Source organism: Helianthus annuus, chromosome 7, assembly GCF_002127325.2.
Source record: "Helianthus annuus cultivar XRQ/B chromosome 7, HanXRQr2.0-SUNRISE, whole genome shotgun sequence".
In the NCBI taxonomy this organism is placed as follows: domain Eukaryota; kingdom Viridiplantae; phylum Streptophyta; class Magnoliopsida; order Asterales; family Asteraceae; genus Helianthus; species Helianthus annuus.
This window is the reverse complement of record NC_035439.2, coordinates 71,710,145-71,782,233: the sequence shown is the minus strand read 5'-3', so window position 1 is coordinate 71,782,233 and position 72,089 is coordinate 71,710,145. Positions and strand designations below refer to the sequence as shown.

The 72,089-nt window shown below is 37.1% G+C and overlaps 2 protein-coding genes and 1 long non-coding RNA gene across 3 annotated transcripts; 2 read left to right on the top strand and 1 right to left on the bottom strand.

Annotated features, from left to right (window-relative positions):
* Window positions 1-38,608: 38,608 nt before the first annotated feature.
* Window positions 38,609-39,434, top strand: LOC110909936. The gene is made up of 2 exons (XR_002575731.2): window positions 38,609-38,765; window positions 38,846-39,434. It is a non-coding gene; the product is annotated as an uncharacterized LOC110909936 (long non-coding RNA).
* Window positions 39,435-46,339: 6,905 nt separating this feature from the next.
* LOC110909924 (protein TRIGALACTOSYLDIACYLGLYCEROL 2, chloroplastic) lies at window positions 46,340-50,976 on the top strand. The gene is made up of 5 exons (XM_022154651.2): window positions 46,340-46,947; window positions 47,737-48,066; window positions 48,729-48,844; window positions 48,937-49,027; window positions 50,655-50,976. The coding sequence occupies exons 1-5, from the start codon at window positions 46,459-46,461 to the stop codon at window positions 50,745-50,747; spliced, it is 1,119 nt and encodes a 372-aa protein (XP_022010343.1). The 5' UTR covers window positions 46,340-46,458; the 3' UTR covers window positions 50,748-50,976.
* A 1,238-nt stretch (window positions 50,977-52,214) lies between these two features.
* On the bottom strand, window positions 52,215-57,186 carry LOC110909914 (TLC domain-containing protein 4-B). The gene is made up of 9 exons (XM_022154646.2): window positions 57,001-57,186; window positions 56,051-56,270; window positions 55,235-55,323; window positions 54,955-55,093; window positions 54,749-54,823; window positions 54,549-54,670; window positions 54,390-54,465; window positions 54,099-54,158; window positions 52,215-52,675 (listed from the first exon to the last, which is right to left on the bottom strand). Exons 2-9 carry the CDS (start codon window positions 56,186-56,188, stop codon window positions 52,547-52,549), a joined length of 828 nt encoding a protein of 275 aa, XP_022010338.1. The 5' UTR covers window positions 56,189-56,270; window positions 57,001-57,186; the 3' UTR covers window positions 52,215-52,546.
* Window positions 57,187-72,089: the final 14,903 nt, after the last annotated feature.

Genomic DNA, 72,089 nt, shown 5'->3' with positions numbered 1-72,089 from the left:
GCCGTTGCCATTCCACAATCGGCATCAGCAGCATCGATACATTAACACGACGGCGTGAACCCGATGTTCACGGCGGTGATGTGTGCAAGGTGATATATATTTTAGATGTATATTTTAAGCCCTTTTTACACTTTTAGCCAAGTTTTAAATTTATAAAACACGATATTTACTAACACTAAACACACATATGGGCAAGTGCACCCATCGTGGACGTAGTATAGTGTTGGTAAGATACCGAGGTCATCCAAGGACACAAGAGCTTTTAGTACCGGTTTATCCTCAACGTCTAATCAAACCAAAATGTTAGAAAAAGATTTTTAAACTAAGAAAATAAAACTAACTAAAATGCTGAAAATAAAAATAAAAATAAAAAACAGAGAGACAAGATGAATCACTTGGATCCGACTTGTGTGTTAGTGTAACCTTTGATTATTTTCGCACTTTTGCACTTGTTTAAGAGATTATCTTAGTTATTGTAGTAGGCCCCTCTTTTGAAGGCGACGTTACCCTCAACCCAGTAGTTTGAGTCAGCAAGGATACAATCCTAAAGGGTCGGATTATTGAAAGATAATTAATTAAGTTATTAATGCATAATGTGGTAGGCCCCTCTTTTGAAGGTGACGTTACCCTCAGCTAAGTAGTCTGAGTCAGCAGGGATACAGTCCTAAATAGCTGGGTTAAAGTTTTAATAGTAGTTAACTTATGAGGGGATCAAAGAGTTTGGACCCCCTCCATCCAATACCTTTGGGTATTGAAGGAGGTCCTACTAAATTTGACCCAGGTCCCTTGCAGGATCTCTAAACGCTAAACAACGGCAAGACTCTTACCAAACCGTTCCCTTAACCCCCGACCAGGTAGCCAACATACCTCCATATAGACCGTGGAGATACGAATGGTGAAAATCTTTTATTTTATATAGACAGTAAAATAATGCCAAGACACCACGGACAAACGATAAGGAAGAATCACCTTCAACATAAGAAACTAGTAATTAACGTCATTAATACAAAACCAATTAAAAAGTGCAAAAGATTAAAAATAAAAAGTATTACACTAAACACTTGTCTTCACCAAGTGATGTAAGGGACTTAGGCAAACATGGCCTTTGATTGTCAAGAACTCTTACGATCAATCTTGGATCCCGAGACGACTCACACACTCTATGATGGACAATGGATGATGGTGGTGGATGATGGTGTTATGGTGGTGGTGGGTGGTGGGTGAAGTGTGAGAGAGGTGGTGTGCCAAGGGATGAGTTGAAATGTCTCCAAGCACTCCTATTTATAGGTTGAACAGAAGCTCGGGCACGGCCCCGTGTCCATCCTTGTCTCTCTTCTCATTAATTGTAATTCGCAATTACAATAAATGCGCCTGCAGGAGTCTGACCACGCCCCCGTATCCGCTGGGCACGGCCCCGTGGTGGGCAATAGAAGCTTCTAAAGGTTTGTCTTTTCTGCTGCTTCTTGGGCACGGCCCCGTGCTCGCTGAGCACGGGGCGTGTTCAGTCTTCTGTGTCCTTGGTTTTGCTTGGGAAGATGCTGTTGAAGGGTCGGGCATTCCACTTTTGTTCCTTTTCTTGTATTTATGTTAGATTTTGCTATCTTTTAGCTTATTTTGTTAATTTGAGCTCATTTAATCCTGAAAATACAAAAGGAAGACAAAAACACACTTTTTCCAACATTAGTACTAAAAAAGGGTTAGTTTTATGCCATATTTGATATAATTTATATGTTGCATTTTGCGCATATCAAATACCCCCACACGTGAATCTTTGCTTGTCCTCAAGCAAAACTCTTTATAATGTGGCTTTATTCACTCCCAAATGGAATGGGTAGAAGAGAAGGTTTTTGGGCTTGTCATAGAGTGTTGGGATTTCCAAGATTCTTTGTTGGGGTTTTATTTTTATTTATTTACAATCCTATTCGGCATGATTTATTAAGAACATTCTTTAAGATAAATTACTTATTTAGGCATAACATACCTTTTTTAAAATCTCATATATATACAAGTTCACATACCTCACGGGAGATCACTCAACACTCGGCCGAAGGTGTATTTTTTAATGAATCACTCGAGAGCGGCATGGAACTTACTTCTACCATAAGCTTGCCAAGCAATCAATCCTCCTCCTTTTTAACTATATACCTTTGTAAATATCAAGATGACTTTATGGGTTTTTTGGCTTGGGCTAAAGGTGGGTGGTTGGGTTAGTGGTTAGTAAAAAGGGCGAAAGGCGTAACAAACATTGGTTTGAAAGACTTTTTTATTTTTCCCATTTTTATTTTATTTCGATGGGTTGTTCAAACAAAGATATTTGATAAACTTTGTTTTTTTTCGCTTCATCGAATTTTTTTTTTTTGGGAAGTCATAAGAGAACCGAACGTTGTTACTATAAAAAATAAAATAAAAAGGTTTAGGTGGGTAAAAAAAAAGGTTGTTTTGGGTTAAGAAATGAAAAGGTTTAGGCTCAAAGGGGTTAACTAGGAGGATTTTGGGTAGGTGGTAAAAAAAGAAAACTAATGGTGTAGAATGAAAAAGGGTTAGTCCTAATGCCTCCATCATTTACTTACTCGGGTTTAAGTTGGTAAGGACCGGGAATGTATTGTTGTGGCAAGTTCTAGAGTCGTATGAACCAAGCAGCTATTCACACAAGAAACGAAAAATGAGCATTTAGTGTAAAGATATATATATATATTTGTATGCTCGTTAAAGGCTCAAAACTCACTTTTGTGGGAAAATGGTTTTTTATGTGATCAAGTATATATAATCGTATTTTAACTAAGTTTGTCATGCCTTTTCATAATTTTCTTATGTTGGGTTCTTTTTATCACGACGCTATCGGTTGTAAATTTGTAAAAATATAACCTTATTAAGACTTGAATTCCCAACTTAAACTTTGTTAGGATCGGAGGCTCTCATGATTGTGTTTGTTTGTATAAATTGAACAGTCAGAATATATGAAATGATGTAAAGTGCAGCGGAAATGGATACAAACTTTGTAAACACAATCAAAGAGGAAAATAGTTTGATAAACAAATGCTTCATTAAGTTGAATGATTGAAATACAAAGCAAATGATTACAGCATGTTTACAGAACTAAGCTCCCCCTCAGCCTGATACCCCAAGGTTGGTTGCACAAGATGAAAGGATTGGACTGAAGAAGAAGAATCCACTCAGTCAATCAAATGTAACAGTACAGGGTACTGCTCCATTTATAGGCAAACCAAACCACTGAAGCATCTCAGCTGACGTCACCGTGATAGTGACATCTAACAAACTAACTACCTATATACACTGTTCTAAACAAACTACTGATATGCAACATCTGATTATTAGTACAATACAGACCAAGCGATAACAACTGCTTCACGTTCCACTGTTGTAGCCTGAGCACAGATGTTGAACTTCAGTGCTTTCTTCAAAGGTGATCAGTCTTTGAGTGGGCAGTGCTTGTGTCTTTCAGCAGTACTTAGGAAACAGCAGTAGATAGAGCAACAGTGTTTGTCTTCAGCAGTTCTTTAGAGTTTCATCAGTGTTTGGTTCATCAGTTGTTGTAGTGAGAAGTACTTAAGATCCACCAGCTGTTAGAATACCACTGTCAAGGGGAAAGCAAAGTGTAAACAGCTGCTTATTGTTAGTCCACTGATGTGATCCGGTTTTGGCTTTACATTATCTGTTCCTCTGGTAGGGTTCAATCCCAACAATCTCCCCCTGGAACAGATAATGCCAAAACCCTTCATTATTCAGGACCTTTATTTCTCATCAAGAGTTCCTTAGCATGTTCCTTAAATTCAACTTCAAATTCCTTGGCACTCTGGTCATCTTCATCCCTACACAGTGTAAGTTCAAGGAGATCCTGCAAATCTTCAACACTCAGGCCAAGTGCTTCTTTCCTTGATATGTACTTCACTTCACCATTGGTTCTGACAAGAGTCAATATGTGGGTCTTTTGATCAGACATCCACTTTAGTATTTTTAAACCAAATGAGTTTCTTGGGAGAGATTTATTCTTTGATGAGTTAGGAGATAATGGCGTTGTGAACACTTGCAGACTTTCAGACATTCTTTTGAAGGCTTCTTCAACGACTTTGTTTGCTGCAGTTGTTGGTGCACTTCATCTGTTGATTTCGTCTTGGTGCACTTCATCTGTTGATTTCGTCTTGGATCAAGTCTTAGTCTTAGAATGTTAGATTAGGGCTCATTGTACGAAAAATAGGAGATTGTATGTGTTTTAGAGAGTAGGTCCGCTTATGTGTCATGTCCATATATGGGAACCTACTTGGTTAGGTCCGCTTATTCGTACATGTCCGTATGTGGGAACCTACTAGGTCCGCTTATACGTACATGTCCGTATGTGGGGACCTACCAACACTATATATACCTCATAAGCGAATCTCATTTGTAACTTGGTCAAATTCCATACCGAAGTGTTGCCGGTGTGAAGAACGAGCTGTAAAGATTGTCAAATCAATAAACTCAGTAGATTAAGTGAATTGCAAGTTGTCTCTACCTTCGTTTCTTGTTATTCCGCACCTGAAACGTAGTTGAACGCCTCTGGACGACTCATTCGGGTCAGATGACGATCCTACAATTGGTATCAGAACTTGGGAGGAGGTTTTCTACAGAGGATAGCTGGAATTCATCATCATTTCTTACTTCTACACCTTCTATTTTCAGTTCAGAAAGTTATAACGGTCAGAATTGGGTCAAAATTGCACAGATTGCATGTTATTGGACATTGATAAACCCTTGAAAGTTTCAGACTTAAATACGGACTAAAAATGGGTGAAATCATCTTCGGACTTAGGTCCGCTTATTCGGACATTTGAGTAGATCCGCTTATTAGACCATTCAAGTCCGCTTATTTGGACATTTTTGGAGTAGATCCGCTCAAAAGACCATTCAAGTTCGCTTCAGTGTCACTTAATCTAGTAGGTCCGCTTATGTGTCATGTCCGTATATGGGAACCTACATGGTTAGGTCCGCTTATTCGTACATGTCCGTATATGGGAACCTATTTGGTTAGGTCCGCTTATACGTACATGTCCGTATATGGGAACCTACCTGGTCCGCTTATATGAACATGTCCGTATGTGGGAACCTACCTGGTTAAGATCAATCTGTTAGGTCCGCTCTAGAGATCCGCTCCTAGTTACATATTTGTTGGAGTTCCGCTCGAAAGGTTCGCTTGTAGTTACATATATTTGAGGTCCGCTTCAGTGAACAACAATCAGTTCCGTTCTTGTGAACAACTCTGGTTCGCTTTTCTGTCACATCAGAGATTCGCTTTTGTGAACATTACTTGTTTCATTTTTGTGAACAACAAAAACTTGTCAGGATTATTAGAAAAATGGCAATGGCATTTGATGAACAAGAAAACAATTTTTTTGAGAGATTTAATAATTGGAATCAAGGGTTTATAGATGAGAGTTATAAAAGTGTGAGCAAGGATGGATGGGCAAAAAGGTTTAAATATTTTATATGTTTGAAAGATGAAACTTTGGAAGATCTAGAAAACCGATATGGAGTCTTACTTAGATACTTGAAAAATCATGAGATATTGCTGTCAGATGCTGAAAAGATAGAAAAGTTTGCAGATGCATTACCTGTTGAATGGAGTGAATGTTTGAAAAATTTAAGGAAGGATTCAAATTATTCAAAACTACATCTAAACAGATTCATCAGCATACTGAAAACTCGTGAACTTGAAAATAGAAAGAAAAGAAAAGATAGGATTAAAGTGTTAGAAAATCATTTGGTGGATATGGAATTAGATGTGATTGAAGAAATGAACAAGAGGATTGTTGAATGTGTCAGGGCAAAATATGTGATGAAATACGACATCAAAAGAGGGTGTTATATTGATAATAATGGAAATCCTCTTGATTTCGTTAAAATATTCTGTGCAGGTACATTCAGGGCAAAGGAAGAAGGAGCTTCAAAAGCTGAAGAATCTGTGAAGAATGAAACAGTGTGCTCAAAATGTGATAATTTTAAGACTGATAATGACAAACTGGTGAAAGATGCGGAAAGTTTGTCATCGGAAGTCAAGAAGTTGAAAGACGAGAAGCAAACTGATATTAAACAGATTCTGAATTTACAAGAAAATTGTGAGAAGTCGAAATCTGAGAATGTTAAACTGTTAAGTGAATTGAACAGTTTAATATCAGAAAACAAAAGTGTGAAAGAAAAGGCAAAAATTTTTGAAGAGAAAATTAAAAGTTTTGAAATTGAAAAATCAAGAATTGAAAAAGAATTTCAAAATCAAATGAAAATTCTTGAAGATGGGAGAGATGTGTTTAGCAAAAACAACATTGAAAAGCAAAAAATGATAAATTCCCATCTTCAGAAAATTATAAAATTGGAAAAGGAAAGTGAATGTGCTCAAAAGAAAATCAAAGAGTTAGAAAAAGATTTTGAAAACAAAAAGAAATCCTCAGAAAATGAAGATTTCTGGATAAAGCTTGAGAACAAGAATTTGAAAGCTAATGAAACGAAATTTCAAGAACAGATAAAAAATTTGGAAAATGAAAAGTTTGTTCTTGAAAACGTGAAAATTGAGAATGAAAAAGCAATCAAGTCTCATCTTGAAAAAATATCTCAGCTTGAAAATGAAGTTGAGAATTCAAGAAACAAGATTGATGAACTTGAAAAGAAATTGATAGGTTTTGTGACTACATCAGACAGTTTGAATTTTCCTTGTCCGAAACCAATCAATTCAGTTCCAATAAGTGACAATGTCACAAACTTTGACAATGTCAAAGTTGAAGATTGCGATGAGAAATCTGATGATGTAAATGAAAAATTAGAAAAACAAAAATTGTTTTTGAAATTAAAAGAAAAATTTCAGAAAACTGTTCTACAATCGACTGAAAAGGGAGAATGCTCTAAGCAAAAACCTTTGAAGAAGAAAGTGGAACAAAAACAAAAAGATAAAAATTAAAAAATGTTCAAAAAGATAATAAAATTTCATCAGATCGATCATCCAATCGCAATGAAAAATTACAAAAAGTAAAAAATGAAAACTTAAAAAGTGTTGGTAATAAGTGGTGCAGGTCGGACCACAGTGCTCAAAAGCAAAATCCAGCAAACTTGAGGAAAGAATATCACCAAGCATGACAATGCTATGATCTGAGCGTTTGGTGTGAAGGTGGTACATGGTACGATAACAGAGTGTGTTACCGATGCGGTTATCAAGGACACATTGATGTTAACTGCCAGAGAAGGAATTTTGAGATGAGGAGATGCTTTAACTGTCAGATCAAAGGTCACATAGCCAGAGATTGCCCAAGGAGATCAAATGAAAGATTGAGGGCTAAGTCTCAGAAATTGGCAAAGATTCCAGTCAAAGTCAAGCCCCATGAATAGAAGGTTCTAAAACCTAAAGTTCAAGAACAGACAATTCAAGAAAAGAAAGTTAAACTTTCACAGGGGCAGAAAGACAGACTGAGGAAAAAGAGGAAGAAGGCGAGAGAGTATCTCGAGAAGATTTTGTCCTCGGGTTCATCTGTTGATAAGAATAAGAGTTCTGATGAATCGACTCCCTCGAATGCAAAGTCAAGCAAGATGAATTCATCAGATACAAATCTGAGGACAGAAGAGAGAAGAAAGAAAGAGAAAAGGGTCAGCGATGAATCTGACATGTTGAAGTCAGACAAGCCACCTTCGGGCAATGAATCTGACAAATCAAAGTCAGACAAGCCATGTGTAGGCAATGATTCTAGTTTGTTAAAACCAGAGGAGCCTAGTGTTGAGGTAAATAAGGAGAATTCAGGTTTAACAATGGATGATGCAAACTTTCCACCATTGTTGAAAAAGAATTTGAAATTACCCAAGAACCGTCAGGCTTGGGTGAATCTGTTTAAATGAAAAACATGACTTGCCGGAACTCCCAGGTTTGTAAGCGTAGAGTAGGAATCGGCACCTTGAAAATTCAACCAACAGATGGTAATTGGTTGAAAAACAGGTTTGAGCTGTATGTTTGTGATTGATACAAGTGGTTCAGATTTTGAATCAGATCAATCCTACAAGTGGTTAATCAAGGTCATTAAATTGAACTTGAGTTAACTACATGATTTGATCCCCAAATTTTACAAGTGATAAAATCAACAAAACTTATTTTCCAGAAAAACCATTCTGATTAAAACAAACTTGAGTGTTTTGAAATCATTATGGGAAAATAGTTTGTTGTGAGGGGGAGTTCTGATTGTTTACGCCAAGTGGATGGAGAATTGATGCGATTCTCATCAAGTTGTCAATTTTGTACAGTTTGTTTCAAATTTTCCCAGAAAATCAAAATTGAAACATATTTTGATTTTAGGGGGAGTAAAAATTTAAAAAAAATTAGAAAATTTGAAAATGTCAAAAACATTGAAAAATTAAAAATGAGCTTTAAGTGCGAATAAGGGAAATGATAGTACATCAGCTAGACTGGCACAGTACGCTAAAGATTTGTAATGTATAAATGCAATTAAGCAGTCTCGCTAAAGATGTGTCGATAGGTTTTCACAGAATTAGTAGATCAGTTTGTGATATAAACATAAATTTCACTTGCGTCTACGTGGGGAACACCTCCAGGATATATAGGTAACCCCTGAAATCCTGTTTGAAGGGTCCCGTATTCTAAGATACTAGGTCTTTATACTCAGTGATATCTGGGGTATTATCCCGGGACTTCTGCTGTATGGAAATACTGACCTAGTCCCCGGATAATACTTTCTGCAAAAGCTTTGAAATATAAGCTCGCCCTCAGCATGCTGATGAAACAATAAAATTGATAGTCGCTGCTATTGAAAACAAAAGATCCTCTAAAGGGGACACACCTTAAAGTCAAAGCTGTCATCTCTCTGCGTATACGGAAGTATCGACCTGAGCTCTTACGGCCCTCGCACCTACCCCCTAACAGATATCAGCTGTGGTATACTCACCTGTAAGACTGAATACTGGGGTCTGGATACGGGAGTATATACTGAGGTGGGACACATGTAGATGTTTAAGTTTTAAAACACTAATTCAGTATCCCGAACAGGTTGAACATTTTGTGAGAATTTAAGTGGATCAGAATATCGGCAATCTACGTGAATTGTTTAAAAGCTTAAAATGAAATAACAGCTTAACGGTGCTAGTGTCTAGTCAGCAGCTGATATGATCCTCTTGCACGAACTCACAAAAATATGTTTGTATATATTTCATTCTGCATTTTAATTGTTGTTATTGCATTTGTGTTTCATATTTGAAAAATTCAAAAAGATTTTTGACAACTGATGTTGGAGAGCTGAAATTCAAAATCTCAAAGGCTAAACATGATGATCAGAGTTTTGGTTAAATTGACTTGAAATGGTTAATCAGATTTTGGAAAGTTTAATAAATTGTTAAATGTGAAAAATTCTTGAATATTCTTAGATGATTAGTTGATTCATTAAGTTGAATCACAATTATGTTGGTTTGTGATAGAGTGTTTGAGTTGTGCAGGTTTCTGATCCTGTTGCTACGGAAAGCCAGGAGATACATCAGAACCTGAGAAGAAGTTTAAACTGATAAAGCCAGGAGTTGATTACAATGGTGATAACGAAGTACAGACATGAAGTTGCCAAAGACTTGATAGTCGACTAAAGATCCAGGTACATGATTCCAGGAGAAATTCCTGAAGAAGACCAATCAAGATTGAAGCTGTCATGTTGAAGACTCTCACTAAAGATTCCGTCAACATCCAAGGGGGAGTCTGTTGGTGCAGTTGTCTGTCGACTACATCTTAGTTCGAGACCAAAATAAGTGAGAGAAGCCCAAAGACTGATTAAGACTGAAGAAGTACAGACATGAAGTTGCCAAAGGCTTGATAGTCGACTCCATCAACATCTGAGGGGGAGTCTGTTGGTGCACTTCATCTGTTGATTTCGTCTTGGATCAAGTCTTAGTCTTAGAATGTTAGATTAGGGCTCATTGTACGAAAAAATAGGAGATTGTATGTGTTTTAGAGAGTAGGTCCGCTTATGTGTCATGTCCATATATGGGAACCTACTTGGTTAGGTCCGCTTATTCGTACATGTCTGTATATGGGAACCTACTTGGTTAGGTCCGCTTATTCGTACATGTCCGTATATGGGAACCTATCTGGTTAGGTCCGCTTATTCGTACATGTCCGTATGTGGGAACCTACTAGGTCCGCTTATACGTACATGTCCGTATGTGGGGACCTACCAACACTATATATACCTCATAAGCGGATCTCATTTGTAACTTGATCAAATTACATACCGAAGTGCTGCCGGTGTGAAGAACAAGCTGTAAAGATTGTCAAATCAATAAACTCAGTAGATTAAGTGAATTGCAAGCTGTCTCTACCTTCGTTTCTTGTTATTCCGCACCTGAAACGTAGTTGAATGCCTCTGAACGACTCATTCGGGTCAGATCACGATCCTACAGCAGCTATGTCTTCTGCAGTTTCTTTCTCAATTTGCTCTTGCCTTTCAATTTCTGACATGTCTGTTGCAGTGTTTGGTGATGCAGGTTTGTTTAATACCTTCTTAACAAGGTTTTGAAGCTTTGTTGAGCTGTCTTCTTTTAGACCCATTTTCATGATGGTGTCCTTGAAGTACTCTGCTTCCTTTTCTTTGACCTCTTCTTCAGTCAGCTGTTTACCTTCTTCTTGGTTTGACACAAAAATAGGTTTGTCTGCTGATTTGAACAATGTTCTGAGGTTTTCAATCTGATGTTCAAGCTTCATCATTTATTCACGTTTCTTTGAAGCACTTGAAACAGTTATCTTTCTTTTCTTTAGCCTTTCATAGGCTTCATCAGTCTGCTGCCTGGACCATTTTGATATGGCTTCAGCAGTATCCATTTTTGCATCCACCAGCTCCTTTTTCTTTCCTTTATAATCTGCAGTTAGGTCAGCAATGAGCTTTTTGTATTTACTCCAGTTCGGAGCATTCTTCTTTTTTGTAGGATCATTCTTGATTTTCTCAATCCTTTCTGCCTCATGCTTTAGAGCAACTAATGGCCATTCTTTGAACTGTTGTTCTTCAGCAGGATAGAATTTCTCTTTCATGATGTAGGCTAGATATTGTTTTCTTAACCTTTTCTTTTGATCAGCCTTTTCTTTGTTTAGCTCTTGTGCAAATTCTTCTATCTGCTTTACTTTTGTGAAGTAGAACTCCAGTCTTTTAGCAATGCCTTCGTCACTTAGACCTTCACTTTCACTATCAACCTTAGCTTTTACTTTAGCTTGCCTTGCCTTGATCTTGAGGTAATCATCCATATCTTCTGGTGCCATGTAGCCTATGAGTGAGGAGAATCTTCTTTTTGAAGGATCTTCTTCTGTATAGAATTACCTCATCTCATTTTTGATAGCTTCAAGTTCCAGTGGATATTGTGCAGCATTAGGATCGTGTATACCCTCATTGGCAGAGATTGGCTTTCTTTTTCTATTGAAGAGCTTTGGTTGTGATGTAGGAAAGGTGAGAGCAGTGGTGGATGGTTGACTAACAGCTGTTGAAACAACTGGTGCTTCAACCGCTGTTGTCATTACAGCTACTGATGTATCTGCAGATGTCTTCTGCTTTTGAGCAGGGGTTATGATGGCAGTTGTTTGAGTGGTGATAAGTGGCTGACTAACAGCAGTTGAAACAACTGGTGTTTCAACCACTGTTGCCATTACAACAGATGTTATAACATCTGTTGTCTTCTACTTTTTGGCAGGGGGTGATGATGGTTTGGCTGTTTTTGATGGTGATGGTGGTTTTTGTGCTGTAGACACAGATGGTAGTGGAACAGTAGTTGTGGTGGTGTGTGGTGATGTGGTGTGTGTTGATACTGCAGTTTTGGTTTGGCTACTTTCTGGCTCAACATATATACCATCATCAATTCCCTTTTTCTTCCACTTGATCTTCTCTCCCTTTTTGGCATTATCTGAGAAGGGTTCGTTCATGAAGAGAACAGTGGAGGGAACCTTTCCAGAGGCACTTTGAATGTGAGCCTTTATAGCTTTTATATCCGCCTGAGTATCCTTGAATCTTGATTCCACCATATTTGGCAGCATTTGAACATGTATGGCATGCTGCTGATCTGCCATCTGCTTTTGTCTTTCCAGCAGTGGTTGAAAAAGATTCCATAACTCATTTGCAGCAGGTGCTTGTTGAGCAGATGCTTGAGCAGGAGGAGCAGTTGATTGGGCTTTCTGAGCTTTTAACAGCTGCTGCACCATATCTTTTATTTCAGCAACTGAGGTTTCAAGGTTTTCGACCCTGCCCGTCAATTCCTGATATCTTGAATCATCACATGAGTTAACACGATCATCTGAATCCCCACCAGCGGTGGTTTTACTAATGAATGACTTAGGAACAGAGTCCCAAAAGTCAGCCATTGATGCCCCTTGTTCTTGGTACTGGGGACTTCTTTCTTCAGCACTTGATAACCTTTTGATGTTGCCAGTGGTTAAAACAATTTCACTGGTGGTTCTCAGTGGTGCTATTGAAGAAATTGCCTTCAAGGGAGTCTTATGAATGTAACCATTGTCCAAATGTAAACCAGTGGGTTCAACATTTGTAGTGGCTGCTTCACTTGAACTACTGACAGGAATTACTTGTAATTCCTGCAGTGTAACCTCCTCAGTTGTTGCTGGGATAACAGAAGTGTCAACATCAGACCCAGTCACCTGTTGAAGTATGCTCTCAGTAATAGGTGTTTGAGAGGAACTGGTTTGTGTCTGAGTAACATCAGCTGTATGCAACAAGGGTATAGTGGATGGTGGTATTATGTGAGGTGAGGGTAAAGGGGTTGAAAGAGACATGTCCTTGGGACCAGGACTGTGGAAGATGGATCCGAGTGGGTCCAGAGCTTCATATTGTGGGGTCCCTGTGCTTACAACCTGATCCTTTTGTGAGGATGCAAGAGGAGTTTGAGGCTGGGGTTGAGATCTTTCTTCCATCTGCTGTGAGGAAGTAGCAGAAGTGGTTATTGGTGACTTTTGTGCTGTCATTGGCATTGACTCTGGGATCTCATCTTCTAGAGTTGCCTTTGGTTTGGATTTGGTGGGCTTTCTGGATGTTTTTCTTTTTGTCTTTTTAGTGGTGGCAGGTGTGGGTTTCAAAACAGTGGGTGTGCTGCTTTGATCACCTGGAGCAGTGGGCTCAGCAGCAGATACCTGAGGATCAGTTTCATCTGCTAAATTCTGCTCAGGCACCTCTGCTTTTGTTTTTATTGGTGCCAACATTCTAGAGAATGTTTCAGGTGTTAAGCAGTTTATTTTAAAAGAGGCACCTTGTTTGGGCAAATCTGCTTCTTTCTCTACAAATTTTTGTTCAAAATAGTAGCTTAAAAATCTTGGAAAGAGCAGAAATGCCTTATTATCAACGTTTTTTTTTACCAAATCATCGAATATTTCCTGGGAGTAATTAAAGTTTTTATTATTTAAAATTGTATACCCCAGGCATTGAATTTTTGTTGGTATTTCATTAAAAGACGTTGTTTTATTAGAAACACACATTAACAGTGTGTGAAATAAAAATCTGGGTGCAGAAGGAAAATAACCTTTTTGTAAGGTATCCCTTTTCGGTTGCTCTGCATAGCCCCTGTTTATGAAATCCTTTTTCAACTCGTCTTTAGAAAATGAGGTTTTTCCTTTCAAATCATCGAGTTTAAAGATTTCAGAAATAGATTGTGGAGAGATTTGAACCTTCTTACCCTGTATCGAGGAGTTGATGGCTGTGATGATGTCTCCTTGTTTTTCAAGGGTGGCATTTTTCCAGAACTCTCTCTGGGTTTGAAGATAAATGGGAGCGTCTGCTGTTATCAAAGTTTTGTACTTTGATGCAGATAAGATGTCAATGATGGAGTCGAAGGTGTTGTCAGTTGTGGGTTTTGTGAGTATACCCACATAGTTGTGAGGAGATTTGTAGCGAATCTCCGTAGTTTCAGCGGCCATTTGAGTGCGTCTGATGGGGTGGAGGAAGAAGATGGTTTTGATTTTGACTTCGATTTTGGTTTCGTCATTTTTGATGAAGAAGATCGAAGAAAGTTTTTGGAGTTATGAGAGGGAAACTGCTTTGTGAAGAGAATGTTTGGAATCCAATTCGACAGTGAAACCCTTTTTGGATTTAATCAGGGTTTTATTCAGGGAAAAAGTGAATGCTGATATGGCAGCGGTTATAATGATCTGACGGCTAAAGGCTGACCACGTGCCAACCCCTGATGAAATGGTAAATAATGGAGGACAGTTGTTTTGACAACCACTGATGGATCAATCATCAGTAGTTACAACGGTAATGAAATGAAGCAATGGGTGTATCAGTGGATAAAACAATGATTTTAAACATCAGTGTTTTTGAAAGAGCAGGGGTTGACTATTACCGGTGGACATACTTTAGAGAACAGATGTTGAGGCACAACAACATTTAAGGTACAGCAGTGGTTGAAAACAATAATGAGGATCATTTGTGTAACAACTGTTTGTGCAGCAGTGTTTTGACTTTTGACAAATAATTTCAGCATCTGCTTGTTCAGATGTAAGAATTGATTTTGTCTTGTGAAAGCACAATATCTTATCTAACATCTGTTGAGCACCAGAAATGCTATTCTTAACAAAATACATTTTAGATGTATATTATCAAGATTAAATTGCAAGCAGTCATCTACAGAAACTTTTGTTCAAGGTTTTGCCAAAAGTCCATTATTCCAGACAGTGGTTTAGCATCCCAGATGATGAAGACATTTCTACTAAAGCTACTCATTTTGTGTCTAATTACTTGAACTAGAATATGAGTATCTCAGTAGTTCAAAATCAATTTGCAATCAATTTTTGATCTGAGACAACCAAACTTGAGCTTAACATGACCTTGATATGTGTGCCGTTTCCTTTTGATCAGATTTAAGGAAAGTAATTTCACACAAAAATAAGGAAATTGCATCCTGACCAGAGATGAACTTTTACTATCAAAAATGAGTAAAAGTACAAAATATATTTTATAAAAAGTGATATATATATATATCTGGTTTTATTTAGAGAAAAACACCTTAAAAAATTAAAGGAAGTTTTGAAAATCATCAAAAGGATCTGACAACTTTTCAAATAAGTTCATGATCATATCATTCTCAAGTTATTTTGACCATTGTTTGGGGTCATTTTCTTGAGAATTGATTGCAAATTCTTCTTTTAAGGATAATCACTGGAGATGCCATAGTTACCTTAACGATTCCTGTATTTGATAAAAGCACACAGTTGCATGATTCTATTGTTTTACCCAACTTTAACTTCAAGAGTGTTTTATGCTTATACTCTTTTCTTTTGATTTCAAAAGTTTTGAGATAACCACACTTTGAGATTTATTCATTTTCTTTTTCCCTTTTTACCCTTCCCATTCACATATTCAGAAATACTTGCTGGGAGATTTTATTTTGAAGAAACTTAGTCCAGAATCATTTTGAAGTGATGTTTTGAGAGATCTGGCCACATTTGTGCATGTTTTATTACCAGATCTCACATTACGTATGACTTGGACTGTTTTGACATCTTATTTTCTTAATGTGTTTTGACAAAGTTGATTTGGTCCTTTTGAGGATTCTCAACCTGCCTTTGAGCACATAAGAAATTTTGACTAAAGCTTTATTTCCCTCTTTCTATGTCAGCAGAACACTAGTGTTTAGATGAACATAGGTTTTGCTGATCTGAGGTTCATACTTTAGTGTAAAATATGAAAACATCACAAATTTCATAACAACAGTTGAAATCAATTTTGAATGAAGATGAGCACACCATAGTTTTCAGATAAGTTTCCAGATCTGGAAACTATGAGTGATTTGTGCATGACATCACCAGTTGTATGAGATTTGTGAATCTTATGACATCTTGGTTGTTTTACAGAGCTTTTGAGTCATCATTTTGAACATGATTTCTCGTTACTCTGTTTTTCAACTAAAATACGACCAACCTTAGTATCAATGAATTGTGAGCTGAACTATTATGTCAAATTGATTGTTAGATCGAATTTGACTGTCCAAGCTCTGATACCAATTGTTAGGATCGGAGGCTCTCATGATTGTGTTTGTTTGTATAAATTGAACAGTCAGAATATATGAAATGATATAAAGTGCAGCGGAAATGGATACAAACTTTGTAAACACAATCAAAGAGGAAAATAGTTTGATAAACAAATGCTTTTCATTAAGTTGAATGATTGAAATACAAAGCAAATGATTACAGCATGTTTACAGAACTAAGCTCCCCCTCAGCCTGATACCCCAAGGTTGGTTGCACAAGATGAAAGGATTGGACTGAAGAAGAAGAATCCACTCAGCCAATCAAATGTAACAGTACAGGGTACTGCTCCATTTATAGGCAAACCAAACCACTGAAGCATCTCAGCTGACGTCACCATGATAGTGACATCTAACAAACTAACTACCTATATACACTTTTCTAAACAAACTACTGATATGCAACATCTAATTATTAGTACAATACAAACCAAGAGATAACAACTGCTTCACGTTCCACTGTTGTAGCCTAAGCACAGATGTTGAACTTCAGTGCTTTCTTCAAAGGTGATCAGTCTTTGAGTGGGCAGTGCTTGTGTCTTTCAGCAGTACTTAGGAAACAGCAGTAGATAGAGCAACAGTGTTTGTCTTCAGCAGTTCTTTAGAGTTTCATCAGTGTTTGGTTCATCAGTTGTTGTAGTGAGCAGTACTTAAGATCCATCAGCTGTTAGAATACCACTGTTAAGGGGAAAGCAAAGTGTAAATAGCTACTTATTGTTCGTCCACTGATGTGATCCGGTTTTGGCTTTACATTATCTGTTCCTCTGGTAGGGTTCAATCCCAACAAACTTAGACAAGTAAAAAAAATGAAAATTTTTGGAAAAAATTCGGGGTGATTAGCGGTTCCAATAGAGTTTTTGTAAGGCTTGTTATCAGGACTTGCAAAATTCAAGGTTTTAGCATCCCCCCCCCCACACTTAAATTACACATTGTCCTCAATGTGTCCCAAAAATAAGTTTTTAGGTTGATTGAATGTGTAAAATGGTGTTAAAAGCATAATTTTATGTTACTGGCAGTCTGGACACGGCCCCGTGGGGACCGGGCACGGCCCCGTGTTCAGGTGCCAGTGACAAAAATTTAAGAAAAGAAACAGAAGCCTGGGCACGGGGGCGTGTTCAGTGAACACGGCCCCGTGTCCAGTTACCTGAACTGGGCGATTTGCTGCAGATTGTGCAGCACGGGGCCGTGTCGGGTGGACACGGCCCGTGCTGAGCCTATTGTAATGGGAGATTGTTGTCGGATTGCTCTGTTTTAGTGCATGGGGCTATGTTTCTTGTTTCCCTTGTTTTCCTTCACCATCCAGAGTGTGTTTTATTTCTTATAACACCATCCAAACCATCATTTCATTAATAATCATAGAGAGGATTACATAGTCCTAAAAATTAAAAATAGATAAGAAATAAAAAAGTCCTAAATTAGATAGATTTAGTGAAACATAAAGTTATCATAAGGAGTCCTATTCCCTTGTTAAGAACCAAAATTCCGGGAATTCATTCTCGGTAATGTAGTAGGACTTCTTAGCCGAGTGTTATCTTCCTAGATACTTTTTAAAACCATTCTTCTATTTCTCTTGGGAGAAAGAAGGTGGCCTCGTTTTCATCTTGCGGAGGAGAAGGAGTAGCGCCAACCGGAACTCCTTGCAATATGTCCCTAGGAGGCCCCGGGTGCATGGCATACCACTCGGCTGGTATGATAACTTCAGGCACCACGTTCCATGCCCTTTGGGTTATTATAGGTACCAAAGGGGGCGATGCAAGAATGTTCAACCTCTAGTGCAGGAGGTTAACTTCCCGGAGACACCCTTCCAGTCCCACCGTTAGATGGTTGATGCGGTCGACCAAGGCTTCTTCCACCCCCGTCATTTCATCTATAGCTTCTCTTAGGGCGTAAACATAGTTTACAAGAGAATCTTCTGCCGTAGACGACATCCTTCCGTTTCGGTTGTTCCTTGCGTGAGGTGCAGATGTTCCGCTTGTTCTGCTTGCCATTCTGAGAGGAAAGACCGTAACGAGCTCAAATTTTTGTAAAACAGTCCCTCGGGCACGGCCCCGTGTTCGATGAACACGGCCCCGTGTCCAGATGTCGGTAAGTTTTCATATCAAGGAATTTTGTAGTTTAAATTATTTTACTGATTTATATGTAGAGTTTAAGCACAAATAATTTAAAACAAAGTTTGCATGACTTATTTTAGACAAGATTCCTTGAATAAGATCTTACAAACACTTCATTAAAGGTTCAAATCATGAAGTTTCCAACTCTAATGGAGGTGTTAACTAAAAATTGAGGGAGAAGGTAATGGACAGAAGTGGAAAAGACAAGAGGGTTCTTGAGAACCTTCTTTTAGAATATACCTAGGATAGTATGAGTGAAGATCTCAGGAATCTCTGTCTTTTGAAGTGGTCCAAATGAGCAGGAATCATGCTGTATTTATAGAAAACGACAACACGTTGGACACGGCCCCGTGTCGGCTGGACACGGCCCCGTGTGCAGACAGAATCCTGACACATTTTTGTCCGTATTCTGATAAAATCAGAAAAGAATCTTTTGGTGGACATGGGGGCGTGTTGGCCGAACACGGCTCGTGTCAAAGGGCTGATTAAGAAGGTTGTCTATTATTTTAAGGAACCTATTCGGATCGGGTGGTTCCTTACTGGATGGAACAACCCCAAAGTGCCTAAGATACCTTAATTGACTTAGGTTAAGACGAGAACGCAAGCGGTTGTCGGTGAGGGTGATTCCTATGCTATATGTAGGTGGACAAGTCCAACCCTTTTCCAGGCTCTCGTTAAAGAAGGTATATGCCGAATCGCTCAGGTCTATGTATGCATCGAACGAAGTCGATGGAAAGTCCTTCACGGCACAATCGACATAGGGACAACTATCGTCCAAGTCTTTGCTAGAGTCGAAGGTATTATCGGGAGCAGCGAGGTTGTTTGAATGCGATCCCAACACTTCTTCTTGGTTATTGTCTTGAGATGAATTTAGAAAATCCATCCTAAGTTCTTTTAACCAATTAAGAATCAGATCTTCTAGTTGAAACAGTTCATCAAGAAGCATTTCTCCCAAAATATCTAGTTGGGCGCTTTCGAGGGATAGATAAGGATTATTTTTACTTTCGCCCCTCTTAAGGATACAGGGAAACGATGGGTCTATATAGTAGGGCTTATAGTTTAGAAAATAACATTCTAATTCTTTATGTCCGCCTCCACATAATTGACACCATGTACCATAAGAGTGCCGAAAGTAAAAAAAATCGTCATCACTCATTTTTGTGTCAGAATTTACCAACCGTCGGGATCTTACGGTTCTGTTTTTAGCAACTGAATCTTGGGCACGGGGGCATGTTGAATGGACACGGCCCCGTGTTCAGCTTACTGTCTGACTTAAAACAGGATTGCCAGTTCCAAAGATTGGGCACGGGGCGTGTTCAGCGGGCACGACCCGTGCTGAGTTCTGCAGAAGCTGAAAAATTAAGAAAATCCTAAAAATTAAAAAGAAAATAAAAAAAAATGATTAGGCCATTGATTCCTAACTTTCTTAAAATCCTTGTGTCCCCGGCAACGGCGCCAAAAACTTGATGTGTGCAAGGTGTTATATATTTTAGATGTATATTTTAAGCCCTTTTTACACTTTTAGCCAAGTTTTAAATTTATAAAACACGATATTTACTAACACTAAACACACATATGGGCAAGTGCACCCATCGTGGACGTAGTATAGTGTTGGTAAGATACCGAGGTCGTCCAAGGACACAAGAGCTTTTAGTACCAGTTTATCCTCAACGTCTAATCAAACCAAAATGTTAGAAAAAGATTTTTAAACTAAGAAAATAAAACTAACTAAAATGCTGAAAATAAAAATAAAAATAAAAAACAGATAGACAAGATGAATCACTTGGATCCGACTCGTGTGTTAGTGTAACCTTTGATTATTTTCGCACTTTTGCACTTGTTTAAGAGATTATCTTAGTTATTGTAGTAGACCCCTCTTTTGAAGGCGACGTTACCCTCAACCCAGTAGTTTGAGTCAGCAAGGATACAATCCTAAAGGGTCGGATTACTGAAAGATAATTAATTAAGTTATTAATGCATAATGTGGTAGGCCCCTCTTTTGAAGGCGACGTTACCCTCAGCTAAGTAGTCTGAGTCAGCAGGGATACAGTCCTAAATAGCTGGGTTAAAGTTTTAATAGTAGTTAACTTATGAGGGGATCAAAGAGTTTGGACCCCCGCCATCCAATACCTTTGGGTATTGAAGGAGGTCCTACTAAATTTGACCCAGGTCCCTTGCAGGATCTCTAAACGCTGAACAACGGCAAGACTCTTACCAAACCTTTCCCTTAACCCCCGACCAGGTAGCCAACATACCTCCATATAGACCGTGGAGATATGAATGGTGAAAATCTTTTATTTTATATAGACAGTAAAATAATGCCAAGACACTACGGACAAACGATAAGGAAGAATCACCTTCAACATAAGAAACTAGTAATTAAAGTCATTAATACAAAACCAATTAAAAAGTGAAAAAGACTAAAAATAAAAAGTATTACACTAAACACTTGTCTTCACCAAGTGATGTAAGAGACTTAGGCAAACATGGCCTTTGATTGTCATGAACTCTTACGATCAATCTTGGATTCCGAGACGACTCACACACTCTATGATGGACAATGGATGATGGTGTTATGGTGGTGGTGGGTGGTGGGTGAAGTGTGAGAGAGGTGGTGTGCCAAGGGATGAGTTAAAATGTCTCCAAGCACTCCTATTTATAGGCTGAACAGAAGCTCGGGCACGGCCCCGTGTCCATCCTTGTCTCTCTCCTCATTAATTGTAATTCGCAATTACAATAAATGCGCCTACAGGAGTCTGACCACGCCCCCGTGTCCGCTGGGCACGGCCCCGTGGTGGGCAATAGAAGCTTCTAAAGGTTTCTCTTTTCTGCTGCTTCTTGGGCACGGCCCCGTGCTCGCTGAGCACGGGGCGTGTTCAGTCTTCTGTATCCTTGGTTTTGCTTGGGAAGATGTTGTTGAAGGGTCGGGCATTCCACTTTTGTTCCTTTTCTTGTATTTATGTTAGATTTTGCTGTCTTTTTGCTTCTTTTGTTAATTTGAGCTCATTTAATCCTGAAAATACAAAAGGAAGACAAAAACACACTTTTTCCAACATTAGTACTAAAAAGGGTTAGTTTTATGCCATATTTGATATAATTTATATGTTGCATTTTGCGCATATCAGCGACGTACAGGAGTGTACGGTGGTCTCACGGTAGGAAAAAACGGTCGCTCCCACATATTTCACGGTGGAGGCATTCGGCATACTGATTACGGCGACGTATGGCATCTTCTGATTCATCCCGTGTTGAACCTAACGCATCTGATGATCCTCATCCAACAATTTCTGAATATCATCCTCATACATCTAATGCTGATTTTGGTGGTCCATCTGTTATTTCTGCTGTCAAACCAAGTGAAAGTCGCAAACTTGTGTCTACAACAGTTGAAAGAAAGTCGACACACCCTTCATTGCTTTGAAATACAGACTCTTGATTCCATGTCAACATCAGACAATGTTATATTATCCTCTGGGAATGCTAATATATCTGAACACTCGTTTTCATTTGACACTACTTCGACTGGTACAACACCTACAAATACAGAACGTCAGTAGTTACAGTTCATTCGGTTTGAGACTAAAGGTATTCCATGTCTATTTTATGTAAATTGTGATTTGTTCAATGATATACACGTTTGCAACATGTTCACAGTTATATTATGTTGTAAATAATGATTACTCAAAAATATATGCACATGCGCATTGTGTTAACTGCATCATATTATAAATTTTGTTACATTGCAAATTTATGCACATGTGCATTATGATGAAAAATAACTTATGACATTATATATTATCTAACAATGCACATGTGCATTTTGATTACAATTTTACTATTCATCTGTGCATCATGTTGACCATTATTTATTTATTTATGTATTATTTTCTCATAAACAATTACGGCTGGTATACATTGTACGCGCAATGGCACCCCATATTGGATACCTGAAGTTGATGTTGATGTTGAATCCATAATCATCACAAATAAACTGTTAACCATCAGTACATAATTATGCACATGTGCATCACATTACCAACACACCATACACATCACCAAAAAAAATGTTAAACATTCATACATCGTGCGTATACACACCATATACCATATTAATCACAATCTTATATGTTTTTCTTTTTCTTTATACAGGAACAATTACGACTTTTACACCTAACGGCACACCATATTGGATACCCGATGTTGATGTTGATGCTGAATACATCCCTATTATAAACAATACGTTTAACAAGTGGGAGGACGTTGATTCCAATGATACTGATGAAGATGTTGACGATGATACTAAAGACCCTGCATATATATATGAACCTGAGCAACCTTGTAAACATTCATCCAGGCGTCATAAAACATTCAACGATTCTTGATTATCCTATATATAATGACAAACAGTTTCTAAGCATTATTCTTTTTGTTTACAATCATTTTGCACTGTCTGTATACGTATTCATAGGTTATGATTGTGATCATGATACTTTGATATCAATTACTTATTATACATAAGCGTATGTAATTTCATTATTGACCACCTACCATATATTATCAACACGGTTACTGTTTTGAAAAATGCACATGTGCATACATGTTTACTGTTTCACTCCACATGGTGATTGTTTCAAACAATGCACATGTGCATACATGTTTAATGTTTCACTACATACTGTTATTGTTTCGACCAATGCACATGAGCATACATTGTGCATACATGAATGTCTTAACTACATGTAATCCATTTTCCTTTACATATACATCATCATATGCAATGTGGTACCCCATACGTAATAGGGTACCACATACGTAATATGATATGCTATATCAAACATTGCACATGTGCAATACCAACATTTCCTATACCAAACAACATAATACATCAAAAATTAACAAACATACCACAAACCTGAACAATCAAATAGATTTTTAACCCATCAACCACCATATAAGACATCGTATATGTCAAACTTCTTATATCAACAGTTATCGTACAAACTACCCACATATTACAATCAAAAGACATCAATACAACAAAAAACATATCCACAAACTACCTACATAACATTCGTATTAGTTCATAACCTACACCTTCTGATTTTCTTTCCATTTCATAACCATCTTCCAACACTCCTCCTGTTTCAACGCCTCTTTGTCTATCATTTTTCCCTGGTATTTTTCATCTGTCAACCTATTAATCAAATACATCCTTGTTGTCAATCCATGAGCAGTTTCGAATAATTTTTTCCTACACACATTACATATATTACATCAATTATTTCATGTATGCACATGTGAAGTAAACATATTACATACGATATGTACAATGTTTATGTTTTAAGGTAATAATGCACGTGTGCATATGCCGTAATACATTCATATTAACTTAATCTGACAAAATATGCATATGTGCATAACTATGCACATGTGCTTAACATGACTGGCCTTATCAACAGGTTTGTTTCAATAAAAAAAACTTAACCCTTACCAAATCAAATTTCGTAATACCACCAATCATATTTAACATTAATTACTAATAAAACTATTATGACAAACTCTGCACATGTGCATAAGTTTTTTTTTTTAAATGTAAATGTTATTCACAGAAGCCAACCTCCAAAACAGAGGCGGCCGAACCAACCACTACAGAAAACAAAAAACAACAACATAACACAATAACCTAAAGACCGAAAACTAGCAGCTACCTTATATCGAAACTACACAATTTTTCCCAACTCACGGACCTATTTTTGGACCGATCCTTATACCATAAAAAACCGATGGACTTAATATTACGGATAATCTCTTCGGGGTTAACTTGAGTCTCCGAGAACCTTTTATTGTTACTGGCTAACCATATACACCAACTTGTCACAAACATAATGCCATATAAAGCTGCTTTTACTTCTCTATCCATATTGCAAAACTCAGAGGCAATTACGATATCTTTAGCCGAAAACAGAATAAAAGGACTCACCTTGCACCACTGACTGATGTGATACCAGGCAGTCGACGCTACCCTGCGCGAACAAATAAGGTGTTCAGCTGTTACATCGCCATCTTCACACAGACAATATTTCACATCTCCGCCCCAACAGTTCCGATCCCGTAGTGCAGTTAGCATGGGGATACGATCTAAAACTGCCCTCCAAACAAAAATATTGCATTTTTTGGTATCCATTTCGACCATTTCACAGCGTGCCTGCTGCTGAAATCAAAGCCGCTATACAGGAAGTTCTTGATAGCCTTGACCGAAAAATCAGAGTCATTACCTCCTAACCATTCCCAACTATCTTTGCTATCAGACAAAGTGACATTATCGAGGAGCCCGATCAACTCGTGCCATTCCAGTAATTCTTCGGCCGAGCTTGGGCTTCTCGACCAATTCTAAACCCCCATAAAGTTTCTATTATCCTGATTGTACCGGTCCGCCACCAGGCATTGTTTCTCTTGTTCCATTCTAAATATATCCGGAAACGGGGTTTGTGCATAATTGACCTTATTAACCTATTCTATCAAATTATGCACACGTGCATAATTATACGCATTTTCATCAATATGACTAACCTTGTTAAACTAATATGGCAAAATATGCATATGTGCATAACTATGCACATGTGCATTAACATGACCAGTGTTGTAAAAGTCGGATTACTCGGCCGAGTACTCGGCGAATACTCGGTCCTCGGACCCCCTCCGAGGCGACTTCCTCCTAGGCGGTCTCAATTAGTCGGCCTCGGGATTACTCGGGAGTATTCGGTGCCTAGTTCGCCTAGTCGGCGCCTAGTCGGACGTAGTCGGCCTAGTCGGTCTAGGCGGTCAACATGGTTTGTTGACTTTTAATCGGTCAAACTCGGTCAAAATCGGCCTACTCGGCCTTGTACTCGGACTACTCGGCCTTGTACTCAGACTAGTCGCACTTGTATTCAGAATATTTGAACTTTAAACATGTTTCATTTTAAATTATACTCAGTTGACATGAATTATGCTTATTTTAACACATAAATAATATATAACAGTTAATTTTCTTTATATTTACCATGTCCGCGTACTCCCCGAGTACTCTCCGAGTACTCCGATTACTCCCAACTCCCCAGTCGGCCGACTAGGGACCGCCTAGCGACTTTTACAACACTGAACATGACTGACCGTATCTATAGGTTTGCTTCAATAAAAAAACTCTAACCCTTAACAAATCGAATTTCGTATTACCACCAATCATATTTAACATTAATCGGTAACAAAACTACATACAAAAAACACATAAATATCACATTACATATCGTGATATCACAACAGTCGCCCTTAATCCCTCAAAAATTATATACATCACAACATTTTCACTAATGCATATATGAAACGAAGATTTAAGCCTCATATTCACATATAAAAGATCTTAATCGACGATTAAGCGTCATGTTAACATATAAATGTGCAAAACAAAGTGTATAAACTTACAAATTCACGGAATGGTGTAATGACGCTGGATGTTCCGACAATAACTAGGTTATGGCGAGTTCATTGGACGTCTGTTCTTCAAATTCTCCCAAATTATGCAACAATCGTCAATGATTCTATTCTTATTGCCCTAATTTCGCATATATAACGGATATATGATCGATGATTCTTTTATTTTTGCCCTAATTTCGAATATACTACGAATAAAGGACGAATGGTAAAATCGATATGACAAATGACGAATTTTGGAGAATATGGAGTGATAGATGTGAACTGAGATGACGAATTTTGAAGTCCAGGAGTGTCGTGGGTGTTTAGGAGGAGGCGCTCAATGTCAGGTGTTTAGGAGGAGCTGCTTAATTTCAATTTTGTTATGTATTTACAGTATTGCCCCCTGTTCACATTGGTTCTCGCATGAACCCTACCCTATAGGGTAAGGTTCATTCGAGAACCACCTTTATTGCGAGAACCAATGTGAACACAAACTAAAATAGCTAAAAAAAACCTAACCCCCACCCCCCCCCAAAAAAAACCCAAACCCCCCCACCCACCCCCGCCCCCCCAAAAAAAAAAAATCTAAACCCCTCCCCCCCCCCCCCCCCAAGCTAAATGCTAAAAACTAAAACCCTCAAAAAACCTAAAAAAAACCTAACCCCCCCCACCCTACCCCCCCCCCAAAAAAAAAACCTAAACCCCCCTCCCCTACCCTCCCCCCCCCCCCAAAAAAAAAAAAAAAAAAACCTAAACCCCTCACCCCCCAAGCTAAAATGCTAAAAACTAAACCCCCAAAAAACCTAAAAAAATCTAAAAAAATTAAAAAAAAAACTAAATTTTTTTTAAATATTTTTTTATGTTAAAATTGCTACTTTTAGTAGCCAAAAAAATATTAAAAAACATATTTTGTGTTAATATTTTTTTATGTTAAAATATTTTTTATGTTAAAATATTTTTGTTTTTTGCTACCAAAAGTAGCGATTTTTTTATAAAAAATATTAAAAAAAATTGTGTGTTTTTTAGCTATTTTTAGGCATTTTTGGTTGTGTTCACATTGGTTCTCGCGGTTCTCGCAATAAAGGGCGGTTCCTAACGGATCTTTGTCATATATATATATATATATATATATATATATATATATATATATATATATATATATAGAAAAAGTGTAACGTACAATAGGGATTATCGTACGATATGTACGCCATCATCCCAGCCGTACGATTTGATTCGAATTGAATCTTCGCATATTATAAAAAGGCAAATGAAATCGCATGGCTTGAAAATGCAATGAAATCGCATGTTTTGAAATCTCATGCAAATGAAATCGTATGTGAAAAATGGCTAGCATGGGTTAATGTGAAAAATGGCATGGGGTGTGTAGATGGACAAAATCGCATGGGGAAGATTGAATATCGCATGTGAAAAAATGGCTAGCATGGGGTAATGTGAAAAATGGCATGGGGTGTGTAGATGGATAAAATCGCATGTGGAAGATTGAATTCGCACCAGATCGTACGACTGGGATGATCGCGTACGTATCGTACGATAAGCCCTATTGTACGTTAACTGACCTTTATATATATGTCACAGCCCCAGCCCCAGCCCCAGCCCCGGTTTGACCCGGTCAGGAGCCGCGAGACAGGAACCCGTGGTATTTTAATTTATGCGACATCGGAAGATTTTAAAACAGGATCTTTTAAAAGTTTGAAATGCCCGATTATTTTATTTTATAATTCGGGATAAACCCCGTAATTTACAATAGAGGAATTTTACTAGGAAATTCCCTGATTTATTTAAAACATGTTTATTTATTTTAACTGAGCCACCTCTTCAAGCTGGTTAGTGCTCCGTAGCACGTTTTCCTTGATTTACAGGAGGTCGCCTGAAACATGTTTTAAAAAAAAAATATTTTGTCAGCGGGGAAATACTGAGTGAATCATTCATTTTGATAAAATGACACATAGTTATAATTTACAGCATAAGAGCGATTACAATGGCTTCTATCTTATTTTTATTTGGCACTTTGTCACTTGCTGACGATGGTCATATCACTATTGGGTCCCTCCCCAAGTAGTGACGTTTATCACGGTGAGGATTTATTAGCCTAACCCGTGAGAAATTAGTAATGTGCACAATACCCCACTAGCCAGTGATTAAGATAACCACGACTTAATCCTTGTAATTATAACCTTTGAAAATAATTTGAGGTATTGTAAAACAGTTGATAAAAAGAGAATGACTCACATTGCAAGTTTAATGCGGGCAGAGTTTAGCCTACTGATTAGCCTGATAACCTAATTTAAATAACAACGCACACGAACTAGGTTAGTAACTAATACAGCATTTACGATAACTCACGAGATTAAACCCTCACAACGAATGACAAAGTGCAATACTTAAACATCCATCGAATTAACGACGAATGACAAAGTATAAACCCAATTTGAGCAGCACTTAAACCTCCATTGGATAATTTCAATCGATCGGACATTGAATCGTAATAGCGATCGAGTTATTACCCTGTTGTGGTGCGGCAGCGTTTCGTGTTCGTGTGTTTTGAAGTAAACAGTGTATAACTTAGCGTACGAATTGAAATTTTACGTCGAAACAAGCAAACTGATCAAGTCCCAACCCCCTGTATTTATACCCGAATTTAGACCCGCCCGCATGTTGCGAAGGGGTACCCTTCCCTTGTCACGAGTCGCGGGGCACACCCCCTAGCCTAGGGCTGCCTTGTCACTTGTATAGCCCTGGTGAGTCGACGTTTTATAAAAACTCAATTTCGACAACGAATGGTGAAGATAATTTCAATTTAGGGAATACCTCCCTTGAGTTTTAGGGGCCCTGATCCTGATTCTGATTATTCTGAAAATCGTAGGGGTTATGCAGGATTACTTGGGGGGTCTCAATTAGGGTTTCCTATTGGGCAAAATAAAATAAGAAATAGTACTTTTAATGAGAGTTGTTACATCCTCTCCACCTTAGTAAAAATCTCGTCCTCGAGATCTACTGGAATAGATGAGGATATTTCCGCTTCATTTTTTATTCTAATTCCCAAGTGTATTCTGGTCCTCTCTTTGAATTCCACTTGACTTTGACTAGCACTAGTCGTTTGTGCTTGAGAAACTTGATTTTTCTATCCTCTACCTGCAGTGGTTTCTCCACAAATTTCAGCTTTTCATTTACCTCCACATCTTGAAGAGGTACTACCAGAGATTCGTCAGATAAACATTTCTTGAGGTTGGATACATGAAATACATCATGTACTCCAGCTAACTCTTTCGGTAGTTGTAAACGATAAGCAACCGGTCCTATTCGTTGGATTACGGGAAATGGTCCTACGTACCTTGGACTCAGCTTTCCTTTCTTACCGAACCGTACTACTCCTTTCCAAGGAGAAACTTTCAAGAGTACCTTGTCTCCAACTTGAAACTCTAGTGGCTTGAGTCGATGGTCAGCATAGCTCTTTTGGCGATCTCGAGCAGTCTTCAGTCTTTCCTTGATCTGAGTGATCTTGTCGGTAATTTCTTGTACAATTTCAGGACCTGATAGCTGACTTTCTCCTATTTCTGCCCAACAAACTGGAGTTCTACACTTGCGTCCATAAAGTACTTCAAATGGGGCAGCTTCAATGCTTGAATGATAACTATTGTTATAGGAGAATTCGATTAAAGATAGGTGATCGTCCCAATTTCCACCAAAATCTATCACACATGCTTGGAGCATGTCTTCCAGGGTTTGTATTGTCCTTTCACTTTGTCCGTCTGTTTGTGGATGATATACAGTACTTAAATTTAGTCGGGTTCCCATTGCTTCCTGGAAGCTAGTCCAGAAATGGGAAGTGAAATGACTATCTCTATCCGATACAATGGAGAGTGGAACTCCATGTAAGGATACTACTTCGTCTACATACAACTTGGCTAACCTTTCCATACTAAAGGTTTCTTTCATGGGTAAAAATGAGCTGATTTGGTTAATCGATCCACAATTACCCAAATCGCATCATTACCTTTTCTGGTTTTGGGTAACTTAGTAACAAAGTCCATTGTTATGAGTTCCCATTTCCATACAGGCATTTCTAATTGTTGTAGTAGTCCCGAAGGTTTCTGATGTTCTGCTTTTACTTGCGAACAAGTAAGACACTTAGATACATATTCAGCTATATCCTTTTTCATTCCTATCCACCAGAAATTATTTCTTAAATCTTGGTACATCTTATTGTTTCCCGAATGTATGGTATACCTAGATTTATGAGCTTCTTCTAAAATTTTATTTCTTAATTCTCCTTGTCTAGGTACCCAAATTCTTTTCTTGTGGAATCTCCAAATTCCATCACTTCCTTGCTCTAATTCTTTTATTCGTCCTTTCATTCCTTCAGCATTGTCTTCGATTGCTGTTTCTTGAACCTTTTTCAGTTGTTCCATTAAATCTAACTGTAGATTTAATCTAAGAGCACGGACTCGTTTTTGCTTTTCATGATACTTACGACTTAAAGCATTTGCGACTACATTTGCTTTTCCTTCGTGATATTGAATATCACAGTCGTAGTCACTTAAAATTTCCATCCATCTTCTTTGCCTCATATTTAATTCTTTTTGCCCAAATATGTATCTTAAACTTTTATGATCTGTATAAACAGTAAACTTACTACCATACAGATAATGTCTCCAAATCTTAAGGGCAAATATTATGGCTCCTAATTCTATGTCATGAGTTGTATAGTTTTCCTCGTGCTTCTTCAATTGCCTTGAGGCATACGCAATTACCTTCTTGCGTTGCATTAGTACAGATCCTAATCCTAGCTTTGAAGCATCACAATATACTTCAAAATCTTCCGTCCCTTCTGGCAAGGCTAAAATTGGAGCATTTGTTAACTTTTGCTTTAAAATCCTAAAAGCCTCTTCTTGCTTAGGTCCCCATTCGAACTTAACTGCTTTACAAGTTAGCTTAGTTAATGGCACGGCTATCTTAGAAAAATCTTTAATGAATCGCCTATAGTATCCGGCTAATCCTATAAAACTTCTAACTTCCATAGCCGATTGCGGAACCTTCCATTTGGTAATTGCTTCTATTTTGGAGGGATCTACATGAATACCTTCGTGATTTACCATATGACCCAAAAATTGCACCTCCTGTAGCCAAAATTCACACTTCGAGAATTTGGCGTAAAGCTTTTCCCTTCTTAACAAAGTTAAGAGTGCATGCAAGTGCTGATAATGCTCGTCCTGATTTTTGGAATAAATAAGAATATCATCGATGAAGACAATTGCAAATTTATCCAAATAGGGTTTACAGATCCGATTCATCATGTCCATGAATGCCGCAGGTGCATTCGTTAATCCGAAGGGCATGACTGTAAACTCATAATGACCATACCTAGTTCTAAAAGCAGTTTTAGGTATGTCTTCTTCTTGTACTTTCAACTGATGGTATCCGGAGCGTAAGTCTATCTTAGAAAAATACCTAGCTCACTGGAGTTGATCAAAAAGATCATCAATCCTAGGTAATGGGTATCGATTCTTAATTGTAACCTTATTCAATTCCCTATAATCAATACACATTCTCATTGATCCATCTTTTTTTTTTTACAAACAATACGAGAGCTCCCCACGGGGATGAACTAGGTTGTATGAATCTTTTACTTAGCAATTCATCTAACTGTGTTTTTAATTCTAGCATTTCAGTGGGTGCTAACCGGTAAGGTGCTTTAGCTATTGGTGTAGTTCCAGGAATTAGATGAATCCTAAATTCTACTTCCCTATCGGGTGGTAATCCAGGTAGTTCTTCTGGAAATATATCGGGGTATTCTGAGACTACTGGGATTTCCTTAAGTTCCTTACTTTTCGTGTTAATGATTACTAAAATCATATACACCATTTCTTGTTTTCTTGCATAACTGGCCAACTTCATTATCGAAATGAATTTCAATGGCTTTCGTGGTTTATCTCCTGTAATCACCACTAATTCTCCAGTAGGTGTATGAATTTCTATGGAATTCTTATCACAAAGAATTCGAGCATGATTGGTTACCAACCAATCCATTCCTAAGACAATGTCGAATCCAGCTAAATTCATAGGTAACAGGTTTGCAGAAAATTTATGACTTAAGAGTTCTATCTTTACATTTTGCAAAACCTTATCTATGTTAACTGAATTTCCATCTGCCGTTTCGACTGTAAAAATCTGCTTAAGATTGGTCAATGGTAATTTAAGAGCTTGGCAGAATGAAGTATTGATAAAACTTTAGTTTGCACCAGAGACAAATAATACTTTTGCATACACGTTGTGAACTAGGAACGTACCAGCTATCACACCGGGAATGAGTTCTGCTTCTTGGGTGGTTAGCTGGAATGCTCTGGCATTCTTCTTAGTAGTTCCGTCGGTCGTCTTGGCTTTGTTGTCTGCTGGTTTGACTAATTTTGGGCAATCTGGCCTAAGATGTCCAGCCTCTCCACAATTATAGCAGACCGTAGCTTTCTTTTTCCTGCAATCCTCTTCTTGATGCCCTGGAATTTTACAGAAATTGCAATACCCCTTGCATCTTCCAAAATGATTCCTTTTACATGCATTGCAAAATGGAACAGTGGAAGATTGCCAAGTTCCTTTTCTCCGAAAATTATTACGGTTACCCATACAAAATCCTTGGGTAATCTTTTGGGCTACTTCCTTTTTCCGATTTTCTTCACTTGTGCGTACCAATTTGTCAGTTAGGGTGTTAGCTAATTCTATCGCATCGTCAATAGTGCGAGGTCTCGCAGCTTTAACGATATTACGGATTTCGCCAATCAATCCCCAAATATAGTGGGAAATAAGCACCGGTTCTGGCGAAGCCATGGTTGGTACCACTCTCGCATACTCGAAGAATGTTGAAGTGTATCCTCGACAGTCTACCCCCATCATCCGATGGTTTAGGAACTTAATTGCCATTTGTTCCTTTTCATATTCGGGACAGAATTTTCTTTCCATTAGCTGCTTAAATTCCTCCCAATTCATGGCATAGGCCGTATTTCTTCCTTTGGCTTGAAGTACCGTATTCCACCATTCTAGCGCCCCTTCTTTAAAAAGATGCGAAGCATACATAACCTTGTCTTCTTCAGCACATTTACTTATCATAAGTACTGCTTCGGTTTTCTCCAACCAACGCAGTGCCGCAGTCGCCCCTTCATTGCCTGCAAATTCTGTTGGCTTACAAGCAAGAAATTCTTTGTAAGTGCAACCAAGCATTGGAGCTTTCATTTTCTTAGGGAGTGGGGCCTGTCGTGGATCATGATTGTGATTAGCATGGTCGCCGCCTCCGTTTACGCTATTACTGAAGTTATCTTCTTGAGTACATTTACTAGGAATAATTTGTTGAGGTTCAACAGGTTTCTGGGCAGCAGCCAAGATTGCTGGAATAGCATTGGCTATCCCCTGAGCAACGATATTCTCGATATCTTGCCTAGTCATAAATTGACCTTCCTGATTTTGCTCTGATTGATTAATTTCGTTAACTGGTTCATTACTAGCATTCGCCATCTGATAATTAATTTATATAAATAATTAGCATAAAATAATTGATAACCAATATAACAAAACAATTGCACATAATCACACAAATTTTACAACACACGTATAGCCAAAATTGTCGATTTCTCGACTTCCATTTTTATAGATTATATTAGGCATCCGTACACACTGTTATTTTACAAAAATTTTATTTTTAAGCTATTTTACAGAGTTATATTTTTATTACTAATGTTATTATACAAACACAGCCTCCCAATCACACTATCCTTTTATCAGCTGGCATTTTAGAAGCGACGTTTCCAGGAGATTTGTTCTCCCACCTCCCGGATCCTATTCCCTGCACTTATCAGCTCCTCGCCAAAATGGCGGAGTTCAGCTAAGTTTTCATTACTCATCGGTGGGTTTGGTATAGGTTCTGGGTCGAACTGAGGGAAAAAGGTATAAGAGTTATTAAGGAGGTTTTGAAACTGCCATTCGTTAGTCCACCACTCGTCCATTTCTCCTAAAGGTTGGGTGTGGATTAGAGGGTCTGGAATAGCTGGTTCCAAATTTATTGGAAGTTGGGTTTCAGCAGGATAAGGGTAGAGGTTATTGGTGATAGGTCTAATGATATCACAGCTTGCCAGTAGGTGATCTAATTCTTCCTGAAATTGTAATTCTTCAGTTTGCTTAGAACTTTCCCCAATTTCTATTCCTGCTGGCCTAGAACTTTCCCCAATTTCTATTCCTGCTGTCCTAGAATTTTCTCCGATCTCGATCCCTTTTCCTTTATCCATAGGATTCTCTATTTTGGGAACTTTCCTAGTTGCTGGTTTCCTCCTGCGTACCTGTCTCCAACCTACAAATCTTCTCCGTTTCTTAGGCTTTGGTTTTTCCGGAGGTGGAGCTTGAAATTCCATAGGTTCATCCACATTGGCAAAGTAACCAGTAAAGTCGTTGGAAACTTCCACTTTTACAGGATAGAGATTGAGATTCTCTAGGGCTTCAGATAACTCATTCATGCTGTTTAGCATATATGCAAAATGCACACAAAATGCTAAGTTAAAATTTTTTAATAATATTTTCACAGATAAACATTTAAGAATTATTGCATACCGTGGGACTAGTTTAATACAAAGAATAACTGAAAATTAAAACATACTAGGGTTTATTGTAAATTTATTTATTTACTGGGTTAAACTTTCTTGAGAGTTTTTGGATTGTAGCTGATATGGTGCTAATACTGGGTAAGGGTATTGGTAGTTTTAAAGATTAGTATTTACTGCTACAGTGGCTAACATATAAAGGTCTGCCCATTTTTCATCTAGCTCATCTTCCCAAGGTGGATTATTGCCTATTTCCTGTGTTTTTTTAGGCATCCCTTTTGGTTGTGGCTTCTTTATTTTCTCTTGAGTTTTTCCTAATAATCAAACTTCTTTTATTAGGAGAAAGTGGCTTCTCAAACTGTGCCTTACGGACAAATATTCCTTCCTTAGTATCTATGGATTGTTTTGAGGATGATGATCCCTTATCTTTTGGTGCATTATCTAATTGACGATAAATGTCTGAAAGTCTTTGCTTACCCATACTGTAAACAAATATTCAACTAAATAAAACATATAATCACAAAATGGCAATCAGTAAAATTAAGTATTCTCTAAATACTTAATTGACTTAAATCAGTGGCTCTGATACCACCTTTTCCTGTCACGGCCCCAGCCCCGGTTTGACCCGGTCAGGAGCCGCGGGACAGGAACCCGTGGTATTTTAATTTATGCGACAGCGGAAGAATTTAAAACAGGATCTTTTAATACTTTGAAATGCCCGATTATTTTATTTTATAATTCGGGATAAACCCCGTAATTTACAATAGAGGAATTATACTAGGAAATTCCCTGATTTATTTAAAACATGGTTTATTTATTTTAACTGAGCCACCTCTTCAAGCTGGTTAATGCTCCGTAGCACGTTTTCCTTTATTTACAGCAGGTCGCCTGAAACATGTTTTAAAAAAAAAAATATTTTGTCAGCGGGGAAATACTGAGTGAATCATTCATTTTAATAAAATGACACATAGTTATAATTTACAGCATAAGAGCGATTACAATGGCTTCTATCTTATTTTTATCTGGCACTTTGTCACTTGCTGACGATGGTCATATCACTATTGGGTCCCTCCCCAAGTAGTGACGTTTATCACGGTGAGGATTTATTAGCCTAACCCGTGAGAAATTAGTAATGTGCACAATACCCCACTAGCCAGTGATTAAGATAACCACGACTTAATCCCTGTAATTATAACCTTTGAAAATAATTTGAGGTATTGTAAAACAGTTGATAAAAAGAGAATGACTCACATTGCAAGTTTAATGCGGGCAGAGTTTAGCCTACTGATTAGCCTGATAACCTAATTTAAATAACAATGCACACGAACTAGGTTAGTAACTAATACAGCATTTACGATAACTCACGAGATTAAACCCTCACAACGAATGACAAAGTGCAATACTTAAACATCCATCAAATTAATGACGAATGAGAAAGTATAAACCCAATTTGAGCAGCACTTAAACATCCATTGGATAGTTTCAATCGACCGGACATTGAATCGTAATAGCGATCGAGTTATTACCCTGTTGTGGTGCGGCAGCGTTTCGTGTTCGTGTGTTTTGAAGTAAACAGTGTATAACTCAGCGTATGAATTGAAATTTAACGTCGAAACAAGCAAACTGATCAAGTCCCAAGCCCCTGTATTTATACCCGAATTTGGACCCGCCCGCGTGTCGCGAAGGGGTACCCTTTCCTTGTCGCGAGTCGCGGGGCACACCCCCCTAGCCTAGGGCTGCCTTGTCACTTGTATAGCCCTGGTGAGTCGACGTTTTATAAAAACTCAATGTCGACAACGAATTGTAAAGATAATTTCAATTTAGGGAATACCCCCCCCCCCTGAGTTTTAGGGGCCCTGATCCTGATTCTGATTATTCTGAAAATTGTAGGGGTTATGCAGGATTAGTTGGGGGTCTCAATTAGGGTTTCCTATTGGGCAAAATAAAATAAGAAATAGTACTTTTAATGAGAGTTGTTACAATATATATAGGGGACCGCTAAAATGAAAACCACCCTCAGTTAAGAGAACCACGAGAACCACTTTCCAACCATTGATCTTGGGAGATGGATGGATGAGATTAAAAATAATAAAAACAATATTAAGTTCTTTTTGTCTTATTATGTTTTTAATATTTTAATGTCAAAAGGGTAGTTTAGTAAATTTGCTTATTTTGTCTTTATTGTATTTATTATTTTTTATAATGTCAAAAGGGTAGTTTAGTAAATTTGCTTATTTTGTCTTTATTGTATTTATTGTTTTTTATTACTTTTTTGTCTTATTAAATTAATTATTTTTTTTATTAAAATCAGATTTTTTAATTAAAAAACATTTTAAAATCTGATTTTTTACGAGAAAAACAAATTTTTTCAGGATTTTTTACAAAAAAATGTTTTTACGAGCCGTTTTTTATCCCCTGTTTTTTACGTGTCGTTTTTACACCCGGCTTTTTTACGCTCCGTATTTACGCCCCGTTTACGCGCCATTTTTTAAGATTCGTATTTGCGCCGTTTTTTACGCTCCATTTTTTGCGCGCCGTTTTTGCGCCCGCTTTTTTACGCCTCGTTTTTTACGCCAGTGTTACGTGCCGTTTTTTACGTCCCGTTTTAATGCCCCGTATTTACGTGCCGTTTTACGAGCTGATTTTTTACGCCCCGTTTTTTTACACACATGTTTTTAAACTTTTTTTACGGTTTTAAACTTTTTTTTCATAAAATTTTTTTTTACAAAAATTTTTTAACAAAGAACAAAAATTTATACGGAAACTTTTTTACGGTTTTAACCTTTTTTTTCACACACGTTTTTTTAACTTTTTTACGAAAACTTTTTTTACAGTTTTAAACTTTTTTTTACAAAAACTTTTTTACCAAAAATTTTTTACAAATTTTTTTTAATAAAAACTTTTAAAAAGAGACGTTAAAGAGGAGAGAGATAATTTGATAGTTCTGATTAAAAAGAAACTTTAAAGAGGAGAGTTTGATGGTTTTGACGAGAGAGAAATTTAAATAACTTTAAAAAGAGACTTAAAGAGGAGAGAGAGATGGTTTGATGATTTTGATTAAATGACTATATTACCGTTTTGGTTGTCGTTATATGATTGGTGGAGAGTGGTTCTCGCAACTGGAGATAGTTTTCATTTTAGCGGCCCCCTATATATACACATATAGGGTAAGGTTTATGCGAGAACCACCTTTATTGCAAGAACCGCGAGAATCAATGTGAACACAACCTAAAATAACTAAAAAAATCTAAAAAAAAACTAACCCCCAAACCCCCCCCCCCAAAAAAAAAAAAAAAAAAACCTAAACCCCCTCCCCCCCCCCCCTAAAAAAAACCTAACCCCCCTCCCTCCAAAAAAAAAAAAAACCTAAACCCCTCTCCCCCACCCCCCCCAAAAACCTAACCCCCCCACCCCCAGCTAAAATGCTAAAAACTAAACCCCAAAAAATCTAAAAAAAATAAAAAAAACCCAAAAATTTTTTATTTTATTATTTTTTACATTAAAATCGCTACTTTTAGTAGAAAAAAAAAATTTTGGCTACTAAAAGTAGTGATTTTTTTAAAAAAAAAATGTTAAAAAAAATTGTGTGTTTTTTAGCTATTTTTATGTATTTTTTGTTGTGTTCACATTGGTTCTCGCGGTTCTCGCAATAAAGGGTGGTTACTAACGGATTCTTCTCCTATATATATATATGGGAAGGTTCATTGGGGAACACTAAAAAAGTGGGGAACAGCGGGGAACCGACTCAAACAAACTCCGATTGGACTCATTCCAGCGGCGTTGGAACCGGCTCTTCGAACCCTAACTAGGATCTCTTAACCCTAAACCCTAAATCCTAACTCCTAAACTCTAAACCCTAAAGCTAAACCCTAAACCCTAAAACTAAACCCTAAAGCTAAACCCTAAAAGCCAAACCCTAATATATTTAGGGTTTAGGGGTTATGATTTAGGGTTTAGGGTTAACAGATCCTAGTTAGGGTTCGACGAGCCGGTTCCAACGCCGCTGGAATGAGTCCAATCGAAGTTCGTTTGAGTCGGTTCCCCACTGTTCCCCACTTTTTTAGTGTTCCCCAATGAACCTCACACTATATATATATATATATATATATATATATATATATATATATATATATATATATATATATATATAATTTGTATTTTGACTGATATCTGGACTTTTATAATAAGGAGTTGCAATTAAATCAATACAACTTAAATGTTATTTTGTTATCATTATAAATAAAATATCTTCTAAAGTAAGAAACGACAATATAATCTCATTGGTGGACACAATATTTGTCTCCAAAGTAAAAGACAGTTTTTGCCTTCCATTTCGAGCTTAAGCATGCAAGTTGCCTTCCAGTTTTTCTTGGACTTTTGGGTTCAAAGAACAATCGGCCTAAAGCGAAGGGACTAAGGCGAAATAAATTTCAGTATAAAAGATTATGTGATGAGCTACTCCTCTTCACAGAAAAAAAAAAATGAACATCTTCAACAAGAAATCAATATTGATTCTCTTTGCTATCACTCTTCTTATCTGTTCTTCGTATGCCGATGATCACATTCCTGAACCTGAGTACGTATCCTCTTCTAGCTTTTAAATATAAATGTTTATGAGAATAATAATGTATATAATTGTATAACATGGATGTGCAGGTTACGAGATTCTAAGGGCTTCTCCCAAATCGCTCAACGCCTAGGATACCTGGCAAAGACAAAAGTGCCTTATGATAAGATTAATAAGTATAAAGTTAAGATAGGGATCAAAACTTTTAAAGCAGGTTACGAAATCGCCGGCTTTGCGTGTGTAAAGTCGTGCAATGCAGCACCTAACCCTTCTTGCAGTAAACCATACTGTATTTATGGATATGTTAAAAGCTTGGGTAAGAGTTATTGTAGAAAGACCTGCACCAAACCAGTTGAAAATTGCACTTACACCTTGGCAGGGCCAGGACGTGGTACCTATACATGTGCTAAGTAAAACAACACCTTACTAGTGTTTTATATTGGGTTACATTTGTTAGTTGTGCTAAACAACTTTTAACGAATGATTCCCACATTAAAACAAATGATTGATCTCAGTTATATTTTGCCTCCTATGTATTGTATTGTACCGTATTGTGTTGTGCGGTATTGTTTGTTATTGTATTGTATATCGAACATCCATCCAAGTCTACTAATCATGGTGGTGTAGTTCCTTGTTAAGCTACAGTTGAATAAGGATTACTATTTTACTTTTGTTTAATTATTGCCTTTTCAATGTCCAAGTTGTCCATGTTTTGCATTACTTTATTTATAGCTAGCGTTTACTACACAATGAGTATTAGCGACCGAACAAAGACCCTCGCTAAGTTGCGACGGATTTTAGCGACAAGATATTTATCGCTAGCTTGCCATCAAGGGCGTAGCTACATAGAAGGGTACGAGTTCGGCCGAACCCGTTTTTTTAGTGTTATCTATAGGTGTATTTTTTACATCGCACCTATAGAAATTTCGCCATTGAACCCGTAGAATCCTCTAAATCAAACCATGTAAAATTTTCGAATCCGTAGGAAAAAATTTCTGGCTACGCCCCTGCTTGCGATCGAAATATTTTGTGACGAACACCTATCGCCAACGTCTTTAGTTGCAAAATACATTAATCATGATTTAAATAAAAGAGTAAATTACTGTTTCGGCTCTTGTGGTTTAGCCAGTTTAACCATTTCAGTCCAAAAAGAAATCTTTTAACATATCAGACCCCGATGTTGCATTTTATAACGGTTTTGACCCCTGACACTAACTTTGTTAATTTTTTGCAGTTAAGTGTAAGGGTAATTAGATCATTATATACCTTAGGGGCTGTTTTTGATAATTACAAAGTTCTTTTAATATTTAAGAGATTATTAATGCAATTATTCAAGTTTTTCTTTATTATTTGGTTATTTTCACGATTATTATATAACAAAATACGTTTTAAATATACAAATAAATATGTATTTTCATTAACCATTTGTTTATTCAAAAATTCGTTATTTTTTAACCTTTCCTTTATTAAAATCGTGTGTTTTTAGTTCCTTACACTTGCTAACTTATTTTTTTAAGGTTTTGCTTTTTTATAAACATCATTTTTTAATCTTCGTTTTTAAACCACTCGTTCGTTTAAAATCGATCGTTTTTAAATTTCTTCAATTTTTGAAATCGTTCATTTTCTGAAGTTCTTTTTCCCTAACGGCTATAAGTAAACTGAATACAAAGTTTAAAAATGAACGATTTCAGAAACGGTTAAAAAAGGAACGGTTTAAAAAGAAACGATTTTAAAAGTTAATGACTTATAATAACGAATTATTTAAAAAGAGTTAAAAAAATGATTTTAAAAAGAACGGTATAAAATGAATCGTTTAAAAAAACTTTAAAAGACAAACATTTTTAAAAAGAACGATTTTAATAAACAAGCGGCTTAAAAATGAATAATTTTAAAAACGATAGACGGTTTAAAAAAAGGTTAAAAAATGATTTTAAAAATGACGTTTATAAAAAAACAAATGCTTAATGAAAATACATATTTATTTGTATATATAAAAAATATTTTGTTAAATAATAATCATTAAAATAGCGAAATAATAAAAAAAAACTTGAGTAATTGCATTAATACTCTCTTAAATATTAAAAGAACATTGTAATTATCAAAAACAGCCCCTAAGGTATATAATTACCTAATTGCCCTTACACTTAACTGCATAAAAAGTAACAAAGTTAGTGTCAGGTGCTAAAATCGTTATAAAATACAACCTTGGGGTATGATATGTTAAAATATTTCTTTTTGGGCTAAAATAGTTAAACTGGCTAAACTACAATTGTTAAAATAGTAATTTACTCCTTTTTAATTTTGTTTTAAATGAAAAGGTATATAAATTAAAAATAAACAAAATTAAAGCCTTCTAATGAGGTAATCATGATAGTGTCCTTATATCATTGCATGCAAGTTACAGGGAAGGACTTTATAGCCTTCTATATGACAAAAATATATTTAAAACATAAAACTGATAGTGGTTTGGGTTATAATCACACCCTTAGGTAATGGTTTTAATGATAAGTTAGAGGTGGGTGACATAACGAATATGTGGAGGTCATAGTGGTCATAAGAGTTATGACTTTTAGCCTCACGTTGTGTTCCTAAGTTTAATAAACGAAAGAAAAGAATACAAAATCAATTAAATTAACTACTTCGTTCTCGAGTTCGAAGGAATTGAGAAGAAAGGTAAGAATTTTATGTATTAAAAAGAGTTAATTGCCATTTTAGTCCCTGTGGTTTGACCCATTTTGCCAGTTTAGTCCAAAGGTTTCGTTTTTAACATCTGGATCCAATAAGGTCTCATCGTTGCCATTTTGGTCCAACTGACTTAACTCCATCTATATCTGTTAAGTCTGCCAAGGGCATTTTTGTCATTTCATTTTTGTTTTTATTAACCCTTTTTTCTTTATTGTTTTTTCTTTTAATTAAAGCTTTATTGTTTTATTATCTTCGCTATAAATAATAGACCTCAGTCACCTCCTACATTACATTGATCACAGCACACACACTTCCCCAATATTAAAACCCTAACAACGAAGACGATCGATCAAAGGCGATTGAGCTGTGAACGAGCATTGTGCGGCGGTTTCTGAACGATGAATGAGCCTTGGTGTGTTCGTAATCCTGATGAAGTATTTAATCCAGAAGAGGCATATGGTAAGTTCATGTTAAATACTCAACATTTTGTCTAAATTTTGCCTTTTTAAAGTGGATTGATCACTTATTTGAAGTTTATATGTTCATTGATGCAGTAAACTACCCTGAAAACTTTTCAATCGAAATACACCATGGGGGTGAATTTACAGAGTATCCTGGAATGACATATGCGAAGGGTAAGGTTTCTTATGTTGACAAGGTTAACTCAGACTACTTTTCAGTCATTGTAGTGAAGGATATGATGGTGGATATTGGGTATAGAGATGAGGATGAAATGAAATTTATGTATAGATTTCCAGGAGAGGATCTGGTTATATACAGGGTGAAAGGGCGCCAAAATAAGAGGGAAAACAATAAAGAAAAAATGGTTAATAACAAGAAAATTGAAATGACAAAAATGCCCTTGGCAGACTTCACAGATATGGATGGAGTTAAGTCAGTTGGACCAAAATGGCAACGATAAAACTTTTTTGGATCCAGATGTTAAAAATGAAACCTTTAGACTAAACTGGCAAAATGCCCAATGCCCTAAACCACAAGGACTAAAATGACAATTAACTCTGTTAAAAATGTTTTCCTTCTAAATCTCTCCCGTTTAGAAGAATTTAAAATGAAGGAAAATAACATAAGTTTTCCTTCATCTTCTTTATTAAAAAAAAAAACTCTAGAACAGACTTCTTTTTAACATCCTTCCATATCTTTTTTTTTCATCCTTAGACCGCCCGTAGTGGGGCGTTTTTTTTTTTTAAAAATTGCGAAATAACGCCTTATAACGCACACACCCCCATTACAGGGGGCGTTTTGGGGCGTGATTTCTGAAAAAAAATCCCTCCGGCATTTTGATTATAACGCTTAAAAAAGAGAGGGGGCCCACTTGACCGTTTGACAACGGTAACATTCTTTATTTTTTTTAATTTAAAATATTCCCACTATAAATATATACCCCACATTCACACCTTTTTTTATAAAAGCCCCACTTTCTCTCCCACTTTCTTCTAATTTATATAAAAAAAACCCACTTTCTTCTAATTTTTATACAATCATGCATCCATACCACCCTCCTTTTGGTGTCCCCGCAAGACCCACGAACCCGAACACAACCCAACCGCAAACCCCGTACAACCTTCAAGACATGGACCCGAGCTCTTTAACTTATGCGGCTTACTTGAGTGGCGCCCCTCCGTTTGTTCCTTCCACTTTCGGCTATGGTCAAGCCGGCGGGTCTCAACCGTCACAACCCGAAGCCGAACCCGATGTGGAAGTCGTACCGGAGACGCAACCCGAACCGGTGCAGAAACATCGAAACGCGGCAAAAGGTCGCATAAGAAGAAGGAAAAGGACGCACCGCGGCGTACAAAAAATATCATTAAATGGACGAAGGAAGAGGAATTCGCGTTGACTCGGGCGTTTGTCGACATTTCGGAGGACGAAGAGACCGGTAACTATCTTTTTTTATATAAATATTATTTTACTTATTTTGTTACTTTAATTTTTAACATACAACTTATTTTTTTTGTAGCAAACTTTCAAACGGGCCCGGTTTTTTGGGATAGGGTTTGTGCACTCTTCTTTAGCACGTGGGGTCAAGGCGAACATCGGGACAAAGATTCCATTTCTAGCAAATAGACCGACATCAATGATGTGAGTAAAATGCAACATATAAATTACATCAAATGAGGCATAAAACTAACCCTTTTTTAAGTACTAATGTTGGAAAAAGTGTACTTTTGTCTTCCTTTTGTATTTTCAGGGTTAAAAGAGCTTAAATGAACAAAAGAAGCAAAAATGCAGCTAAATCCAACATAAATACAAAGAAAAGGAAGAAACGTGGCATGCCCGACTCCTCCACAGCATCTCCCAAAGCAAAAACAAGAAGAAAGCTGAGCATGGGGCTGTGCCCAGCTGAGCATGGGGCTGTGCCCAGCTGAGCATGGGGCTGTGCCCAGCTGAGCATGGGGCTGTGCCCAGCTGAGCATGGGGCTGTGCCCAGCGGACACGGAGCGTGTCCAGCTCAACACGGGGCCGTGCTCAGCGAGCACGGGGCAGTGTCCAGGATGGTCAGCCCTGGCACAAAAGACAAAGTGGTAGAAGCTTCTATTGCCCACCACGGGGCCGTGCCCAACGGACACGGGGGCATGGTCAGAGTGCTTGCAGGTGCATTTATTGTAATTGCGAATTACAATTAATGAAGAGAGAGAGTGTCAGACGGGCACGGGGCCGTGTCCAGCGGACACGGGGCCGTGCCCAGGCTTCTGTTCAGCCTATAAATAGGAGTGCTTGGCTTCATTTCAACTCATCCCTTGGCACACCACCTCTCTCACACTTCATCCACCACCCACCACCACCATAACACCATCATCCACCACCATCATCCATTGTCCATCATAGAGTGTGTGAGTCGTCTCGGGATCCAAGATTGATCGTAAGAGTTCTTGACAATCAAGGCCATGTTTGCCTAAGTCTCTTACATCACTTGGTGAAGACAAGTGTTTAGTATAATACTTTTTATTTTTAATCTTTTGCACTTTTTATTTGGTTTTGTATTAATGACTTTAATAACTAGTTGCTTATGTTGAAGGTGATCTTTCCTTATCGTTTGTCCGTGGTGTCTTGGCATTATTTTACTGTCTATTAAAATAAAAGATTTTCACCATTCATATCTCCACGGTCTATATGGAGGTATGTTGGCTACCTGGTCGGGGGTTAAGGGAACGGTTTGGTAAGGGTCTTGCCCTTGTTCAACGTTTAGAGGTCCTGCTTGGGACCTGAGTCAAATTTAGTAGGATCTCCTTCAATGCCCATAGGTATTGGATGGCGGGGATCCAAACTCTTTGACCCCCTCATAAGTTAACTACTATTAATACTATAACCCGGCTATTTAGGACTGTATCCCTACTGACTCAGACTACTTAGCCGAGGGTAACGTCACCGCCAAAAGCGGGGCCTACCATAATTTGCATTAATAACTTAATTCATTATTTTCCAATAATCCGACCCTTTAGGATTGTATCCTTGCTGACTCAAACTACTGGGTTGAGGGTGACGTCGCCTTCAAAAGAGGGGCCTACTACAATAACTAAGATAATCTCTTAAACAAGTGCAAAAGTGCGAAAATAATCAAAGGTTATACTAATACACGAGTCGGATCCAAGTGATTCATCTTGTCTATCTGTTTTTATTTTTCAGCATTTAGTTAGATTTTATTTTCTTAGTTTAAAAACATTTTTCTCACTTTTTGATTTGATTAGACGTTGAGGATAAACCGGTATTAAAAGCTCTTGTGTCCTTGGACGACCTCGGTATCTTACCAACACTATACTACGTCCACGATGGGTGCACTTACCCATATGTGTGTTTAGTGTTAGTGAATATCGTGTTTTATAAATTTAAAACTTGGCTAAAGGTGTAAAAAGGGCTTAATTATATATCTAAATTATATACACACCAACACACATCAATCAACAACAAGTGTCATGCGTTCCAAGAAGTCTTCCAACGTAACTACGATAATCGGCCGAGCGGTGAAGGTGACGTGGGGGTTTTAACGAAGAGTTTGGAGGAGTTCGAGAGGACAAAATGCCCTTTCACGTACTATAAGTGTTGGGAGCTACTACGAAAAAGTCCAAAGTGGGCGGTAGTTAATCCAATGACGTCTAGTAGTAGACGTCGGGCTAAAAGGTCAAAAACATCATCCTCCGTTGACCCGTCAACTCCGACATCGGATGCCCGCAACGTTGATTTAAATGAGGCGGTGGACGTTGATGAGGGAATTCAAGAAGAGTTGGTCCGACCCACCGGTAGAAGAAAGGGAACCGGGAAAAAACGGTCGAGTCGTCTTCCGATCTCGAGTTAAAGGAAGATTTCGAGGAGATGAACCGTCGTCTCCAAGACATTCGCGACCTCGGCCACCAACGTTATGAGATCATGAAGGAACTAGTGGCCGAAACCAAAAAATTTAACGAGATGCAAGAGGCGAGGCAAATGGAAAAGGACATTGAGTTTTTGTCCAAACCTATCGACCACCTACAAGGCGATGCGTTGATCCTTGCGCAAATGCGTCGCCAAAAAATTAGAGAAAAATATGGACTCTAGATCATGTTATTTTTTTAGTTTATTTTTTTCTGTTTTTTTTTATTTTTCTGTTTTTTTTTCTGTTTTTCAGTTTTTTTTTATTTTCTGTTTTTTTTTTTATTTTTATTTCAAGTAATGTAATTTTATTTTTAAATTAATGAAGTTTTTTTATGTTTTAAGTTAAAAAAAATAATTGTGAAATGATTGAATGGGGGTTATTGGCATAATACCCCACTACGCTACTTTTGCTATAATGCCCACTTGCTGACTAGGACGCCACATGTCGGATAATGCTCCATGGTGAGAGCATTATAAGGTGTTACCACTACACACATGTTCTTATACGAAACTCGAAACACAACTTCAATGATAACACAAGGAATACAATCGGTTAATTCTTTCACTAACCTCTCTCCCATAACTTTACCCTTTTTCCCCAACCCCACTTCCTCAGTCCCTCTTCCCATTCCATCAATCATCACAACAAATGATCAGACCCCTTGACACCATGTTACCCACCCAATTCTTCTCCCCAAAATCCCAATTCGCACCCCTAAACACATTCCCAGCAAACCCCCCCAAAAGACCCCAAATCACCACAAAATCCACATCTCAAGACACACAAAACAACCCCCAACCCAATAACAAAAACCCAGTTGCAGTTGTTCTTAATGTGCCCAGAACCATCTGGAAACAGACCCTGAGACCGTTAAGTGATTTCGGGTTCGGTCGCAGGAGCATTTGGGAAGGTGGGGTTGGGTTGTTTTTGGTTTCTGGGACTGTGTTGTTGGTGGTTACTTTGGTTTGGTTGAGAGCGTTTCAGTTGAGGTCTAGGTTTAGGAAGTATCTTGCTGTTTTTGAGTTTTCTGAGGCTTGTGGGATTTCCACTGGGACTCAAGTTAGGATTAGAGGGGTTACTGTTGGTAATGTTATTCGGGTTAATCCTTCGTTGAAAAGTATTGAAGCTGTTGTTGAGGTTAGTTTCTTAAACTTGGGTTTATAATGTGCATTATGAAGTTATCTAGTTGAATAAATTTGAATATTGATTGAGCAAATATGTCCTTTGATTGCGCAATGTGTTTGTTTGAGTGTTTGAACTCTTTGGAACGATGATTGGACAAATCTGACTAAACATGATGAGAGTGTTTAAAAGCATGGGCACAGCTTAAGTAGGGCGGCCCCCCGAACTTTTCGCTCAGTAGCGGAGAGTATGTAGTTTTCGTATAGAAATTTTTGGGGATATACGTTTTCGACCCCGCGATTTTATAGAAACTTTTAGGTCCGATGACTTGTGCCCCCGGTCAGAAATCTCAAATTTCGCCACTGTTTAAAAGTTAAGTGTTATGATTATATACAAATATGTTTTATGGTGCCAAGTGTAGGAAGTGAAGGGAAAAAAACTCGCGGTGGCATTTTTGTAATTAGTGTAAATAGATTAATTACATTACACTACAAAAAAAATTGAACTAGAGTAATAATAATTACGCTATAGTTTATTATTGTTACTCTAGTTTAGTTTTTAGTAGCATAATTACTCTAGTTGTTCGCACACTAAAAGTTATTTGTACCGGATCCCACTTCTAAAAGTTAATAAGTCAAAGTATTGCCTGTAAATAATTTTCGAGTATATTTTTAACAAATGCGTCGGCTTTTGGGATCAAAGTGCATTGGAGTGTCACGTGCTTTTTTAAAACCAAGGTTTAAAATTTCTTAATTCTATGTGATAGATTTTGTTTATGTAATTGTTAAGATATTTGGAATGTAGGTTGAGGACGATAAAACAATTATTCCTAGGAATTCATTGATTGAGGTGAATCAATCCGGACTTCTCATGGAAACAATGATTGATATTACCCCTCGAGATCCGATTCCAACACCTTCTTATGGTCCTTTGGACCCGAATTGTGTTAAAGAAGGTGTGATTGTGTGTGACCGAGAAAGGCTAAAAGGATACCAAGGTGTAAGTTTGGACGCGTTAGTTGGGATCTTTACACGTCTTGGACGAGAAGTAGAAGAGATAGGTGTTGCTAACACTTATGCATTGGCGGAACGAGCTGCGGCTGTTATTGAAGAAGCAAGACCATTGCTCTTAAAGGTGTGATATCCCCATCTCACATTCATTTATAGGTTGTTGTTGAATTTATTTCTATGCTTATACTGGTCGGGCTATACAACCAAACCCAGTAAAATCCCACAAATAGTCAAGCTATTGATAGAGTCTGGGGAGGGTGGGATGTAGACAGACCTTACCTCTATCCGTGAGGGTAGAGTTATACTGGTCGGGCTATATGATCTCAAATTGTAGTCTATGGTCACTATTTGCTTCACCTTAGGGTCTACATTTTCATTTGATGAACTTATGAAAGAAATATGAGATAAAACGCATATATTCTTTTTTGTATAACTTTATAATGTTATGGTAATAACTAGTAGCTAAACATAAAGGACTGTTTATGTAAACATTTAAACTATAGGGACTAGAATGCTAATTAATATTGAACTTTCATAACGAAAGTTGTTAGCCTAATTATGTAATCGTTGTACAAATGATTAACATCTTTAATGAATCGTAAGGTTCTGTAATTGTTGTATATTCTTTAATTGATGAAAAGAGGATACAAAGCAGCCCATTATAAAGAGCTAGAAGTTACAATTTAGACCCCTCTAGAATAATAAAAATAAGACTCTTAGTCTAACAATATTAATTCTCTGATTAACGTATTTTTTAATGAATTTAGTGCGCTAACTTTGTATCAGGTCCAAGCGATGGCGGAGGATGTTCAACCTATGCTGACAGAGGTTCGAGATAGTGGTTTGCTGCAGGAAGTCGAAAGTTTGACCAAAAGTCTCTCTCAAGCAACAGAGGATTTGAGGTATCCTATAAGGCCTTGCACATCCGTATTTTCGAGCATCGTTGTGCTCTTTTAGTATCCTGTTGAATTTACGTTCTCATTTCTTATTTCAGAAAGACGCATGCGTCTATTATGACTCCGGAGAACACCGAGTTGATTCAGAAATCCATATATACACTTGTATTTACTTTGAAGAACATTGAGGTTTGCAACCTTATCAACTACTTTTTCTTGGTCCTTTCAATGCTGACTTGTAGAGGTCGCATGATGGGCTTGTTGGGTTACAGATCAAAATTGGGTTGAAATTGGTCATTTTGATATGGGTCGGGTCAGATTGACCCACAAATTAGAGTTGTTCACGGTCCGGTTCAGCCGGTTTTGACGAAAATTCTTAGCCGGTCCAATATCTACGGTTTGGGTCAGTCAAGCACTCAAGCCATCCAAATCGGTTCGCTTTGGCAGTTATATATATATATATAGGGGAAGGTTCTATACAGAACACAAAATATTGCGAGAACACACAGAACACAATGAATCATCTATTTTTCCAATTCAAAAAACCTAAAAAGTAAATGAAAATGTTGTAAATCTAAGATTTATTGTTTCTTACACTAGAATTCAAAACAAAATATGGAAAATTTTCACTTTTTGTGTAACCTACATATATGTAGGTTATGTGTAGGTTAAATTGCCAACATGTATGTAAGCTATGTGTAGGTAAAAAATATGGTTTTTTTTATGTATACATAATACACATATGAATGTAAGAAACGTAAAATTTATAAAAACATGAAAATTAAATCCCAAAATTTAGTTTTTTAGAGTTGTTCTTTTTGTTCTCGCAATAGTTAGTGTTCTGTAATGATCCTCAACCTATATATATATATATATATATATAGGGGGCGGCTAGAATGAAAACCACCTCGAGTTGTAAGAACCGCGAGAACTACACCCCACGGGTGGGCGTTCATCATGATTTTTTTTTTACAACTAGATGTGTATATTATAAACACAGCCGTAAAAAAAAATTTTAAACGCCGCGGCCGAAGGGGTAGTTTTTTACACCACAAGTTTGGTGTTTTTAATTTTTTTTTCTTTTTTCTTTTTTTTTTCACCAAAGTTGTGGTGTAAAAAACTACCCCCTCGGCCGCGGCGTTTAAATTTTTTTTTTTACGGCTGTGTTTATAATATACACATCTAGTTGTAAAAAAAAAATCATGGTGAACGCCCACCCGTGGGGTGTAGTTCTCGCGGTTCTTACAACTCGGGGTGGTTTTCATTCTAGCGGCTCCCTATATATATATATATATATATATATATATTTTAAATAGTTAGTTTGAAATAAATTGATAAAGATGGTTCATAGATATTATACATATGATCACCAAGGATTTCAAAAAATGAGAACAAATAATAAAGTTAAAAAAGCAGGTTCCAAGTTCCAAACCGTGAACCGAACCGTTAAGCCCGGTTTTCAAACCCTAAACCATGGACCCAACATTACAAATCTCAAACCGGCATATTTTCTTCGGTTCAGTTGGATTTAACGGTTTATGACATCCCTACCACAAACATATTTTGTACATTTTCAGTTTTTCTATGAGTAACTAATTAGTTGATTACTCAAAAAAAATATTATTACAAAATAGCGTGAATAAAATAGTTAGGAGGTTGCACGCCTCTAAAACAGACTTCGGATGACTTTCAAACTTTTTTATGACCGAAATGTTCGATTTTATGTGTTAAAAAAACATAACCCATATAAGTAAATGGGTTGAAGGTGCCCCCTATACTCTACTTATATATCTTGATGAACATTTGTGACTTTCAGAGTTTAAGCTCCGATATTCTTGGATTTACGGGCGATGAAGCTACAAGGAAAAATTTGAAGTTGGTCATCAAGTCACTCAGTAGATTATTGTGAAGACCCTAAACTTACTATAGAACCACAATTTTTTTAAGAGTGAAGGTGTTTATAGATACTGTTGTGATTCGTTTTTTTTAGTATGCCAGGCAGGTTCAATGGTTAATGTGTTGTGTTAGTATAGTCGGTTTTTTAGGTATTGCAGAACAGGTGTGATTGAAACGTCGAATTATTGAAACTTTGTATTAGCTGCGTTTTGGTATTGTATGGGCAAGCTATATTTCACAAATTAAGTGGTCGATTTCAATGGTAAAATGTAACGCGTAATCGTGGCCCGGATCAATATAGGTTTACCCGAATCATATAACCGCCGTTGCCAATGCAATCGATGCCCAGACCCGCTCTAACCCAACACTCAACCTGACATGCTCTGTCTGTGAGGTTGCTAAAATGCCAAATGTACAACCAAACCCAGTAAAATCTCACTCATAGAGGCTAAAAGCATAGTAGAAAGATGGTGAGATAATATCATAATCATAGTATCTAATAAACCAACATAAACTAATAGAAGTACCATGTAGAGGCCACCTAAAACAATAGACGATTAACGTACACCGTCAGTGAAAGTATATAAACGCTAAACAAAAAAATAATAATACTGTGTCAATGATTTGATGTGAACCAACCATCAAAATTAAGAGTATAACTAAGAGCGTTCACAATGAAGACCTTAAAAATATGTAAGAGAATTTAGTTATATTATAAGGAATGATTGTTAGTATTTTTGAGTGGTTGTGGGTGAAGGAGAGAGAAAATATATACGAATTTTACTCTTCTTCTATAAATATATGAGAAGAAAAAAATCTGAAAAGAGAAAACCTTATAAATTTTTTAATATTTTTAGAAAATGGTTATGAGTGGATCTTGGTTTAAAAAAGCGGGAAGCGCACAAAAGCGATGAGGTCTAAAAAAGCTTTTTTTAAAGCGAAGCGCAAAAGCGGTGAGCTTTTCGTACGCGAAGCGCAAAGTGGTTATAAAATTTATTTTTTATATATCCCATAAGTGTGTAGCCTCCAATACCTATGATTTAGCTATAATTAAGCTTTATACATGTTTTAAAATGAAAAAAACATAAATGTACACATAGTTAGTAGCAAAGGACTTATATGTTGGGTGTGTGAATGAAAGTCTCAAAAGGTGGTAAATACTTTGTCCCACATCGGTGTGGGGATAAAGTGAGTGGTTGTTTATAAGGTAAAGTCTTTACTACTCCATTGTAGCTTTATGACATGTTTTACCACAAGTCCTACCCGCGCGCAGGGGGGTGCAAAAAATGAGTTTCTGAATTGAAATTTAATTGAACTCGTGCATGCCCGCGCCCGCGCTTAAGGCGCGCTTTTTAAAACCAAGGAGTGGATGAGAGATAAAATGTAATGATAAAGGTATAAAAATATTATCTAATTGGAAAGGAGAGAGAAAAAATAGCTTTAATTGTAAATACATGGATACGGATAAAAAAATATATTGTGAATGCTCTAAGAACACAAAATATATTGACATCATATGCAGAAAGCCATAATCTAGGAACAAGTGTATTTAAAATCAAAATATCAAAGTATATTGTAACAAATTAGAAAACCGGCCACCTGCAAAATGGCGTACTCGTAACGCAATCAAGACCTATATTATACACAGCCTTCTTTTGTTCCGAAGAAAAAACGAATGATTCACTACCCGACATATAACCAAGTGATTTACAACAATTCCAGTTTGGTCACTAATTTTGGTCATCAACTTCCCTCTTTCTGCTTCTACCATCTTATACATCAACTCGAGACCCATGACGCGAAAAAATGAACTTACGGCCTCTTTGCTAACGTCTTCATCATACCCTTAACGATCTTCCCAAACCACATCAAGTTCATGGCACCAAGCACCGATGGAACCATAAATACCAAAAGAACCCCGATTTCATGCATCTGTATCACCTGAAGGTAAATTCATGATATCAGATCATTTTCATGCATATATTTAAGCGTCTTAAGGGGTGTTTGGATGCGTATTTTGAAAATTTCAAGGTAATACAAGGAGGTGTAATAATTGGACAATCAGTTATTTAAGCCTTTGGCAAATTCTATCGTTCCCGTGGTTTGTCCAATTATGCCAGTTCAGGCCAAATTTCAAATTTGTACAATTTTCGTCCCTGACATTCTTGAAATATGCCAGTTTCATCCAAAAAAAACTAAGGTTGAATCGAATAATTGGACAAATCACAGGGACGAAAATGACAATTAACTCATGTTTTTTTGGACGGACCCGGCATGTTTCAAGAATGTCAGGGATGGAAGTGGTACAAATTTAAAATTTGGTCTGAACCGGCATAATTGGACAAACCACAGGGACGAAAATGGCAGTTAACTCTAAATATAAAAATCTTGTCAAACATCTAAACTAGCATCATTACCGTTACACTGTCATCAATAAGCACTAGTTTTATTTGAAACCGTCCATTGTTATGAGTTATGACCCATCCCTAATTGATACTTCTCTAAAACCTATGTTGTCAAAAGCGCAAAAAGCGCGCACCTAGGCGCCCGGGCGCAGCGAGGCGCACCTACAGCGCCTGGTGGTAGCCTAGGCGCAAAAACGGGCTTTTTTTTGAAAAAAACGGTTCTGAGGCGCAAAAAGCGCGCGCCTAGGCGCAAAAAACGTGGTTGAGGCGCAGGAAACAAGGTAAAACAGAACAAATGACCATATTAAAAACAAAACCGAGTGCGTGCAAAAACTGGCTCACGCAGGCCCGGGTTTTCCGGAGCTGCATTCGTGTCCGTAGGTCGCGCGGGCACGCACGAGTTCAACCAAATTCAAGCTCAGAAACTCATTTTGCACCACCCCCTTGCGCGCGGGTAGGACTTGTGGTAAAACATGTCATAAAGCTACAATTGAGTAGTAAAGGCTTTACCTTATAAACAACCACTAACTTTGTTCCCACACCAATGTGGGAAAAAGTATTTACCACCTTTTGAGACTTTTATTCACACACCCAAAACTTACAACATATAAGTCCTAAACTTTTGCTACTAACTATTAGCTACATGATCTTAAATGGCATGTATAATAGTTTTTTTTAATTTTATATGTAGAATCTTATTTATTTTTAAAGCATAACATATTTTTTATATTTTTTTCTCTATGTGCACTTTTCTTAAAAAAGCCCACGCTTTTTTGGCGCCTTGCGCCTAGGCTCCGGGCGAGGCCGATGCGCCTCGCCTGCGCCTTGCGTCTTTGACAACATAGTCTAAAACATCCCATTTTGACCCGTTAGCCGACACGACACACCTGCTCTGCCAGGCTTATGTGCATCAAAATCGAGAGGGTGTGAAAAACGGTTCGAGTGCAAAACAAAATTACCTGATGGTAGTGCAAATACACATGGTAAAACATATACGCAAAAAGCAAAATTCTGGCCACCTGCATCACAAAGATAAATTAATAAAGCAACTGTAAAAGATTTAGGAAACAAATTAATTAAGTTCATATGCGTAAATAACTATGCATCACGTGAAATCAGTAATGATGACAATGTTCGGTTACTGTAGTTGGAAATTTTCCATATCAGATATCAAAATGGAAATTTTGGCAATTTTAATATGTGCACTAACATGATTATCGATAATGGATAAAAAAATTAGTTATACTCACCATCCATGCAAAGAATATAACCACACCATTAATCAGATACGCGTTAGACTTTTTTAAACCAGCTGTGTCTAGGTACCTAATCCATCGAAAAAATCGATTAAATTTCACAATATATAATTATATACAGGTGAATTATAAACATAACTTGCCAAAACATACCATCTTAAGTTGATCTCGGGCGTTGTCAACTCAGATATTAGGACCATAAATGTATAAAGCTGCCCTTCTCCTGTAAACATGGCATATGATACCGCAATTGCTGATAGAGTGTGATGAACAACCTGAAATCCGGGAGTACAAATAATTTCCATAAAGAACATCTAAAACCTCAGCGGTGATAACCTTAATGACGAACTTACGTATTCTAATCCACCTAAAGCGGGATATAGCCAAAAGATCATTGCAAGATCCGACAGGAAGTAGCCGACAGAAACCTGTACAAAAAATTATACTGAAAACATCACGAGGGACCCAATAAGTTTAAAGTTTGAAAAACATTTAGCTATTTTATAACTTGTTTTGAGAGCGATTACTGGATCATGTTCAATATATGAGTAACACTTACCCCTAATGCAAATGTAGAGAGTGGTGAGCTTCTGAAAGTAACAGGACCGGCAGTATACTGATCAGAATAAAGTTCTGACCAGAACACAAAGTACAAAGACATTGCTGTAATGAATATGGCATGAACAGAGGACATACCCCTGGAAAAAGAACGAGACGGATTATAAAAAGATTGAAAAATTTTAAAAATATCTAATGAAAAATAAAATGAAACTAATGAATGAAAATTCGAAAAACGTTTTGAGAGAATGAGAGAAGCAAGATAAGGCAATTGCTCTTACCGGTTGTTCCACTCAATTCGTTGAATTTTTGTAAGGCCCGCATACGTTCTGAAGTAAAAAGTGCTTATCAACTGTGTAAGATCGTAAACCTGAAGAAAAAGATGAGTTTAAGCACGGATCAAAACAGGCCGCGGGGTTGGTTTAACAAATAAACACTTTTATGTCCAAACTTCTGTAAATGATTATGAAACTAATTATGATTACAAAGACAATATTATTACAATCCAAATCTTTATACAAAATCTGTGCATGAGGGTGTATGCGTTATAATGCTGTTTGGCAACATCTGAATGGTTAAGTGCTAAACCAGTAAGAGGTCTGAACCATTAAGAGCCTGTATAATGCTTAACCGTTCAGAGGCAAATGTCTGACCAATTCAGATTAGAGGTCTTAACCATTCAGACTCTGTATAAATCTTAACCATTCAGAGGAAAATGTCTGAACCATTCAGACATCTGCTCGTGAAACAAACAGTCTGAACCATTAAGTGCTGAACCACTAAGAGATCTGAACCATTAAAAGCCTCATTAAGAGGTAAACAAACAACTTGATGTGTTAATTATGATCACAATGATAATGTTACTCCAATAATAATCCAAATCTTTGAATAAACCTATTTAGGAGGTTGTATACATTAAAAAAGACTTCGGCCGACTTTCAACCTGTTTGACACGTGTTCTCATAAGTAAATGAGTTGAAACTAACATATCTAATATTTATTGGATGCATAACAGTAACAAATAAATAAAGGTGTTTCACACCTAGTGATGCAGGAACATATAAGTAAAGAAATATAAAGGGAAAGATTAGGCATACCATTTTGGAAGCAAATACGCCACCAAGAACAGATGTGTATGGCATAAAAGCCTCCGCCAAAAGGTAAGTTTTAACCAGCACCTGAGCCTGGTTCTGGTAGGACTTGAACGCCAACGCTGTCTTTTTAGGAACTACCATCCTAACTGTTTAGATGGTCAAAACTTGATTTAACTATATCTACAAAACAGATCTTGTCTCCATAATCTTTACACCTTCAATCCTGCCCATATTTTCATACGACAAGTTAAGATCGATATACATAAAATATAAAACAGAATTAAGAACACAACTTCCGCTCATCAAACTATCCAAGTCAAAACTACCGTAACTAAAGGCAGCAAGAAAAAAGATCGCACATATCTTCAATATGTGAAACAAATCCTAAAACTTTAAAAAATCAAAGCATGAACGAATAAAAATTACTTTTTTATACAAATAGAAGCCTGGTTTATAAACTATCTTCCTTCAAAATCCAATTGATTCAGTCAATAAGATTCAATCACACATCAGCCGAAACGATCAACGCCAACGTGCCAAATGGCAATCTGCAGTTTCCATTTTAGATCCACTACACAAACTCCCTTTTTTATACTTATGCTCATACATTAGCAAAAAAAAAAAAAAAAACTTATGCTCATACATCATCAGCATCATGATCATCACAAAAATCCCAACTTTCACACTCAGATCAAAAGATCAATATCAAATGTCAACACTTAATTACATAAAACTAGTGATCACCACAAAATCAACTACAAATAAACCCTAGATCCTTAATCCACAAACATGAATCCAATCAAACAATCAATGTACACTTAATTTAAAGTTTTAAACCAATACAGTTAGGGCAAAACACATACACTTCAACACAACTCGAAATCACCAATCAAATATTAATTATTAATATCAAGTAATCAACAACACTGAAAAGTATATAAACAAATGAATACCCTTTAATCAGATGTTGATGAATCAAACCGGATGAAGAAAATATAGAAACAGATTGGATGAAATGTGATTGATGATAATAATATTTGGCGTGTAAGAGAAGGGAAGAAAAGAGGGGTTTGGTCAGATCAAGACGATGAAGATTCTGGTGACAGAAGATAATTGAGCAAAGACAGCGAGTGGGATAATATTATCACATATGTTATGTTTTTTATTATGCATTATGAGGTTGTACGGTACAAGTTGGGGAAACATGGAAGAAGGAAGTTGAACAAAAGAAAGGTGTGTTAAGTTCTTTTTGTTGGCTTTTCTAGGGTACTTTTGATGGTAGGGTTAAATTAACGATCTTCTCATTGTTTAATTATATTTTTTCGGTGGGGTTTTAACTTTTTTAGGTAGCATTTCGTATGCAGGAATGACATGTGGAATGGAATGGGTTATTGTGAGGGAATGAAGAAAAGAGTGTTTGGTTGGTCGATGGAATGGAATCGTCCATTCCAAAATGCATTCTATTCCCTCAAAATCATTACATCCATCCCCCTGTTTTTTTCATTTCATTCCCTCTTTACCCTTTATTAACAACACCGCAACCCACCATCGTTTCCACCCGTCGTCGTCACCACACCACCACCTCCAGCTCCGATCACCACCATCACCGCCCACCGTCGCCACCCACTGACGACACCACCACTGCCACCGCAACCATCGTCACCACCATCTCCGCCACCGACACCGCTACCGCCACCACCACCACCACCTGCCTCTGCCGCCACCTGCCTCCTACCATTGTTGCTGCCACCTCCGATCACCGTCATCGACACCGCCACCCACCGTCACCGTCACCGCTACCACCTCCGATCACCGTGGCCACCCACCACCACCGTTGCCACCACGGTGAACCGCCACCGCCACCACCACTCACCCCCACCGCCACCATTGTCGCCGTCACCCACCACCACCGCCCCCACCGTCGCCACTACAACTACCACCTATCACCACTATCATATTTCATTCCTTTGTCTTTTCTTACCCACCAAACAATAAAAAGTAATGATTCATTACATTCTCACATGGTAAAGAAACAAGACATGGAATGGTAATAATCAATTCCATTACCTCGTCCATTTCGGGTCTGTGGGTTGAATTGTTTAAACTAGACATTTTTTGAAACGTAAACTTCATACAAACAACAACCATCTCGAAAACCGGGAGGCCAAGCACAACAACCACACTACATAATTACAAATTTATATCAATTTTCTTAAGATAAATTCTTGAAGTTAGTTTTATTTCTAGCCCAAAGATACCCAACCGACTTCACCTCACTAATGACATTTTCTATTCTGAAAGCTTTGTTTGAGAATCTAGCTTCGTTTCTCGCCTTCGAGAGACTCCAACAACTGATAATTATTATTCCTTGGAAAATAGTCTTCTGCGACTCTTTTAATCGAGAATGCACATGCACCTCTATTAGGTCTTGGAAAGAAAAAGCGAAGATTTGGGGAACCCAACACCATTTGCTGATAAAGTGCCACACAACATTGGCAAAGATGCACGCCATGAACAGATGGTTAACTGGATCCTCTCCCTCGTTGAAAAAGTCACAGCTCGTATCATCGACGTTCACGTTCCATCTTCTAAGAGCATTCATCGTTGGAATTCGGCCCAACCCCGCCCCCGCCAAGCAAAAATGTTACACTTAGCGGGGATCCACCTGCACCATTTAAAGTTTTGTAAGACTCTTAGTCCAATTATACGTTTATCATATAAATTTCGACTATAATAGTGTATTTACAGTTAAACATACACTTAAATATACGGGTTCGTTAAAACATTTTGAGAAATAAAAGATTTCAACATTTTGTAAATGCATTCGCCGTTTAAAACCGGACGACGAAACAGTAGCGGAAGCTTGAATTCTTGATCGTGTTCGGTTCTTTGTCGGGCTTGATCGTCCTCCGGTGTATCTAGCACACCTACATTTCATAAAACATGAAATGAGTTAGTCACTTGGCATTTAAAACATGCCTAAACAAGTTCGCGAGTCAAAACATTGCAAACCACAAGTTTCAGCAACAATTTCAGCGAGACTAACCCGTCGCGTGCCGCGACGGGAGAGGGGGTTTAGTGTCGCGTGACGCGACAATAGTCGCGGGCCGCGACCGCGTTGCCTATTCTTGTCGCGTGACGCGAGCAAGGCAATTCGACAGAAAGGTTTGGTGCTGGTGCTGCATATTGCCAGCAAACTACATTTCGACTAAAATGATCATAACTCGATCTTTTTTTATCCGCTTTTCTTCACATTTCTTCCTACGTGATCGTAATTCGATTCTCCATCACATGGAGTTGAAATCCGACTTCCAGGTTAATAAATTTTGAGACTTTTAAGCCTGCGGCTTAATATATTTTTACCACTTTTATTGACCCGTTCATGATTTTATCAAACAAACTTATTTGTCGCATTCCAATGATCATGAACTTTATGTTATAATTGTTTTCTATTGTATTAGGTTCAATTCATAGGTTTATATGCATATTTAACCCGTTTTTGCTTATATACTTATTTTGACTCATTAAGGGTATTTAAGTATATTTTAAACACGAATCGCTTTCATTCGTTTCTAGCTTCATATTTCCACATTTCTTATCAAGTAATCTTCCACCACAACTATAATTGTAGTGGATTTAATGTGGAGATCTATATATTCCGAGTTATACCCCTCGGATTATCATTTTACGGCTAAGACTCATATAGAGTCATCTGACCATAAAGTTACATCTTTCAATTTCTATACTTAGTCGAAGTATTTGTTTTATCATAAAACTCATTTCCAAACAACCTTTAAGGGTCGTTCGCTTGATTTAGCTTACAAGGGCGTTTTGGTCCATTTTAGTCTTTCATTTACGATGAAGGACTTTTGAAAGCATGTTTGACCCAAAATCCCTCTTTTTAGATATGATTTTGTTTGAAAAGTCATTATGTCTCAAATCACAATGACCATCACTTGAATCATTCGATTTACTCATTAAAGTAACCAAAAGTCTATTTTTACTTTATTTAACTCTCAATGAACCTCTCGTTCTAAATGAGTAGTTAATCTATTACACATACCTGGCTCGGATCAATATATTGACCCGTTTCGATACCTTGCCTTAATAGGCGCTAAGTAATAGCGATGTAAATATCCATTCGATATTTATTCCTATAATCATACAACTCGACAAACCATTATTCGTTATTGTCAAAGGGTGATTTTTTCACCTTTTGACCCGTTTGGTCTAAATGACCATGTATCTTTGCGAGATAGATTTATTATCATCTCGTCTACATGACTCGCTCCGGTTCACACCGTGCGGCCATTTTACTTATAAATCATTTCTTTATTCTTTTGACCCCTTTATGTTTTTACGTCATAAAGTGTCTTTCAAAAACTAACGGTTATCATCAACGAGTGACAGAATTACCGTTTTACCCTTATTATTTATACTGGTCTACCTTATAAGGTAATCATTCAAAACTTGCTATTTATTAGTCATTACATGACTAAATAATTATATTAACTCTTTTTAACCATTAAACATGGTTTAATATCATTGTCTTTTGTTCCGAACCGTACAATATCGTGTCGGAACATCATAATTCAAACAAGACTTTATATTATTCATAACCTATAAAACCAATAGGTATTAAATGGATAGGGTGTAAGCTTTACTTACCTTGCATTCTTATTATGCTTTTCCTTCTTTCTTGGTTCGTTTGACCCGCTTCATTCCCAAGCTTCCCCCTAGCTTGTCAAGCGTCAACCTATCATTGAAATTTGTAAGATGGTTAAATTAGTCATAACCATTTACGACTATTCCATCCTACGATTCTTATGTCGAATTTATCATTCAATCATATTATTGGTCAATTATCTGGTAAGCATCATTATTATGCTACCGCTTTTTTAACCACTTTATTTAACAAGTTCTTGTAACTATAAGTTACCGAATTAATACCTGATGATATTAAACATCATTTAACATGAATATATCATCAAATTTTATCGTATCATACTAAACTCATATCATAGTAAATATGATTATATACTTAAATACACAATTTGTTCAAGTATTTCCTGATTACTATCATGTATGATGATTCTAATCATAATTATATCATCAAATTCATCTTATGATTGATACCCACTTATCCTAGTGTGGTAATTCATCAAATCATTCTATTCATAACATCATATGTAGAATTTTCACTTAGGGTTTTGTTCCTAAGCAAGTATACATCCTTAATTCAAGCATGGCTTCAATAATTCATCCATAATTCGCAATTATGATGATTATTCAAATTTCACAACTTCATAAATCATCAAAATTTGACATACCTTATGATCCCCTAGCTTGGGTGATCGTTAATTCACGTTTAATTCTGAATTTAGACTTCGTTTGAGCCTTCAATTTGATGATTTGCTGAGATTAGGGTTTTGGCTCCATGGAACCTCCTGAGGTCGACGAACAGAACACACACATATGTGTGTTTTTGGTTAAAACCCCTTTTATTAAATAAACTTTCATGTTTATCCACTATGGCCCCTCATGTTTGGTTAGTTTGTTAAGTAGGCCACAACCCACTTAATTTCTAACAATATTCTCACTTATTAACTAGGTTAAACATTCCTAGTTAATTTAGTGAGTTCGGGGAGATTTATGATTAAGTTTAGTTTGAGTCCCGTTAACTCGGGCTTCTATAACTTTATTTTCTCAAAAAGCTTTCTTTCAGCTTTTATTTAATATTAGGCTTATTTATATAAAAATCCTAATATTCACCGGGTTACTTTTACCATTGCGGTAATTTACCCGTCTTTTTGTATTAACATGGTTTGATTACCAAACCTGTTTTCGGGGTGTTACAAGTTTGAACTGTTTGTGTTGTCATGGCCTTTCGCTAGTAATCTTTTAACGGCGCCCACGCTGAAACCCCCGAATCCTCTCCAAGCCAAACCCATTTATCCTTCCTCTCCGACAAAAAAACCGGATCCTGTAGGCTCAGCAGCTGGCACAAATCCTCCGTCTCCAGCCCGTAATTCAGTGCTTTTTCCATTGCCAGCTAAATTTTTCCTGGCCGATACCGGTTTGTAATCAATCTATGATTTTGCATCCTCTATTTAATTCAATTCGGAATAGTCTTGGAAACATATCTTTAAGAGGTTTACTCGTAGCCCACGGATCCAACCAAAAGGATATATTTTCTCCCTTTCCTGGAATTCCTTTGAAAAACTTCTAAGCGGAGTATCTTCTACCTTAGTTCGAGTGATCACCTTCACAATATTGTTCCACGCACCTCCCATAGTATTCCTAGCCGGGAGAAAGTCCCAGTTCCGAATGTGACTATGGATGGCCATGAAAATTTTACGCCGTAAATTATTTTCCTCCGCCAACACCATTTGGTTAAAAGAGCCACATTTATATCTTTAAGTTTACTAATACCAAGCCCACCACTGTCTTTAGTAACCATAACACATTCCCACACAACCCAATGGATTTTGTGAACTTCATTAGAACACCCCCCATAGGAACCGTTTAATCATTCTTTCAAGATCGTTGATCACTTTACAAGGAGCTTTGTAAAGAGAAAAATAATATGTCGGAAGGCTTTCAAGAACTTGCTTAATTAGCACTAACCTTCCACCGATAGAGAGAGAATCTGCCTTCCATTTCGAGAGCCTAGCTTTAAAAACATCATACACCGGCTTCCCACTATTAATATTATTCATGTTAGCCCCAACCTTTGACATGACTTCCATCTTTGAACGTGTTAAAAACATTAACCCTGACTCGCTTATAGTTAAAATCATGTGACCCGAGCACAATTTGTTTAACTCATTTATTTAAACATGTCAAATGAGCTGGTGGGTAATAATCAAGTGAGTTGTGTGAATTGAGGATCTTGTAATTGTTTAATGATATTTTCTTTTGATGGGTTTTACATGGAGTGGGGTTCAATCGTTTAAGCTGAACATGACTTGTATCTTTGAATATATCAAAAGCATTAATACTAATTTGTATATAGTTAAAATCACGTAATCCGAGTTCAACCCGTTTAATCCATTTATCTAAAGGCGAGAGTGATAATTAAGTTGTAAGAATATGGGTTAAATGAGTCATAGATGGGTTGTTAGTGTAATATGTCTATTGACTTCGTCTTGTATCAAGTCATGTAATAGGATTAGATAGGATAAACCAGTGCTCGGGTGCGAGAAACTGATTTTCATGTAATTGGTGGTGATTCCGCTTGAAACTGTCAAGTTCCATTTCAAGCGAAATCAAAATCAATTGATTCCGCTTGAAAGTGTCTTGATCATTTCAAGCGGAACCTCATCACCTATATATAGGAGCATATTCCGTTTCATTTGAAGCGGAATCAGGATTGTGTATTCGGTAACGAAGTGCTGCCGAATTGTCTCCAGGTGTTGTAATCACTATTATATCAATATACGAGACACTTAAATTGAATCGAGCATCCGTGTCATTGATTCCGCCTTTGATTCGGCTAAACAACTCTTCTGATCGACTCAGTCAGGTCGTACATCGACCCTACAAGTGGTATCAGAGCTCAGGAGGAAGAGTTTAGCTCGATTACATCAGTTTTCTGACTTCTACACCTTCTTTTTCAAATTGGACAAGATTTCATGGTCAAAATGGATTGAATCTTTCGCAGTACATGCGAAACAGTGTTTTAACAAAGCCTTGAGAATATCAGATCTAAATTCAGCTTAAAAGTGATAAAAATGGGTCAAAAAGCAGATTCCGCTTGAACGAACATATTGGTTCCGCTTGAAAAATACCAGCTGATTTCGCTTGAAAGTACTATTCCGCTTGAAATTAGCAAGTTATTCCGCTTAAATCTGCTATTTCGCTTGAAAATTCATCAGATTCCGCTTCAAAGTGTTATTCCGCTTGAAGATCTCGCTTGAAACAAGTGATTCCGCTTGAAAGTGGAATTCTGTTTAATATTCTGATTTCGCTTGAAGCTGTGATCTCGCTTGAAAGTGTTATCTAAGTGATTTCGCTTGAAATCTTATTTCGCTCCAAAGTGTCATTTCGTGTCAAGATCATTTCACGTCAACCGAGTGTCAGTTTTTTTTCAGATTGTTTGATATTGTTTGTACTAATTGTGTTTGTTTGACTGTTTGTCTCCAGGTTTACATCATGGCTGCAGAATTCTACAATACGTTTTTCAATGCGTTCACATCCGAATCTTCCGAGATTACAACCGTTACACCAAAAACCATCACAAAAGCGATCAATGAGAACATCAAGCATGATAATTTCTATGGAACACACTCAAAGCCACCAACTCTGGAAAGCATTGAGGATTATACTTGGTGGAAAGAACGGTTTCTTAACTGGGCAAAAGCGTATGCGCATGAAAGCTGGTTCTGTATGGAATTTGGATATGAAAGACCAAAGGATGATAAAGGAGAAGATCTTCCATTCAAGAAGTTATCCAAAGAAGATAAATCCGAATTTGCAACTGAACAGAGAATGATTGTTTTGATCCAGTTGGAATTAGAAATGATATTTTTGCATTGCTTAACCATGATGGGTCATCGAAATCTGTTTGGGAAGCTTTACGAGTTAAAGCTGAGGGGGGTAAACAGATTAAAAAGAACAAAATTGCTTTATTAAAGAAAGAATTCGATCTGTTTGATAGCATTAAAGGAGAGTCTGTGAGGCAAATGATAGAGAGATTATGTCATCTAAAAATTGAACTTGAACGTTTTGAGATTGTGAAAACAAGAGAGGAAATTATTGATAAAGTCATAGAAGCGTTACCACGAGCTGATCAGTGGCAAACGTTTGTTTTTATTTTGAAAAATGATGCTTTGTATGAAACAATTTCTCTTGATACATTATTTGAAAAGATTGAAACTCATGAGCTGGAATTGCAGAAACAGAACAAGATGAGCAGTTCTTCACATCAACAGAATGTTGGCTTGTATTACAAAGGTAATTTACCTTCGGTGAAAGCTGATAGTTCACCAAAGACAGCATTTAGTGGTGAAAGAACAAAAGAACCTCAGATAAGCTCATCAAGCTACAATCCAGGTTATCATTCATCCGCTTCAAAAGCGAGTTCTGAAGAAACAAAGGAAATACTATGCAACATTGCTCTCAATTTGAAAAATTATCCGGCAATGAGCATCAACGCAGCTAAGCAACAAATGAGTTTTCTTGCATCTGTTCTGGAATCGTATGAAGGTCTTGTAGCTGGCAAAATTGGAAACTCAGATTTAACCAAAGAAGACTACGACCAGATTGATCCGGAAGAGATGGAACTCATTGACATCCGCTGGTGTTTAGCTAGTTGCATCCGCAGATGGAAATTACTGGGAAACAATCTCTTGGAGGTGCATCAACAAAGCTTGGATTTGATAAGTCCAAAGTGACCTGCTTCAAATGTAAGCAGAAAGGTCATTTCAAGAGAGAATGCACTAATTATGCAGTTGGTGGAAATGAACATCCGTTCAATGATGATTACTACCGAAAAGCAATCTATAACCTAAGTAGAGAAGAGCCAAAAATGATTGAAGATAAACGCAGAGAAAAATCTAGAGCTTGTGCAGTAATTCACGATGATGAAGGTTTTGACTGGAGCACAATTTGTCCAGAAGAAGATCGTTTGGAAAATGTTCGAAAAACAGCTCATGGCAGATCTATAACAGAGAAAAGACAGTTTGTTTTTATTGCAGAAATAAAAAATGAAAACAAAGAAGAAAATGTTGTTGATAAGGTCAAAGAGAAAACCAGAGAAGAGATTTTGAATGAGAAAACTTATCGAGAAAGAAACATTGCTTTGAACAGAATGGATGAGATGCAAGAAGAGTATGAGAGTGCTGTCAGCAACAAGAGATTGGATAAAAAGAGAGAGTGCTACTTCAACAGAGAAGGTGAACCACTTGTTCCAAAGAAAGACATAATCTTTGAAGATGTTGTTCTCATAATTCCTTCATCAGCCAAATACTATAGAAATGTGTTGAAAGATGACACATATGCAAAAAGGCATGAAAAGGAAATCAAATATGCCATGACATCGTGTCTGAGAAAAAGGGATGAAGAGAGAATGAAGAAGAATGTTGAAGAAATGGTGAACAATCTGAAGAAAGTTGCTGAAGAGGTTAAAGTTGAAGCTATTGAAGGTGAGGTTGTGAAGGAAATCAAAGTTGTGAAAGTTGAAGATTTGAAAGTTACTAAGAAAGAAAGGATTGAAGAAAAAGTTGAGGTGAATGAAGAGCTTGAGAAAGCTGTTACTGAAAAACAGCAGGTTGTAGAAGATGAGAACAAAACTGGAAGCTTGACTGAGGTAAAGATTGAGAATTTGAAGTCTGCTAGTGATGAAGATGCTGGTGATGAAGTTAGTGTTGAAGAAAAGCAGAATAATGCTCATCAGAAGCAGACAGAGACTGCAACAAACACCGAGGTGCCAATCACTGAGGTAAATTCTGATTCTGAAATCTTAAAACCGGTTGAACAGTGCAAGAAATGCATGGAAACGTGCAGAGCTTGTACTGAAAAAGATGAGAAGTTCAGAACAAGAAATCTTGAATTCACAAAAATCGAAAACATTTTCAAAGAAAAATGCAAAGAAATGCTAGAAAATGAAAAAGTTTTAAAAGAAAATGATGAAAAACTTTCAGAAAAATATAAAAAATTAGAAAAAGAAAATAAAATTTTGAAAGAAAATGTTTTGAAAAAGACAGAAGAATGTGATCAAAAAGAAATTGTTTGTAAAGAAATGAAGAAAGAATATGACTCAATGAAATTGGCATGTCATATTACAAAAGAGTCATAAGAAAAAGTGAAAGATGAAATGAAATTTGCTCAATCAAGAATGAATTATTTATCTGAAACAACTAAAAAGCTTAAATGAATGTATGAAATAAAACAAGGTGTTGTTAATTCCTATATTGAGGATGTTGCTAAGCTAAAGCGACAGATTGTTGATTTAGAACAGGACAACAACAAGTTAAAAAGTTATCACGTGTTGTCATATGTGCTTGAAAGAATTTTCAATATAAAACTGGGAGATGGTGAGTCTGAGCAAAACAAGATAGGCATTGGCTCAGAGTTTCATCAAGTTCCACCACCGGAAAAGTTTGCATTTTATGATGAAGAAAAGGTCGAAAAAGCTTTCAACCTGGTAGATCAATTGACTGATAACATTGACGTAACCTATTCCAAATCTGATGATTCTAGTGATTCAGAGGTGGTAGGTAAAGTTGTTGAAAGTGTGTTGAAAGAAGAGTCAGTTGATACAGGTAATTCTGAATCACAAGATGAAAATGAAGGTAATTTTCATGATGGATATCTGAAAAACACAAAATCCAAGAAAAATTTGAATGATGATTCAAAGGGATTGGTTTATACCATGATTGGATCGGACTAATTGTTCTTAGATGTTGTATTCCCGATTCAGAATGTGATTTCAGAAAAGATTGATAAAGTTTTCAAAATGGTTGAAATTGAAAAATCTGAAATTCCAAAGTTTGCTGGTAAAGGTCACAAAACTTTTTATAACAAACCTGGTTTCAAGAAGAAAAACATGAAGGTTGGGTTGGGTTATAAGAAGAAACAACGTTGGAATAAAAATGAAACACAAAATTATCAGACAAAAATGAGTTTTGTTCAAGGAAAGAGTTTAGCAGAAGAGAAAGAACTTAAATTTGGACGACAGTCTAATGTTGAGTTTCATGCTCAGAAAAAGCAACAACCACATGTCAAAGATGTGTTTAAAAGAACATGTTTCAAATGTGATCAAATTGGACATCTTGCATGCAAGTGTCCAAATCTGAAACCTGTTGATGTTGAGATAAAAAAGAAGTCTGATGATGTTGACAAACAGAAATCTGAGAATGTACAACAAAGGTCAACCAGATTTGATTCCAAACAAACTTGGAGGTACAACACAAATAAGTTTGCTTTGAATCAAAACTGGAAATCAAACCCGAACAGGTTCGATTCAAGACAGACCTGGAATTCTCACACACCCAGATTCAGAACAACGCAAAGTTGGAAAACATCAGTTGATATGACAAAACCTCAAGAATTTTGGAAACCTAAAGTTGTTGTTCAAAATGAAAATGTTCAAAAAGAATCACATTTTTACAAACGACGTACTCCAAAAGGTCAAACATGGAGTGTTAAGAAACATGTCGATTCAGTAAAAGATAAAAAAGTTGAAATTAAAATTGAAAAAGTCTTTGTTCCTAATGACAAAGATTTTCCGAAATTGAATGAAACATATTGTGTTGAAATGCCTAAGGTCAAACAGACCAGGGCTAAATTGTTCAAGTAATTGAATACTTCGAATGTGCAGGTGCTCAACAAAACCAAAGATTGTGAGAATGTAAGTTGGAGCAGCCTGGCACATGGAAAGGAGGAAGAGGCTACTGGACCCTGTGTTGGTTGAAACAAGGAGTTTGTTTGTTTTCTGTAAAAAATAAACAATATTTCAAAAACCCTAAAAATTTGAAAAATTAAAAACCAAAAATACGTTTTTAGTTTATTACAAAAATATGTTACTTGAATACGCCGAAACCCTCACGGCGGAACAAACATGATTACTTTCACAAGATTGAAAAAACGGTTTTCAAACTGTCGAAAATCAATGGGTTGTAAATCATGGGGGTACTTTATGTTAGATTTTCTGCAAAACAGAGCACAGTTAGCAGAAAATGGATGGCGAGACAAAGCTATCAGTGTTGGTTGTCAAATTTTCTTTTTAATGATTTTGCATTTTAGGGGGAGAAAAATTGTCATTATCAGAAAATCCAAAAATATTAGAAAATTTTGAAAAAGCCAAAAACATGATAAAATGAAAAAAATTGAGTTTTTGTGTAAAAAGGAGGAAATGATAGTACATCAGTAGACAGTTACAGTATGCTAAAGAAATGTAATGATTTAATAGCGTTAAACAGTCTCACTGAGGATATGCCGATAGGTTTTTATACATTTAGTAAACTTTTTCGGGATATAAACCTAAATTCAAACTTGCTTATTTCGTGGGGAACACTACTTGGATATATAGGTAATCCCTGAAATTTCGTTTGAAAGGTCCCTCTTTCTGAGATACTAGGTCTTTATACTCAGTGATATCTGGGGTATTATCCTGGGACTTCTGATTTTGCGGAAGCAATGGCCTAGTCCCTGTATAATACTTTCTGCTTGCTTGAAACATAGCATCGCCCTCAGCATAAAAAATGATGAAACATTGAAAAATGTAAATCATGTGCTGTTGAAGAAAAGATTCTCTAAAGGGAACATACCTAAAGTCGAGCCGTCATCTCTCTGCTGAACGGAAGTTCTGACCTGAGCTCTCACGGTTTCGCATTTAACCCCTTACATATCATCTAGGTATACTCACCTGTAAGACTGAATATTGGGATCTGGATACGGGAGTATATTCAAAAGATGGGACACATGAATGAGTTTAAGTTCTTAAAAACACCTAATTCGTATCCTGAATCAGTTGAAGTTTGTGTGAAAATTTAAGTGGATTAGTATATCGACAATCTAAGTGAATTGTTTAATTCTTAATGTGTAACTAAGCTCAACGGTACTTGTGACTTGTCGAAAACTAATATGATCCTCTGACGCATACTCAAACAAAAATATTGTCTGTAAATATGTTTGTACATATTTCTTTACTGCTTTACATTTCAGAAAATACAAAAAGATTTTTGATTCTGATTTATTTTCGACAACCGATGTCTGAAATGCCGAGTTTCAAAATCTAAGTAAGCTGATTGTGTTTCTAAAAATAAAACAAGTTCATTAATTTGAAACTTGAAATCTTTTATAAAAAAAATCAATCAAAAACAGTTTGTGATATCTCCAAGGTCATTAGTTTGGACTTGGATGATTAACTATGAGGGATTTTGGATACTTAATACTGCCAAATCTGTAAAGATTGTTGATAGGGAAAGTGATTTAGAAAGTTTGAATTGCCAGGTTACGATTCCTGGAAATTTAAAATGTTGTTACTTATAAATGTATGAGTGTTGCAGATATTGTACCAGACTACGATCCTGATAGCATAGTCTAAGGGGGAGTCTGAAGACGAGCTCAAAGCAAGGGGGAGCTTGTAACCGAGAAGCTAGGTGTCGATCCCTAAAGCACGGAAGCTTGATGAAAGGGGGAGCCTGAAGAAGCTAAAGAAAAGATGAAGATTGATGGATGCTTACAGTGTTAGACAATTCGGAAAAAGCATGAAGACTGATCAAGACTGAAGATGTGTCATGATAAAGATTTGACACTGAAGACTTCGTCAATATCCAAGGGGGAGTCTGTTAGTGCAATATGTCTATTGACTTCGTCTTGTATCGAGTCATGTAATAGGATTAGATAGGATAAACTAGTGCTCGGGTGCGAGAAACTGATTTTCATGTAATTGGTGGTGATTCCGCTTGAAACTGTCAAGTGCCATTTCAAGCGAAATCAAAATCAGTTGATTCCGCTTGAAAGTGTCTTGGTTATTTCAAGCGGAACCTCATCACCTATATATAGGAGCATGTTCCGTTTCATTTGAAGCGGAATCAGGATTGTGTATTCGGTAACGAAGTGCTGCCGAAATGTCTCCAGGTGCTGTAATCACTATTATATCAATATACGAGACATTTAAATTGAATCGAGCGTCCGTGTCATTGATTCCGCCTTTGATTCGGATAAACAACTCTTCTGATCGACTCAGTCAGGTCGTACAGCGATCCTACATGGGTTAGCAGATCGACATACTTTTTTTAAACAGGTTAAATGTAACATTCCCAAATTTAAAATAAAGTTACTACACGAATAGGTCATGGGTAAGTTGACCAATAGAAATATAAAGTATTTTGACAAACGTAGGAACCGCTTAATAAAAATACATTATATTTGAACCTACTCCATTTTTAATGAAACTTGGTTCAAAATATAGATAACATTATTCTCATTCTAAAAACCTGTTCATGGTTTTGTAAACCGCTACATTTTAAAAGTTATAAGCGTCAAACAAGTAAAACAGTTAAATTAATTATAATATATATATAATAAATTAATAATTAAATAAGTTACATATGAATAAAGTGTACGTAGACACTTTTGAAAAATAAAATAATAAATAATCAAACTAAATCATCATTCAATATGTGTACGTGTATGGCAGGGAAGGAATTTGTGAAACTTAGCCTCTAAGTCTTACGAGTGTATATATATGAACAAATCAGTTCACTTCTTCTTTGTTCAAACTTCTCTCTCGACTTCACTATCTCAAAATTCTATTTTTAGTTTTATTTCACTTATAATAATAATAATAAGACCCTGCCCCGTTTTAAGTGTTTTAACCCTTGATTAGCGATACCCTGTCCGACTGACGTAGGGCCCCGTAACGTATGTCAAGGCTCTGCCTAAATTCGTTGGGGTTCTGTCTCGTGACGTAGGGATAAAGTAAAATCGGGTTACTATACTTAAAGTGAGTGCACTATATATTTTATTAAATAATCCAGAAATTATACCAAGATATATCAACTCTCCAAAAATATTTCTGACATCCCTAATATATTTAGAATACCCCTATATGTCTTAAATTACACCCCGTATACGAAAACCGGTCCCGAATACCCTTATCTTTGTAAAAATAAAATAAAAACAAATCTGCAAGCCGCTCGCGGGCCGCGTAAGGCCACACCATTAGTTGACGCGGGCCGCGACAAGGCAGGCCACCCGCCCTCCTCCGGAAGCCACCACGTGGCGACACGTGGCGAAGCTAGGGTAGTGACACCTCAAGGCTACGCTGTTGACCGGGTTGACGCGGGCCGCGTAAACCCTGGTCTTGTATTACGCGGGCCGTGAGAAACTGAAGATCAGGCCCTATAAATAGCAACCATCGGCAGTTCATTCAAATCGTTCAGAATTCTTATATCTCTCTCAATTTCTGTGGTGTAGGCCCTATACCCGGGCATTATACCCCCCTAATTAGCGAAATTCTGCCTCGTTGTAAGTATCATAACCCCTGGATACGTATTAGATACGCTGCCCGATCGATCTAGGGTTCCGTAAC

What these genes read in the sequence shown, in the direction of transcription:
- LOC110909924 (XM_022154651.2), top strand. Translation starts at nt 46,459, where the DNA reads ATGATCAGACCCCTTGACACCATGTTACCCACCCAATTCTTCTCCCCA. An exon ending in GTATTGAAGCTGTTGTTGAG is followed by an intron (nt 46,948 to 47,736) that starts GTTAGTTTCTTA and finishes TTTGGAATGTAG; the next exon opens with GTTGAGGACGATAAAACAAT. An exon ending in TTACTTTGAAGAACATTGAG is followed by an intron (nt 49,028 to 50,654) that starts GTTTGCAACCTT and finishes TGTGACTTTCAG; the next exon opens with AGTTTAAGCTCCGATATTCT.
- LOC110909914 (XM_022154646.2), bottom strand. Translation starts at nt 56,188, where the DNA reads ATGGTAGTTCCTAAAAAGACAGCGTTGGCGTTCAAGTCCTACCAGAAC. An exon ending in GCGTATTTGCTTCCAAAATG is followed by an intron (nt 55,324 to 56,050) that starts GTATGCCTAATC and finishes CTTTTTCTTCAG; the next exon opens with GTTTACGATCTTACACAGTT. An exon ending in TCTCTACATTTGCATTAGGG is followed by an intron (nt 54,824 to 54,954) that starts GTAAGTGTTACT and finishes TTTTTTGTACAG; the next exon opens with GTTTCTGTCGGCTACTTCCT.